General features: G+C 37.3%; 3 protein-coding genes and 1 pseudogene across 3 annotated transcripts; 3 read left to right on the top strand and 1 right to left on the bottom strand.

Annotated features, from left to right (window-relative positions):
- Window positions 1–10,783: 10,783 nt before the first annotated feature.
- Window positions 10,784–11,710, top strand: LOC100356088 (olfactory receptor 4P4-like). Its single transcript, XM_002708889.3, has one exon. The coding sequence runs from the start codon at window positions 10,784–10,786 to the stop codon at window positions 11,708–11,710; it is 927 nt and encodes a 308-aa protein (XP_002708935.3).
- Window positions 11,711–33,628: 21,918 nt separating this feature from the next.
- On the bottom strand, window positions 33,629–34,567 carry LOC100356344 (olfactory receptor 4C46-like). The gene has a single exon (XM_017349619.3). The coding sequence runs from the start codon at window positions 34,565–34,567 to the stop codon at window positions 33,629–33,631; it is 939 nt and encodes a 312-aa protein (XP_017205108.3).
- A 25,363-nt stretch (window positions 34,568–59,930) lies between these two features.
- LOC100356605 (olfactory receptor 4P4-like) lies at window positions 59,931–60,860 on the top strand. Its single transcript, XM_002708891.3, has one exon. It carries the CDS (start codon window positions 59,931–59,933, stop codon window positions 60,858–60,860), a length of 930 nt encoding a protein of 309 aa, XP_002708937.1.
- Window positions 60,861–64,210: 3,350 nt separating this feature from the next.
- Window positions 64,211–67,720, top strand: LOC100356856 (olfactory receptor 4P4-like; annotated as a pseudogene).
- The last annotated feature ends 2,790 nt before the right edge of the window (window positions 67,721–70,510 follow it).

The following is a 70,510-nucleotide window of genomic DNA, read 5'->3' as shown; positions in this document are numbered from 1 at the left end:
AAGTCAGCAGATTAAAAAGCTTAATTACAGTTTTGAAATACTATTTTTTTGTTTTTTTTAAACATTTATTTAGTAAATATAATTTTCCAAAGTACAGTTTATGGATTACAATGGCTTTTTCCCCCCATAACTTCCCTCGCCCCCCGCAACCCTCCCATCTCCCGCTCTCTCTCCAATTCCATTCACATCAAGATTCATTTTCAATTCTTTTATATACAGAAGATCAATTTAGTATATATTAAGCAGAGATTTCATCAGTTTGCACCAACACAGAACATAAAGTGTAAAATACTTTTTGAGTACTAGTTATAGCATTAATTCACATTGAACAACACATTAAGGACAGAGATCCCACATGAGGAGTAAGTACACAGTGACTCCTGTTGTTGACTTAATAATTTGACATTCTTCTTTATGGCATCAGAAATCTCCCTAGGCTCTATTCATGAATTTCCAAGGCTAGGGAAGCCTCTTGAGTTGCTGACTTTGATCTTATTTAGACAAGGTCATAATCAAAGTGGAAGTTCTCTCCTCCCTTCAGAGAAAGGTACCTCCTTCTTTGATGGCCCGTTCTTTCTACTGGGATCTCACTCACGAGATCTTTCATTTTGTGTTTTTTTTTTTTTTTTTTTTTTTTTTTTTTTTTTTTTGCCAGAGTGTCTTGGGTTTCCATGCCTAAAATACTCTTAATACTCTCATGGGCTCTTCAGCCAGATCTGAATGCCTTAAGGACTGATTCTGAGTCTAAAGTGCTGCTAAGGACATCTGCCATTCTATGAGTCTGCTGTGTGTCCTGCTTCCCATGTTGGATCGTTCTCTCCCTTTTTTATTCTATCACTTAGTATTCGCAGACACTAGTCTTGTTTGTGTGATCCCTTTGACTCTTAGACCTATCAGTGTGATCAATTGTGAACTGAAATTGATCGCTTGGACTAGTGAGATGGCATTGGTACATGCCACCTTGATGGGATTGAATTGGAATCCCCTGGTATGTTTCTAACTCCACCATTTGAGGCAAGTCTGATTGAGCATGTCCCAAATTGTACATCTCCTCCCTCTCTTATTCCCACTCTTATATTTAACAGGGATCATTTTTCAGTTAAATTTCAACACCTAAGAATAAATGTGTGTTAATTACAGAGTTCAACCAATAGTATTAACTAGAACAAAAAAAAATACTAAAAAGGATAAAGTATTAAGTTGTTCATCAACAGTCAGGACAAGGGCTGATCAAGTCACTGTTTCTCATAGTGTCCCTTTCACTTCAACAGATTTCCTTTTTTGTGGTTGGTTAATTGTCACGGATCAGGGAGAACATATGATATTTGTCTGCACCTTAATGTTTATTGCAGCTCAATTCACAATAGCTAAGACCTGGAATCAACCCAAATGCCCATCAACAGTAGACTGGATAAAGAAATTATTGGACATGTACTCTATAGAATACTATACAACAGTCAAAAACAATGAAACCAGTCATTTGCAGCAAAATGGAGGAATCTGGAACACATCATGCTGAGTGAATTTGAAATACTCTTTCCATGTAATACAATATAGGTGTGATATATTACAATATTTATAGTCCAAGACTTGGGGCATGAAACTTGGTGAGCATTGTGGCAGTAAGCTTAACATAGTGATAAAGGAGCTTTGAAAATTTTTGGTTTTAGCACCAGATCCAGAGAATGTAGAATTTTATTTCTTAAATGAGAATGGTTTTACTCTTTCTATTAAGTAAGCCATGTTTGCATACTCTACTAAAAATCTTATCCATAAGAAAATTCACATTCCCTAGGCCTGGTAGAGAACATTAGATTAAATATCAATGTTATTTTAATAAATTCAAAATTATTTGTTCCAAATAAATATGATCTTCATCAAATATCTTTCTTTTATTTAAAAGATTTATTTATTTATTTGAAATTCAGAGCTACGCAGAGAGAAGAGGCAGAGAGAGGTCTTTCATCTGCTGGTTCACAATTCAGTTGACCGCAATGGCCAGAGCTGTGCGGATCTGAAGCAGAAGCCAGGAGCTTCTTCTGGGGATCCCACAGGGGTGCTGGGGCCCAAGGACTTGGATCATGCTCCACTGATTTCTCAGGCCATAGCAGAGAGATGGATGGTAAGTGGAGCAGCCAGAACTTGAACCAGGGCCCATATGGATGCCAGTGCTGCAGGGCGTGGCTTTACCCATAGTGCCACAGCACCAGCCCCCATCAAATATCTTTCACAATCAATTCAGTAATAATGAATTATCCACATGCATGAGCATCTGAAAATCATATATGGGGACTTAAAATGGGAACAGGAATTTCAATTTCAGGTTTGTGTAGTGTGTTCTTGTATTATATTGTTCTGATATAATGTTACTTCACTTTAGAGACTGTGATCTAAATGCTTTATCTTTGAAATGTTTCTCAGTTTGCTAAGCTACTTTGTAGAACCAATTACATTGGTGCATTTCTAATAATAATAACAATAATAATTATAATAATAAATTCTTAACATATTCCTTATTACATGTGAGAAATACATATTATTATTTTATTTATATATGAAGACTGAATTCCTGCAAGAAATCAATAGCTGGTTAATGGTAGATATGGAATTCAACCTCAGACATCCTGTTTTTCTGAGATGATAAACATTCCTGGATATCTGGTAAACATACATCAAATAAAATTTTCTCTTATTCTTTTGAATATTTACTATATTTATAATTTAGCTTCAACATTCTGTTCCATTTGCGTCCTTCAGACATTTCCTGTAGCTATTTACACACATACACACACACACTTGAAAAATGATCATTCTTTCCTACCATATTTCTGACATCACAATTAAAAAGATGGATTATATAGTCAGTGGATTTAAGTCAGTGAAGCACAATTATAAATGTAGTTAAAGAAAAAAAATAAATAATTGAAAGTGTATGTTCCTTTGACAACTTCAAATAATTAAATCTATGAAAAATTTCTCAATAATTTACTTTGCTGTTGCTATGGAATTTCAGCATGAATGAACTATTCGATTTGTAGAAAATACATAACTGATAATCCTTAATTCCAAGGAACCATATTTGAGAATTTTATGTGAATCCTAGGCATAATATTCAAAAATCAAAATGGTTTAGAAATACTCAGTACATAGTTTTATTTTCTGTGGTTTTATAAATGTTTGTTTAGTTATTTGAAAAGCAGAGTTATCTAGTGAGAAGGAGAGACAGAGAAAGAGATCAGCCATTTCTGGTTCACTCTCCAAATGGCAGCAATAGCCAGGACTGGGCCAGGCAGACACTAGGAGCCGGGAGCTTCTTCCAGGTCTCCCGTGTGGGTAGCAGGGATCCAAACATTTTGGCCAATTTCTGTGGCTTTTCCCAGGTCATTATCAGTAAGGCAGATCAGAAACAGAGCACCTGGACATGAACAGATGCCCGTATAGCATGCTGACATTCCTGTTGGAGTCTTAACCCACTATGCCACAACATTATCAGCTATTACTGTCTTTAAATTGAATATTCAGAAATATTTATTAAATGCCTACTATGTATAAAGTGTGGAAATGTAGTCATATTATTGACAGACATTCCTAGGTTAGCATATTGTGCCTAAAATGTGTTATGCATAAAGTGTCTTCAGATTGGTCATAGTCATTGTAATGTCAGTGAACTATCTTAGCAGAAGTGAAGTTCTGACTTATATATTATTTGCTTCATTGTCTTTTCAAACTATCTACTGTTGCTCAGTGGAAAAATTAGTTGCCTCATACCATAGGGTCATTGAATGCACTAAACTTCAAAATCCTTTAAAATTTTGGAACTTTATAATGTTCAAAATTATTGCTATTACCCTTGCCATTATAAAGTGTAAATTATTACATAAAGGAGAGAAAGAGTAGATCTAATTTCACTTTTTAAATAATCTATTGAGAAGTTAGGAGAAGAACTCTAATATTAAAACCAGAATATCAGACTATAAGTATAAGGTGAATCAAATGATCTGCATAAATGAAGTATTGGAAATGCAATGGAATGACGGGGTGTGGACTGTGGTTGTAGGAAAGATAGTAAAAATGAGGATATGCTTTATGGAAATGAAGGCATTTAAGTTTGACCTTAATCATGTTAAGAACAAATAAATGCCTTTAATATGTTTTAATTTTTTAACATTTATTTGAAAGGCAAAGAGACAAAGAGGGGGAGAGAACGCCCATCCACTTACTTACTCCCCAAATGCCCACAAGGGCCAGGACTGAAGCTGGGAACACAGACCAGGTATCACAAAGGGTGGTAGGAAGCCAATCACTGGGGCCTTCACCACTGCCTGTCAGGGGCTGCATTAGTAGGGAAATCAAGCCAAGAGACAGCTCCAGGAAGCAAACCCAGGGACATTGATAAGGGTGATGGGTGTCTTAATTGCTGGATAACTGTCTACTCACATGCATTCAATAGTCATAGATGATCAACCTCATAGTGGAAGCAGAGAAAGATTATATATAATACAATATAAAAGGTATATAGGTTATTTGCACACACACTCATAACTTAGAACTTGACCTTTGCTCTTGTGTGTACTATAGATCATTTATCTCTCCATCCTTCTATCTATAATATAAAAGGGTTTATTTCCTGGATAAATAGTGAGAAGACTGCTTTAAACTTTTTAGTATGTTTAAAGCAAATTGAAATAATTTGAAAAAATGCATTTGAAAAACCAACAGCAAGTTAAAATCACAACAGCTTATTTTTACACGTATCCAAGAGTTACCATGGGGATTATCTACTGGGGTTGCATCCAAGTCCCTTTTCAGGTCCTTTAAATGCTCCTTTCAGTGCTACTTGCAGCTTCTCCAGGAGTCTCTGAACCTTCAGACTTTCTTTATTCTGGGGAAAGAAGAGAGAAAAAAGCAAAAGACCCACATACAGCTGGGTTTCCCCTGAAATTTTGTGATGTAACTTTGAGTACATATAATATTAGTTTTTTAAAGTATGCTTATTTGAAATATATGTGAAAGATAGATACAAACCACAAAGCTTCTTTATTGTTTTTCCTCCTAATTATCTATTTATTACATTGGATTAGGATGGATTTCTTTTACCATTTTTTGGTCATGAGTTCAAGAAATGAACATATCACTTCGAATACTGACTGGAATTGATTGAAAGCAAGCATGTGAGTTCTTATAATTTTATTTTCCTATTTCCACATTTTATTCTTCCTTCTTATTTTCCCATGCTTAATTTTAAGTAAAATTAAGTAAAGTCATCTTTTTGAATATTCCTAGAATCATCTATTTTTATTTCTGATTTTCTGAGAAAATTATTTTTTATGAATGTGTATTCTGACAATTTTTTGTGGCTGAGAATCATTTTATGATCTTTGTATTCTTCTAGTTTATTTCATTACTTAATGTTTTAATAATGTACCAGACAATTTCAAGCACTCTGTTCTAATATCAAATTGACACTGAATACTATTCAAATTTGTGACTGTCTAGGAAAGGAGGCTGAGAGAACTGTGGCATGGGTTACTCTACTTCAGATAGAAAAACAATGATAAAAATTATAAGTGTTTGAAACATCAAATAAGTTAAGCAATAGCAGAATAAAATAGGAAGTCAAATACAGAAATCAATTTTGGTAAATTAATTGTTGCACTATTTAGTAGATCAGAACTTAAACATTAGTTTTTTACAGCTGAGAGAATTTAGGAAGGTTGCTGAGGAAATAGGTAGCCATAGAATTTGAGGGGCTTTTCCTAATTCACATAATGGGAGTGCAGATCAAGACTTGTGTTAATCTTTTGCCTCAGTGTATCATCTGCTGTGCAAGATTTTACAATAGTCTCTGACAGTTAGCTTAAATGTGTGCATTATAGCAAATTATCTTAGTGGCCATATTTGGAGATGTTAGAATTATAAAAAAGGTCTATTTCTTTAACAAAGATTTTATATATATATATGTGTGTATACACACACACACACACACACATATATATATGAGATCTTCCAAGAATTCATGAAAAAGCATATTATGAAAATGTTATTCATGGGTTCAAAATTTTTCATTAACACAAACAATGGCCACACATATTAATTTTTTACCACAATACATTTATCTTTTAGCTACTTTCCACAAACTTTTGAATTTCTCAACACATACAAAATAAATTCAATAAAATCACAGAATGAGGCCGGTGCCCTGGCTCAATAGGCTAATCCTCCGCATGGAGCACCAGCACACCAGGTTCTAATCCCGGTCGGGGCACCAGATTCTGTCCCAGTTGCCCCTCTTCCAGGCCAGCTCTCTGCTGTGGCCAGGGAGTGCAGTGGAGGATGGCCCAAGTGCTTGGGCCCTGCACCCCATGGGAGACCAGGATAAGCACCTGGCTCCTGGCTTCAAATCAGCGCGGTGTGCCGCCACAGTGCGCTGGCCACAGCAGCCATTGAAGGGTGAACCAACGGAAAAAGGAAAACCTTTCTTTCTGTCTCTCTCTCTCACTGTCCACTCTGCCTGTAAAAAAAAAAAAAAAAAAAAAAAAAAAAAAAAAAAAAAAATTACAGAATGAACAGGTAGAATATACGGATATGATTAAAATGAAAATTTCCTAAAGCTTTTTATTTAATTATGTCTCTTTAAAAATATGTCTCTTTATAAAAGATAGATAGATATGCCTTTTGGATAAATGTGTTACTTTGATTTCAGTTTTCTAATATGTGAAATGGGAAATTTTATTGCCTACCATGCCTCCTAGTGCTCATTTTAGGTTTTAGTAGAGATTAAATACCAAAATGCTTAATAACTTCTGTAGAAATTTATTTAGTGGCATGCTACACTCACAGAGAAAATTAATTCCCTGAGCTTTCTTTGTTTACAAATGTCATGGAAATTGTTAGAGTAGTAATACTTCTTAAACAGATAATGAATGAAATAATACTTAGTTAATTCTGAGAATGTACTAGATACAAATATGTATGTACAAATTTTGTGTATGGGTATTTTCATTTGATTCCTACAAGAATCCTCTGTGGTAGGTCAGCTTTACAGATGAGATAGCCAAGGTACAGAGTGTTATGTGACTTGTCTGAGACTATTAGCACTTCAGTGGTAGACCACAGGTTGGAACCCATGGATTCTACCTTGAGAACTCTCACTCATGGCAAAAATCTGCCAGCCTGTGAACACAATGAACAGTTTTATTTTAAGAGCTGAAAGTTGGTGCTGTTTTTTTAGAATGTTCTATGAGACTAAGGAAACTAAATGGCCTTGAAAATCAGAGGATGAATATTTTCCTTTATTTTTTCCCCTTTTTAACAAGTGTTGCTGTGGGGAATATATCCTCACTGTCCCTTTGGATTTCGTCCAGTGTAGATTTTATTAATGGTCTCCTTACAACAGACTTGGTAATTTTCAGTCGTCAGGAGCTTTAAGTACAATCATATCTCCATTTAGCACACATATTTCATATGCATGACCCACCTTGATATTAAGGCATCTTTCTTATCTGTTGCACATGAATATTCTATTTCCTTTAAAACTATAAAAAGAACTAGTGTGAGTTCAGCAAAGCAAGGAGCCATAAAAAGCAAATGATAAATTGAGTCCTTAAGATTATTTATTAGATTTAACTGATCATCTTGTAATTTATTCAAAGTACATCAGGAATCTAAAAGTCTAATGAGATTTATACAGGATTTATTCAACAGGCATCAGTAATCTAAAAATCTAATGAGAGTCATACAATTTAATGCATATAAAATCCAAATTCAGTTAGAGGTATAAAATGAAATACGTATATTATTTCTATTATTGTCAAATGTTTAGATAATTTCCTTTTCAAATAAGAACAGGGTCCCACATATATACTCTGAATGTTTTTTGGGTGGATTTCTAGGCCAAATGCTTATTCCCTCAATCATCATCAAATTTTATACTGATAGGCTTTTTAATTTTAATTTTACAGAGCTGATAGATGAAACTAGTGTCTTATTCTTATTTGCATTTTCCTGATTCCAATCAGCTTGAGAATTTTTATATATTCTCTTAGCCAATTATAATTTTCATTATGTATATTCTCCATTCAAATATGTTTCACTCTTAAATTTGGTTACTTATGTTCATTTTAATGATTTCTAAAAGTTATAAATGCTTATTGCCATTCTGGCAGTCTTGAAAATACATTACTCAATATAATTTTGTCATATAGAATATTTAAAATCATTATGTTTTATTTATAAATTTGTGGTTTTTTTTGTGCTTTGTAAAAACATTCTACCAGTCTTGAGATATAAATCTATTCTCCTAATTGTTCTTTCAATATTTATTCTTGTTTTATTTGATATTTTTGGATCTTTCAACATTCTGAAATACATTTTTTTGTGACTAAGGAGATTTTTCAGACAGAAATTTGTAAGTTCTAACTGAATTACCGAAAAGTTTATTATTTTGAAATGTTATTTTAAACATCAACTGAAATCCACTACCTTATCTGTTTACAACTGTCATTGGAACTGCATTATGTCTATTGTAGCACTTCTTTAGTGGCCATAGGCTTATAATGCCCCTCAATATCTGTAAAGCTATGCCTATCCTCTTTGTTCTTCCTTTAAAAAGTGCTAAATTATGACAGGTATCAATTATCTGTTCATTTTGTTTTTTTTTAATGATTTATTGATTTATTTGAAAGGCAGAGTTACAGAGAGGCAGAGAGGAGGGGTAGAGAGAGAGAGAGGGAGGGAGAGAGACAAAGAGGTCTTCCATCCGCTATTTCACTCCCCAGATGGCTGCAACAGCTGGAGCTGCACTGATCTGAAGCCAGGATCCAGGAACTCCTTCCGGATCCTCCACATTGGTGCAGGGGCCCAAGGACTTGGGCCATCTTCTACTGCTTTCCCGGGCCATAGCAGAGAGCTGGATCAGAAGTGGAGCAGCAGGAACTTGAACTAGTGCCCATATGGTATTCCGGCACTGCAGATGTCGGCTTTACCTGCTATGTCTCAGCTCAGTCTCCTCATTTTGGAATATTCAATTTTTCTAAAAGCTTTTTCAGGTTTTGGTTTTAATTATTGATATTATTGCTTGGCTTGTAAAGAACTAACTTCTTTGAATCTGTACCCTCCTTAATCAAGAGCCATAAACAATGAAAAATCTGATTTTTATTTTTATATATCTTCCAATAAAATTCTATATTTGAAGTGAGGCTTCCATTTTTAAGGACATTATTGTTGACTCAAAGTTTAGAATTACTTTTAGTTTTGTATTAATAATCATACCACAGCTCAGGTTCATTGCAATTGGGCTTATGTTTATGTGACAATAGATATTTTTGAGATTTTGCATAAAATCACTCTTAGGTCCACAGATGGAATTTAATCACAGGTCCATGAAGTCTCTAAAATCTTATGAAAATCCTATCAAATTGTCTTTGTATGTCAAATGTGGTTTTTCTAAAACATTTCGTAGGAACAACATAAAAGGCATGATTAAGTCATTCTAATCTTTTACAACAATTCTGACAAGTTTGCATCAATGTGCAGGTTTTATTGTTTTTAGAAATACTAGCCACCAAGTTAGTAGTACTTGGAGAAAGGAAGTGAGATATACAGTGTCATATTTTTTGTTAAATATTTTCTTTTTTAACTGAAATATTCTAGGGTTTGGCCTATGGACATATAATAAGAGTGATAGAAAAAACGGTGGTTCAATTCAAAGATGTACAAGGTTGTGAAATTGATCAAGTGAAGAACTCTGGATGCAATTTGTCTCTCCATGATGTTGTCATAAAAGTAGATATGGAGAACAGAACTCTCAGAGGAAAATGATGATGACTCCTGGATTATACTGGAAAATGAACTGAGAAATCAGGTAAATCCCAGGAATTCATAGGCACATTCGAAGCCCATACAAGGAACTACCACTTCGCTTGTTGTTCTTTGCTTTCCTCCACTTTAAAAAATGATCATGAAAACCAAAGGCAGTTTCTGAGTTTGTTCCCCAGAGATATTTCAATAACGAATCCATTTAAGTGTAAAGATATAACATTTAAGGTAATGAGTCCATTGATTGTTGATAACACAATATTTAAAATGATGAGTCTGTTGAAGTCCATTGACACTACCAAACTTTAAGGATTTAGCATAGTTTCAGTCACGGTGAAGGACTGAGAATTACAGTATCTTTCCTACATTTGAATGACAGAAAACTTTGTCAGTTTTATACATACTGGATATTTAAAAGCTATTCTTAATCTGTAATGCTGAAATTGCATCTCAAACTGAAAACTATGCTTCGATTTTTAAGTATTTGCCCTCTCATTCAGTGTGAATGAGTGTGAGACTTTGGAGTTGATCACAGTTACAATTGTTATTTATTTGTGCTAATATTGTTACTCTGCGTCTGCTGTAATGAACTGTGCTTGTGAGTAGAGATTATATATATTTTGTTTATTAGTATCTATATCATTGGTTACATTGATTGAATGATAGGAAATCATCCACACATATTTATGGAATATGAGAGAACTTTTAAAAGTTCGTGGAAAGTGGACTTAGATTTATTTTGGGATAATTTGTGAAATCCATACACAAGTAGATCTTCATAAGGTTCATGAAATGTATGCTATGAAAAAACTATATATGGATTCCAAATCTTTTGTATCATTTTTCTATGATCTGTTTGAAGTGTCCTTGTAATGTGAATGACTTTGAAAATATGTCGATGACTCAAAATGGCTAGTATTTCAGGCATAATAACTTCAGTTCCTAAATAATCAAAACTGCCAAAGTAATGGAAAAGGAAAACATCACAGAATTTATCCTTCTGGGACTTTTTCCTGGTGAGAATGGAAAGGCTGCTGGCTCTGTGCTGGTGTCCCTTTGCTATTTGGCAATTCTCTCTGGAAACCTACTCATTCTTTTCACCATCAGGGGCAGTCACCTCGGTGAACAGCCCATGTATTTTTTCCTCAGCCACTTGTCATTCATGGATGTTTGCTTCACTTCCACAGTTGCTCCTAAACTGATCATAGACCTGTTGATTCAGCTGAACACCATTTCCTACAATGGCTGCTTGACACAGATGTTTTGCGCTCACTTTTTTGGTGCTACTGAGATATTCATCTTGGTGGCCATGGCTTATGACCGTTATGTAGCCATCTGCAGGCCACTTCACTATACGGTCATCATGAGCAGAAAGGTGTGCTGTGTCCTTGTGATGGCCTCTATTACTGGAGCTTTTATCCATTCACTCATGCATGTAGTGATTATTATCAATGTTCCCTTCTGTGGCCCCAATTGGATAGATCACTTTTTCTGTGATGTATTTCCCTTGTTGAAGCTGGCCTGTACTGACACTAGGCTCTTGGTTATTATAATCATCACCACCACAGGGGTGTTGTCTATTTTGACCTTTGTTGCCTTGGTTATTTCTTACATCATCATTCTGAACACCCTGAGGAGCCACTCAGCCAAGAGCCGCCGCAAAGCCCTCTCCACCTGTGGCTCTCACATCACTGTTGTGTTCATGTTCTTCTTGCCCCTCATTTTCACCTATGTCCCCATGGCTGATTCTGTTAGTGAAGACAAGGTGTTTGCTCTATTTTACACCATGATTGGCCCCTTATTCAACCCCCTCATCTATACATTGAGAAACACAGATATGAAGAGTGCTATGAGGAAAGTGTGGTGCCAAGACAAATGGTTTGAAGGGAATTAAAGACTCTTGTTTGGAGTGCTTTGCTGAACGAAATTCTCTGCACAAAGTGGATTTGATCCCTGCAGCAGGCACAGAGAAATTGTGTGCTATTATCAAATGTTACAGCCTTTGAAGAGAAAGACCCCTAACCTCTATCTTTCTGTTACTCGACTTCTCTGAGCCTCTATGCAAGGGGTATGGATCAGATAATTTCCAGGGCGCTCCCAGCTCTGACATTCTGGAACTTATTCAGTCCTATATGATTCCAGGCATAATGAGCTATAATACTATTACCTGGACAAATTAAAAAGACAGCATGGTTTGGATAATGTTGACTGAGACATCTGTCATAATGAGAAGCCCTAAGTGCTTCGTTTTTGAGATTTCCGTTTCAGTAAAGAAAAGACATGAAGAATATGTATGTTATATATTTTAACTCTTTACACTGACAAATTATGTTTTTCACACTGTAACTGGTAGAGTTTATGGTAGTTAGTCCTTAGTATCTAACTGGTGATGTAGTCTAGCAATTAGAATTTTCAAACTGAGGTAATGATATCTGCAAGATGATATAATAGAAATATCTGGCACTCAGCCACCACCCACCCCTTGAGCTTCAATTTGGCAAATACTCATGTCCAGAAATAACTTCACATGAGCTATGCAAAACAAGTGAGAGACTGTAGCATCTAAATATGGCACAGAAATAGCAAAAGATGTATTGTAAAAGGTAGGAAAGTTGGTTTTACTTTACTACTTCACTCCTCCCCTAACCTGGGTGCCATGGAACGGAAAGTGATCCCCTTCCAGTGAGAGAAGACCTGGCCTTTGTCTCAGACTCTAATTTTGGGCCTAGCCCATTAAAACCCAGGACTATGCAGAGCCCTGTGGCCTCAGACTCTAGTTAAGTACCAGTACCAGTGGGCAGAGCCTCTGGCTCACTTTAGTGCCATGATGAATCCTGCAGACCCAAGGTCCAGGTTACCTGGAGGACAGTCTTAGACACTTCCCTGCCGTCACTCCAATATAATGGTGCCAGTCTCTACACCACCCCCTCTACCAGGCCAACCTCAGCTCTAGAATCCTTACTGTTTCCTTACCATTAGGCTGATGTTCACAGACTCAGCCTTCAAACTGATGACTAGATATGTAAACTCCTAGCTAGTACCCATATACTAAGTCTCCAAGTGTGTTCCTGTCTTAGGCAGGATTCTGCAGGCTCAGACTCCAAGCCTGCCCCATAGCTCCAGGTTTCAGGCTTACTCCAGTACCAGACTGTCCCACATGGCCATAATCATCAGACCGTAACCAGATCTAGTCTCCATGCTGGTCCATATGGATAAAAACTTTTGAGAGGGTAGCTATCGTCTGAGTTTCCAAGTTCTCCCTAGAGTTATAATGGAGCTTGTGGATACAGGTTCTAGGCTTTAGGAGGTTCTGGCCATACTCCAGTGGAAGGTCAGCACCCCTGGCCTCAATTTAGTACCAGTGGACACAAGCTCCAGGTCTCCCCAGAGTCAGGTGTATCCTTGGGCCCCATGCTCTAGGCCAGACCCTGGAACCACAAGATCAATAGCTATAGTCCAAGCTTGTTCTTGTAGACTCTAACATTGGACCTTTCCCTGAAACTCAAGTTCTAGGACCAACAACTTCCAGGTGATTCTTCACAGACTTAGATTCCAGGGCAGCACCCACATGCACCATATGCAAGATGACCTCAGTGCATTCAGTCTCCCTGGAAATCCCCATAGCTCCAGGCACTAGGCCAAATTCTGACAGGCCCTGGAATCCATTCCAGTCCCCACATAGCCAGGCTCCATGTCTGCCAAGCATCAAGCCGATTTTAGATTCTAGGCTGGTACTCATGTCCCTAGTTTCCAGACTGCATTTCTACTGGACCCCAGTGTCAGGCTGGTCCAATGTATTAAGATTCTAGGGTCATTTATGAAGAATCAAGATGCATACCAGATACCATGAATGCAGGAATCAGGTTTTCCCCTGAGGACTACATCGCCAGGCTTGAATAAACAGTAAGCTTCCTATTTAAGTGCTCAGAAACACTTGCAGACTTAAATTCAGTGCCAGATCCTATGTACCCAGGCTCTAGGCCAACTGCTATGCACCTTCTTAATAGGTCTATCCCCTAAGAAACCAGGCTCCAAGTCCTATCTTATGGGCTCAGGCACTAGGCATATCTTCCCGTGGGATGAGAGACCAGGTGAGCTTGGTCCAATGATTCCAGCATTAAGCTTGCCTTTGGACCATTACAGAGCATTTGACAAGAATCTTGCATATACTTTCTGATGTAGGGTATGCATAGATAAAACCACTCTGCAAAGCCTAGAATAAATCCCTCCTTCAAATGAAGATACAGATATGATGCTAGAGGAAACAAAAACAAGAATTGTAAGTCCAGCAAATGTGAAGAATAGTTTCCTAGTAGGAGACCCCCCACCCCCAAATAGATATATATGAACTGCATGATGGACAACTTAAAACCTTATCCCTCTTAGTATTTTTTTTGTTTGTTCTACTTAATACTTTTGGTTGAATACTGTAATCAATACACAGTTATTCTTAAGTGTTGAAACTTAACTGAAAAGTGATCCCTGTTAAATATAAAAGTGGGAATAAGAGAAGGAAGAGATGTGCAATTTGGGACATGCTCAAGCTGCCTTGCCCCAAACAGTAGAGTTAGAAACATACCAGGGGATTCCAATTCAATCCCATCAAGGTGGCATTTACCAATGCCATCTCACTAGTCCAAGTGATCAATTTCTGTTCACAACTGATCATAATGATAGGACTAAGAGTCAAAGGGATCACATAAACAAGACTAGTATCTGAAAATACTAACCGATAGAATAAAAAAAGGGAGAAAACGATCCAACATGGGAAGCAGGATACACAGCAGACTCATAGAATGGCAGATGTCCTAAACAGCACTCTGGCCTCAGAATCAGCCCTTAAGGCATTCGGATCTGGCTGAAAAGCCCATGAGAGTATTTCAGGCATGGAAACCTAAGACACTCTGGCAAAAAAAAAAAAAAAAAAAAAAAAAAAAAAAAAAAGAAAGATTTCCGTGAGTGAGATCCCAGTGGAAAGAACAGGTCATCAAAGAAGGAGGTACCTTTCTCTGAAGGGAGGAGAGAACTTCCACTTTGACTACGACCTTGTCTAAATATGATCAGAGTCAGTGAACTCAAAAGGCTTCCATAGCCTTGGCAACTCATGACAAGAGCCTAGGGTGATTACTGATGCCATAAACAAGAGTGTCAATTTGTTAAGTCAACAACGAGAGTCACTGTGCACTTACTCCTCATGTAGGATCTCTGTTCTTAATGTGTTGTACATTGTGATTTAATGCTATAACTAGTACTCAAACAGTATTTTTCACTTTGTGTTTATATATGGATTCAAACTGTTGAAACCTTTACTTAATATATGCTAAGCTGATGTTCTGTATAAATAGAATTGAAAATGAATCTTGATTTGAATGGAAGTGGAGATGGAGCGGAAAGGGGAGGATTGCTGGTGGGAGGGAAGTTATGGGGGAGGGAAGCCATTGTAATCCGTAAGCTGTACTTTGGAAATTTATATTCATTAAATAAAAATTAAAAAAAAAACTCAAAATAATTGTTGTAAAGCAGCTCAGTGAACATTAAGGAAATACAAACAATGATGAAAGTTACAAAAATAATGAAGCGTTAAAATGAAAAAATTAACAGCGAGATTGAAATTATACACAAGATTATTTTAAAAAGTCTGTGACAAAAAAGGAATTGAAAGATAAGTTTGATATGAGCTATATTTTTTAATCCATGTGCAATGTTTATAGCATGCCTATTTCCACAAACATTTTGAAGAACTATTGCATATTTCAAAAACAAATTTTGAGGCTGAAAAATACAATAGCGATAATCAATAGGAAAATGCAGAAAGCAAAGTAAAGGATCTGGGAATTCAAAGACAGATTAATCAAAAACACTTGTATGGAATCAGAAGAGAAAATAATAACAATGAGAAGGAATGTAGGGACTTAAGAAACTTAGGAGACAGCAGCATCAAAAGATTAATTATTTGAATCAGTGAAGTAAAAATGGTTAAGAAAGATGGGGGTACAAAGCTTACTAAGAAAATAATGGCAGACAACTTTGTTAATTTGGAGAAAGATTACTTGGGTAATGCATTCATTGAAAGAAATAGTGGCCTTCATTGAAAGAGCATGCACAATCATTCCAGGAGTATGGAACTAGGAAGTGGGTAACAGATAAGGATAAGTAGAAAAGGAAGAAGTATATCGGACTCCCAAGTGCCCAGCTGATCCTGATGGTAGCAATAATCAGCAAGTTATCCAACAATGTTCCCAAAAAGAAAAGCAAAAATGCAATGAACATTATTGTCTTTCTAAAAGGATCCTGTGTCAACCCTAGCAGAAATAACTCAATCATATTATTACTCAGCTTCATGGCTTCACGAATGAGGAGATGGAATGAGTGTGAAGTGGTTTATTTGCAAAACACAATGCATTTGATTTAATTATTTTCTGTGAAATTATGGCATATTTTAAGCAAATGAAGTCATGGTGCTCTTAGAGATTACTGAATATGTAAAGCAACAGTAAATATTACTCATTGAGTAATTCTGGTTACGTTTTCTTAGTAAATTATCTAAACAAGCTTGCTTTGCCAATTTTAAAAGGTTTCTTTAGCGTTAATTTTTGAGATGCTATATTTTAAATTTGCATCATAAGAATTAATACTATGCTGAATGTGAAGTTTCACAAGTATAAAGTGAGAAAACCCCAGTTTAATGGGAACTAATATACATTAAATGTTTAAATAATCACAGATAATTAACACTATAGCAGCATAACATTCTTAACTGCATCATAGAATATTATGGGTCACAAAAAAGATTGTAAATTTGTTATCTTTCTGCTACAAATACAACCACTTTTTAGTTTTGACATGATCTGATTAATTTTACCACTTTTATGTTTGTAAAGTTAAGAAATATGGCTTCATTTTATTGTCCTTCATCTTTTTCATATTAAAGTCTTAGGGTTCATCTCTTAAAGGTGTCAGTTAGAACTCAAAAGGCTTGGCAACTCATGACAAGAGCCTAGGGTGATTATTGATGTCATAAATAAGAGTGTCTATTTGCTAAGTCAACAATAGGAGTCACTGTGCACTTAATCCTCATGTAGGATCTCTGTCCTTAATGTGTTATACAATGTGAATTAATGCTATAACTAATACTCAAACAGTATTTTACACTTTGTGTTTTGGTGTGGGTGAAAACTGTTGAAATCTTTACTTAATTTATGCTAAATTGATCTTCTGTATATAAAGAGAATTGAAAATGAATCTTGATGCGAATAGAATGGGAGAGGGAGCGAGAGATGGGAGGGTTGTGGGTGGGAGGGAAGTTATTTGGGGGGAAAAGGCATTGTAATCCATAAAGTGTACTTTGGAAATTTATATTTATTAAATAAAAGTTAAAAAAAGAGGCATGGTAATGAGTAACTGACTTCATTCATTTTGCCTTGATTCTGTTCAAATTCAATGATTATTAATTTTTAAATGTAATTTTCAACAGATTTCTTTTCCAAATTTGAAAATAAAAACTGACATGAGGTTTGCTTTCCAAAATTAGACTGTTCTCCAAATTTTCTATGCAAAGTGATGTTGGAAGGAACATTTTGGAAAGTAAAAATATGGACTAAATTTTCATGTCTTAAGTATAAAATATTAACAACAACAAGAGTCACTGTGTACTTACTCCTTATGTGGGATCCTTAATGTGTTGTCCAATGTGAATTAATGCTGTAACTAGTACTCAAACAGTATTTTACACTTTATGTTTTTGTGTGTGGGTGAAAACTGATGAAATCTTTACTTAATATATACTAAATTGATCTTCTGTATATAAAGAGAATTGAAAATGAATCTTGATGTGAATGGAATGGGAGAGGGAGCAGGAGATGGGAGGGGTGCGAGTGGGAGGGAAGTTATGGGGGGAAAAGCCATTGTAATCCATAATCTGTACTTTGGAAAATTATATTTACTAAATAAAAGTTTAAAAAATCAAAAAAGAAATGTGTGATTTGGGGTAAGAATATTGAACTGTAAGGTAACTGAGTCTTTATACCTTAATCAGCACAACAAACTCATTTTTCTTTGTTCATTTAAGAGAGCCATCTGTCATAAATATTGATATTTGAAAAATAACTAGGAATTGAAAATAAGAAAATGTGAAATCTCTCTGTTTCCACTTATCTATGATTTTGGCCACCCATTGTGTGTAGTTTCATATAGTGTTATCAGTATTATTAATGTTCTCATTTGCAGGATAAGCTTATTTCTTATTTTCTTTTCACTTGAACATATAGTTTTAAGATAAAATAAGAAAATAAAACATAAGAAGAAACATAGGATTATTTAGCATGGTGATAACTACATGTCTTTTAAAATTATTTAATCAAGAGCTTCGGAATTAGCTCCTCAGCATCACTTGCAGTTTTGAGGTCCATTTCAAACTACACGAGTTTCAGATAAACATACTACTTAATCATCTATTTATGGACATCTTTCAGAAACGTTCCATGGGGCCCCTCAGTACATTTTAAGGTTTCCTTTTGACTCTTCAATGAAATTATTTTATTTTGTAATTTACAGTGTCGTGAGATTGAGAAAAGAGACCAAATGGTTCTCAAATCAATGAGTATTTATTGATCTGTTATAATCTGAGTAAATTCAAGATGTGTCAGTAGCATAAAGAAAGTTAGTAAATACTTCTGGTGGGATTTGGAATAGAAAGATAGAGTACAGAATTAAAAATAGACCAGTGCAGGGTATTCAAAATCATCTTGCCCTCTGCCTCTTTCCAGTAATGCCTTTCCAACTCTAACTGGCTCCACCTTCTGGTAAAACAGGATAGTGCAGCTGAGAAATATACCCTATGTGGCTGTCATTTACTGCTCGTGACAAGGAAATCCTCTCTCCTGCTTTCCAAAGGCTTTCTTTGTAGCTCTTCATATAACAGTACATATTACTGTTTACTGCGTAAGAATGTATGGCGTTAGTTTTAATTCCCAGAATAAGAATACGGGCAAACTAAACGTTTTCAGGATATTATTCCCTGGGCCGGCACCTTGGCGCAGTAGGTTTATCCTCTGCCTGCGGTGCCGACATCCCATGTGGGCACCGGTTCTAGTCCCAGCTGCTCCTCTTCCAATCCAGCTCTCTGCTATGGCCTGGGAAAGCAGTAGAAGATGGCCCAAGTCATTGGGCCCCTGCACTCGCATGGGGGACCAGAGAAGCTCCTGGTTCCGGATCGGCACAGCTCTGGCCGTGGCAGCCATTTGGGGAGTGAACCAGTGGATGGAAGACCTTTCTCTCTGTCTCTCCCTCTCATTGTCTGGAACTGTACTTCTCAAATAAATAAATAAAATCTTTTTTTAAAAAAAGCATATTATTCCCACACTTCAAATTAAAGGCCTTCTATAAGTGGGCATCCAGTAACTGTCTTTAAATTCTGCATTCTGCCCTGCCTCTGAAATATAATAGCGTTTATCTCATTGTTTTACTCTGATCTTATTATAAAACCCATTCAGATCATCAATTTACTGACACTTTCTATCTATACAATATGTTGGAGAGACAAACATGATCCTGGTTTATAACTTTAGGCATAAAACAAAGCGAAAACTACACAGAAACCTGAGATTTATTTTTACAATAATCTCGTAAATCATTTCTACAATATAGAGTAGTGTGTATATATGTGTGTATATATATATATATATATATATAGTATATATCCTATATAATGAGGGAAAATTCATTTGGTAAGAATTTGGACTCCAAAACATGTAAGAAACTCAAGTCTACAGCAATAAAGCAAGCAGCCTGTAGAAAAACTGAGCACATGACCAGAACAGACATTTCTCAAAAACAGACATAACAATGGCCAACAAGTATGTGAAAGCATACTCACCATCAATAATAATGAATGGAATGAACACCCAACCGCCATGAGTTATTATATCATACTTGCTTGGATGAAAAATATAACAAGTATTGGTGAAAATGTGAAGAAATTAAGATCCAATTTTACACTGGCAGGAATGGTAGCACACTATGGAAAGTGTGAATTGTCCTAAAAATAAAGTTATATATTTTCTAGCAATCCCACATATAAATATGCATTGAAATATTATATACATAATTGAATATTATATATAATTGAAATGAAATATCAAAGAGGTAGCTGTCCTCCCATCTTATGTGCAACATTATTCACAATAACCAAGATAAAAAATAATTGAGTAAGCAGCTGACTGTAGGGCCAACTCTGTGGTCAGTAGGTTAAGACACAGCTTACAATGCTTCATCCAATATCACAGTGCAAGTTGGAGTCCTCAGAAGATAGTAGAAGATTGATTGTACAAGTACTTGTTTCCCACTCACCAAGGATGGCAATGAGGATGGGGTTCCTGGATCCTAGCTTCTATCTTACTCAGTCCTATGTCTGTGATTGTTTCAACAGTGAATTAACGGAGGATTCCCTCTCTCTCTCTCTCTCTCTCTCTTTCTTTTTCTCTCTCCCTCTATCTCTTTCACACGTATATACACACTCACACCCATTCTTTCTCTCTTATGACCATTTTCATTTTGTGATTATTTGCTTTTAGACTTTCATAGAGCATTTTAGTTTCAAAGAAAAATTAAATTTAACATGTGGAAGGTTTCTTTTTTAAAAAAAATTATTTATTCCAGCTGAAAGTCAGAGTTACACAGAGAGAGAAGGCAGGAGAGATAGAGAGAGAGAGAGAGGTCTTCCATCCACTGGTTCACTCCCAAACTGCCGCAATGGCAGGGGCTGTGCCCTTCTGAAGCCAGGACCTTCTTTCAGGGCTCCCACGTGGGTGCAGGGGCCCAAGAACTTGGGCCATTTTCCACTGCTTTCCCAGGCCACAGCAGAGAGCTGGATCAGAAGTGGAGCAACAAGATCTCAAACCGGCACCAATATGTGATGCCAGCACCGCAGGTGGTGGCTTTACCCACTGTGCCACAGCGCCGGGCCCTGGAAGGTTTCTATACACATTTCATTTCCAAACATGCTTGGCCTTCTCCACTATCAATATGCCACCCCTCAGTGATCCAATTGATACATACAATGCATCTTTATTGACACATCATTGTCACTCCGAGTCTATAGTCTACATTTGCGTTTTGTCAGTATTGTCAATATTATGAGTTTTGAAAAATGTACAAAATGGAGTAATCTGGAAAACATCATGCTGAGTGAAATAAGCCAGTCCCAAAGGGACAAATATCATACGTTCTCCCTGATTGATGACAACTAACCGAGCACGAAAAAGAAAGCCTGTTGAAGTGAAATGGAGACTATGAGAAACGGTGACTTGATCAGCCCTTGCCTTGACTGTTGATGAACAACTTAATACATTATCCCTTTTAGTATTTTTTTGTTCTACTTAATATTATTGGTTGAATTCTGTAATTAATACAAAATTATTCTTAAGTGTTGAAACTTAAATGAAAAGTGATCCCTGTTAAATATAAGAGTGGTAATAAGAGAGGGAAGAGATGTACAGTTTGGAACATGCTCAATCGGACTTGCCCCAAATGGTAGAGTTAGAAACATACCAGGGGATTCCAATTCAATCTCATCAAGGTGGCATGTACCAATGCCATCTCACTAGTCCAAGTGATCAATTTCTGTTCACAATTGATCACAATGATAGGTCTAAGAGTCAAAGGGAACACATAAACAAGACTAGTGTCTGCTAATACTAACTGATAGAATCAAAAAGGGAGGGAACCATCCAACATGGGAAGTGGGATACACAGCAGACCCATAGAATGGCAGATGTCCTAAACAGCACTCTGGCCTCAGAATCAGCCCTTAAGGCATTCGGATCTGGCTGAAGAGCCCATGAGAGTATTTTAGGCATGGAAAGCCAAGACACTCTGGCAAACAAACAAACAAACAAACTAACAAAAAAACCGAAATGAAAGATCTCTGCGAGTGAGATCCCAGTGAAAAAACACGTCATCAAAGAAGGAGGTACCTTTCTCTGAAGGGAGGAGAGAACTTCCACTTTGACTACGACCTTGTCAAAATATGATCAGAGTCAGTGAACTCAGGGGGCTTCCATAGCCTTGGCAGCTCTTGACAAGAGCCTAGGGTGATTACTGAGGCCATAAACAAGAGTGTCAATTTGTTAAGTCAACAACAGGAGTCACTGTGCACTTACTCCTCATGTAGGATCTTTGTCCTTAGTGTGCTGTACATTGAGATTTAATGCTATAACTAGTACTCAAACAGTATTTTTCACTTTATGTTTCTGTGTGGGTGCAAACTGTTGAAATCTTTACTTAATATATGCTAAACTGATCTTTTGTGTATAAATAAAATTGAAAATGAATCTTGATGTGAATGGAAGGGGAGAGAGAGTGTGGGGTGAAAGGGACGTTATGGGGGGAAAGCCATTGTAATCCATAAGCTGTACTTTGGAAATTTATATTCATTAAATAAAAGTTAAAAAAAGAAATACTATTTTCAAGGTCAAAAGAAAAGAAAAATGTACAATGCCTCTATCTAATTTAATTTCAATGTCCTAAAATTCCTCAGTGAACTATGTTCTTCCCTTCCTGCCCCCAATCACTCTAATAAATTTTTTTACTGTTTTCATAGTTCTATATTTTCTAAAATCTCAGAAAGTTGGAACCATACATTAGGCAATGTTTATTTAGGTTGGATTATTTCACTTACTTTTATTCATCTAAGTTAATTCCATGTCTTTTCAAGGCTCCACAGCTCAACTCTTTATAATGATAAAGTGATGTTTTTATATCCTAAAAAAATCTGTTATAAATTTGAAAGATCGTAAGTTGAACCATCATAAATCCAGATGCTCCTCTACTTATGATGGTGTTTGATCCTTATAAAATTATTTTTGAGAAAAAAAATTAAGCGGAACCATTTTAAGTCAAAGATCATCTGTATACTACTTCATTATCTGTATGTCACAGACTACATGCACTCATTAACAAAGAACATCATAGAGCAATGATAGACATCCATGCATGGTTTTGCATGGATATGGTTTCAGCTCATTTTGTTGGATACCAAGCAGCATGATTTCTGGACCAGAGGGTAAGTGTACGTGTGCTAGTTTAAGAAAGTTTCAGTTTCCCAAGGTGTACCATTTTTCATTACCAGCAGCAACTTGTAAGTGTCCCAGTTGTTTCAAATATCTCCATGCATTTGTGTGGTTGAGTGGTTTTATTCTGATTGTTCTAATAGGCTGTAGCAGTAACTTCTATTGTTTTAATTTGAAGATCCTTAGTGCATACAATATTGACGATATCTTTATATGCCTATTTGCTCATTATGTGTTCTCTACCAATTGTACTATTTTAAATCACTTTATTTTTGAATACTGTCTTCCAAAAGTGTATGTGCAAACTATCATGGAAAATCAAGGAGAGAGAAAGATAGAAAAGGACTTGAGAGGAGGATAACATCACTAAGTGTTCAGTAATCCAATCTGTTAACAAAATTTGTACTTACAACACTTCAATAAGCACTTGGGCCATCTTCTGCTGCTTTCCAAGGCACATTAGTAGGGAGCTGGATTGGAAGTGGAGGAACTGGGACTCAAACCACACTCCGATAGGGGATGCCAGAGTTTCAGGTGGCAGCTCAGCCTGCTGTGTCACAACTCTGGCCCCATATCTTTCTTATTGTTGAACATCATTTATAAGATACCAATCTATAATGATGCTCATTTCACCCAACTTATACTTGCTGCACAACTAGACAAATATTTCTCTCTTCCCTTCACATTGGGGATATTTAAAGTTGATAATGCAATGCGTGAAACGCCTGGCACATGTGCCTCAAATACTCCTTTTTTACATTTTTAAGTGACACCAAATGTGCTTGACATTCCAATAAGTTTTATTTAATTCCATTAAAATAACACTAAAATATTTTGTTAAATTTTATTTCTCATAATAATTATAGATTAAAGACTCTGAGTGTGCAGTAAAATGCTGTTAGTAATACGTGTTTCATAGTGGAAACTATTTAGCTATTTACTTTAAAATCCATTTATGATGCATGTAGCACACATTAAATTTGACAATGATTTTCAAACTTTATAAATACCATCTACTTAAATGGACAAGCCAATATGGAACAGGAATTCTATTCATTTCTGATTCACACACTAATAATTGGGCCTAACATTTCATATACTTTTCCTAAGTTACAAGTCTATAATGAGAAGAGCCTACATTGGAATTAAAGTTTTTAGATCTCATACTCTTAATTATTATATTCTCCAATTCACCATAAAGCTAAAATAGTTCAATTCATGATTATTGCCTCAACATCCCAATATTTTCTCTTTTTTGGGCCATCGTAAAATGTTTGAATTAAGAGATAAAGTACAGAGGCAATAATTACTGACATATAGAACTGGCATAAAACCATAATTCTGATAAGCAAAGTAAAAACAAACTAACTAAAACCCCAAAAGAAAACAAATAAAAAATTTAAATAAGTTTTTTCTTCTACTTTTCAATTTCTCATCTGGGAAAATAATACCTAACTTTGACTATTTTAGTGAGATATCACATGGGTGTTAAAGTCATAAGTCTTGGACACATTAGATACCCAACTTAGTCCTAAAATGCAGGAATAATTAGGATCTATCATTTATCTTTTAGATCAGTCACACATAGGGGGGTTAGTCACTTCAACTTTATCTTTTGGATATATATATATATATATATATATATATATATAAGTGTCTTTTACATTATGGAATAATTTTAATTCATTTCCCCACATTTATTTCAAATGTAAAAGTTTATTCATTTGGGAGGAAGAATAAGATGGAAGGAAAGAGAGAGAGAGAGGGCACAAGAGAGAGCTGCTATTCATTGGTTTACTCCTCAAATGCTTAGGGGTTAGGCCAGGTCAAAGCTAAGGACCAAGAATCCAATTCTGGTTCTCCCATATGATTGGTAGAGATCTTAATATTGGGCCATCATCTGTTGCCTCCCAGTGTGTTAATTAGCAGAAAGCTGGGTTAGTGAATGATGCCAGAATTTGAACCCAGACACTCTGCCATGTGTTACAGGTGTCCCATCCCAGGTCAACCACTAGTTCAAACGCACAAAACTTTCCAAGTTTTCAAGAACTACATAGCTACTTCTCATTCTGTTTTCTGATCTGGATTTAGTCATTTACAATTTTCTTATTTCTTTCATTCATCCTATTTCCAACTATTCCTCTGAAATGTAAATCTGCATAAAATCTATATAAGATATATATATATATATATATATATATATAGAGAGAGAGAGAGAGAGAGAGACAAAGAAAAAGGTCTTCCTTTTTCCATTGGTTCACCCCTGCAAATGGCCACTCACAGCCTGTGAGCTGCACAGATCCGAAGCCAGAAGCCAGGTGCCTCCTCCTGGTCTCTCATGCGGGTGCAGGGCCCAAGCACTTGGGCCATCCTCCACTGCCCTCCCGGGCCACAGCACAGAGCTGGACTGGAAGAGGAGCAACCAGGACAGAATCCGACGCCCCAACCGGGACTAGAACCTGGTGTGCTGGTGCTGCAGGCGGAGGATTAGCCAAGTGAGCCATGGCACCGGCCAAGATATATCTCTTGCTCTCTCTTGTTATTTTTATAATGGAGAGTAGGCAAGTTTTGTGATTAAATCATCACATTTCCATTTTCTGCTAAATATATATCTCTACATCTGCATGGCGGATCAACTTTTGGACTCTCATTTTCTTTTTGCCCTGGAAAACAAAAATAAATGAATACACACAAACTTTATTTTATGGAGTTGGTTTTAGAGTTATTTTTGTTAGGAGATATGGCTAGAATTGGTAAGATTTTACCATTCATTAATGAGGAAAATGATTAAAAATTAAATGGGGTCTTGTCACAGTCACTAATGATACATGTACTTTAATAACTGAAAGCCATTTTAAGGTGCACAATTTAACACACAATCTGCACTTCAAAGCAATGGCTAATAATCTGTTCTGCTCACTTTGGGTGTTAATATACATTGGCAATTCCATATTGTGAATCTGTACAACTCCTTTATTAGGACAGCTTGAATACAAAGAAAGTGGATTTCTGCAGCAATAATAGGTTCTACTAAGTAAAGAGAAATGTCATACTTTCTGAATTTCTATAGAAATTTCATTTATTTCAGTGATATCTAGCTTTTTTTTCAAGTTTCAAATATTTTATTTTCTTATTCATACAGTATGAAGTTTTCTAAAGATATCTAGCTTTTAAATACAACTGATTATTCCACTTTGGTGTCAAATCAGTTTCTACTCTTCTGCTTTTCAATCACAGATGATATGTTTTATCTCTAGCATATTTAAGTTGTTAAATTTAATTTAACTGGCATCTATTATTTTACTTCCCAATTTCTTAGATTCTTAGACTTCTGGTGTTGAAATTCAAATACACTAATCACATAAATTGCTGAATATCTCAAGGCTTTGTAGTAACACATTTAAAACTATCTAGTAAATAATATGTTAATTATCTTAGTATCCAAAAGAAACTATAAGGAAACATTAGCATAGATTATCATTATATAAGAAATGATTTTGATACAAAATTATGGGATTTGTCATATTATCTAGTGATAAAATGGAACAGGTGGCCTCAATGTTGAATGTTAAGGAAGAAGCTCAATAGTTTATTTGAGATATGTTATAGAAGTATTCAAATATAATCTAGAATTGGGTGCACATTGTTTATGGTTTCTGAAGTATTGAAGAATTTTGATTATATAAATGTCTTTTCTTTATCAAACCAAAGTGTAAATAAAGTTGGAGGTGTAGTACACAGTTAAAAGTGCTAAAAGTGAGCTCTCATGAAAACTAAGAGCCGTTTTGAATAATTTAGAGATGCTAACAGTTTCTCGTAAGAAACTGAGAAAAAACTGAGAACTATACATTATCTCATGAGACACCAAGAGATGAGATTAAAATGGAAAAAATGAGAAAGAGAGAGTGAAAGAATGACTGGCATATATCAAAAAATTTCTTTATCTTTCAGCATTACAGCTAAACATCAGGTAATTAGATAGTGAACTCTAGGTGCTCCAAAATGGCTGAAGTTTTCAAAGGAATTTTTATTACATATATTCTTGGGTCTCTTACACCTAGTTTCAAGTAACATAAAATGAGCTAATATTCACTCACACATATCTAACACTGATTAAATTATGCATCCTTTTGCATTCATGTTCAAAATAATAGCACTGCCAAAAACGTATGTATGCATGCACAAAAATGATAAAACAAATTTAGATAACAAATGACAGACAAAAGCATATTTTCTTCAGATATAAATGGATTTGAGACATCAATCTTTTGGTTTTTTATTTGACAGATAGAGTTATAGACAGTGAGAGAGAGAGACAGAGAGAAAGGTCTTCCTTCCATTGGTTCACCCCTCAGATGGCTGCAATGGCACTGCTGGACTGCAAGAGGAGCAACCAGGACTAGAACCTGGCGCCCATATGGGATGCCAGTGCCACAGGAGGAGGATTAACCAAGTGAGCCGCGGCTCCAGACCCCGAGACATCACTTAAAAAGAGAGATTGAATGAACAATGGGAAATGTTGCCAAGCAGGCTCCGCTATCATGTGGTTTCCAAAACCATCCAATTACAGCCTGTTGCCAGGCAGTTTCTGCTGCCAGTGGCCATACTGACATGGCCTTCTCATTCTACCACAGGAAACTATACATTTTTTATGATTTTTATGATTAAATTTTGACTTTTATTCACACAGCCTAGAATTTTTCTGCTTGTACAGATCAAGTAAGGGTTTAGTAAGCTTCCTGTTTCACATCTGGGAATACCATAGCCAAACAGTCAAAGCCACTAATCTGCTCAATTTAGTTTAGATTGATTATTGCTTTAACTTTCTTATTCATTTTGGTAACCAAACCCACAATGCCTTTGGAGGATTGAGTGTTGCCACCACATTTCTGTTATCCTGGAAGCCAATTACTCTTGCTGAATTTAGGTTTCCCAATTCAGTAACCACAGTACCCACTGTAAAGTCTGGTCTACCAGGAAGAGTAAGCATGGAACACTTCAAGGATGCCAGGTGTCCTTTTACGAGTTGTTTTTCACAGTCATGATGAAGGTAATATCCTTTAGACTCTCCTGGATTGTGTAAGTACATCTTAAATCATAATAGCACCTTAACATTCCACTTTCTCTAAGTGTTCCTAATGTTTAGACTGAGCGAAGCTCAGCATTTTAGTACTCTCAGAGCAGACTAACTTACAGCCCTTCTTTCCACCAAGGAACCATTCATATCCCTTTTTAACTTTTAGACCAGCAACATTCAATGAAGAATCTTTACTTAACTGAACCCATATCAATAAAGTCATCCATGATTATGTATGACCCTTATTATCCTTTATCACATGTTCTTGGTTCTCAGTCTTTGTAATTTAGAGTATAAAGCACCTACTTATAGGTCACACTTAGTGTAATCCTACCAATACTTCAGTCTAGTGGGTCCTAGAGAGATTCAGCACTTTTGTCAGGGTAATAAAGGAAAGTTAATACAGTTTCCTAGGGTGATGGAGAGTTATTCCTTCAGGTGGGGAGAGAGAACACTCACACTGGTGGAAGGAGGGCACTTCCTTGAGGGATGTAGAAGCCGCTTTCACTGACAGAGAAGATGCATCTATCTATGTTGCGTCTTCTCAGTTCTCTCCTCTATCCAGTTTCCAAGTCAGAATATGGATTTTATTCGTGATCCCCCTCTGTCTTGATCTTCACTCTATCTCAATTGTTCTTCTTACAACTTGTGAATAATGTAGGAACTTTCTCTTTCTCCTCAGGTGTCAGTTTGGGCTAACTAGATGCAGAACCTGAGATGATGACATATGAGAGAAGGAACTGCAGGAAGCTGACTGTGGTGGGATCAGGAAGACGGTAGTCATAACTGAAGTCTGTCGGAGCCTTGGGAGCTCTGGAGTGTACATTACACTATAGGACTGACCCCATCAGGATACAAGGGACCAGACTTTTTGACCCATATGTCAGGCATCCACAGGTACTTCAGGGGCCCTGAGGTGGTGTATATAATTCCTCAACTGAGGCAGCTTTCATTTTCTTTGGTGAAATTGTTCAGAGAAGAGTGGGTCTGTGAGCTATTAGAAGCCTTGACTCACAGCATGCGGGGCTTTAGTGCATGGGCCAGATGGAGGCGACACACTCTGCATCCTCACTAGCAGGACCAGAGTTCAAACCTCTAGCTTTTCACCTTCAAATCATTCAATAAACATCTTCTCTCCTACTGCTAGCTTTTCCTCCTTCATACTACATTGTAGGTAGAGTTCTCATTCTCAAAAGCAACTGCATTACCCTCTTGCTTAAACATACTTCCAGTCTTTCCCCCCATAGTCTTTATCCTGAAGCCTTCACAAGATGAGACTCTTACTCATCTTCACTTTTCTTATATTTCCAGTCTCTCCTTAAAATTTTTTTTAAACTTTTATTTAATGAATATAAATTTCCAAAGTACAGCTTATGGATTACAATGGCTTCCCCCCCATAACGTCCCTCCCACCCACACTCTCCCCTTTCCCACTCCCTCTCCCCTTCCATTCACATCAAGATTCATTTTCGTTTCTCTTTATAAACAGCAGATCAGTTTAGCATACATTAAGTAAAGATTTCAACAGTTTGCTCCCACACAGAAACATAAAGTGAAAAATACTGTTTGAGTGCTAGTGATAGCATTAAATCATAATGTACAGCACACTAAGGCCAAAGATCCTACATGAGGAGTAAGTGCACAGTGACTCCTGTTGTTGACTTAACAAATTGACACTGTTGTTTATGGCCTCAGTAATCACCCTAGGCTCTTGTCATGAGCTGCCAAGGCTATGGAAGCCCCTGAGGTCACTGACTCTGATAATTTTTAGACAAGGCCATAGTCAAAGTGGAGGTTCTCTCCTCCCTTCAGAGAAAGGTACCTCCTTCTTTGATGACCCGTTCTTTCCACTGGGAGCTCACTCGCCAAGATCTTTCATTTAGTGTTTTTTTTTTTTTTTTTTTTTTTTTTCCCAGAGTGTCTTGGCTTTCCATGCCTAAAATACTCTCATGGGCTTTTCAGCCGGATCCACATGCCTTAAGGGCTGATTCTGAGGCCAGAGTGCTGTTTAGGACATCTGCCATTCTATGGGTCTGCTGTGTATGTCACTTCCCATGTTGGATCGTTCTCTCCCTTTTTTATTCTATCAGCTAGTATTTGCAGACACTAGTCTTGTTTATGTGATCCCTTTGGTTCTTAGTCCTATCATTATGATCAATTGTGAACAGAAATTGATCATTGGAACTGGTGAGATGGCATTGGTACATGCCACCTTGATGGGATTGAATTGGAATCCCCTGGTATGTTTCTAACTCTACTTTTTGAGGTAAGTCAGCTTGAGCATGTCCCGAATTGCACATCTCTTCCCTCTCTTATTCCCACTCTTATATTTAACAGTGATCACTTTTCAGTTAAGTTTCAGCACTTAAGAAGAATTGTGTAATGATTACATTATTCAACCAAAAGTATTAAGTAGAACAAACAAAAAAAATACTAAGAGGGATAACATATTAAGCTGCTCATCAACAGTCAGGGTGAGGGCTGATCAAGTCACCGTTTCTCCTAGTGTTCATTTCACTTTAACAGGTTTTCTTTTTGGTGCTCAGTTAGTTGTCACCTATCAAGGAGAACAAGTGGTTTTTGTCCCTTTGGGATTGGCATATTTCACTCAGCATAATGTTTTCCAAATTCCTAGCAGGGATCACTTTTCAGTTAAAAAAATTTTAATTACTTACATATTTTAAAGGACTATAGTAAAATACTTCAACATTTAGTGTAATAACATCAAATCCATCTTCCTCTTCCCCATTTCCTTATATTTTCTTTGTGTTTGGAGCCTACAAGCTCCTCTTTCAGTTTTTTATACAAAAATATATTGTATTAACATGAACTATAGCCATTCTGTTTGTGTACAGCGCAACACTAGAATTTATTTTTCAACCTCCCTCTAGCCTCTCTACCCTACTCTTTCTGCCCTCCATAATCACCACTTTTGGTTTGAATTGACTTTTTGAAACAAACTAACACAAAAGAGATAGAACAGGTGGTACCTGTCTTTTTGTGTCTTGATTATTTTACTTAGCATAATGATCTCCAGGTCCACCTACTTGGCTACAATATCAGGATCACATTATTTTTATGATTGAATAATAATTCATTGTGCATATATAGCACATTCTCTCATGTCTTATCCTTACACTTCCTTAATGTCCAGCTTTGTACCTGATAAACAATAAGATTTCTTTTTTCTTTTTTATTTTTTTGCCAGAGTTAGACATGAGAGAGAGGCAGAGGGAAAGGTCTTCCTTCCGTTGGTTCACCCCCCAAGTTGCTGCCACGGCTGGCATGCTGCGCCGATCCGAAGCCAGGAGCCAGGTGCTTCCTCCTGGTCTCTCTTGCGGGTGCAGGGCCCAAGCACTTGGGCCATCCTCCACTGCACTCCCAGCCACAGCAGAGAGCTGGCCTGGAAGAGGAGCAATCGGGACAGAACTAGCGCCCCAACTTGGACTAGAACCCAGGGTACTGGCGCTGCAGGCAGAGGGTTAGCCAAGTGAGACGCGGCACTGACCAACAATAAGGTTTCAATAAACTGTTGTTGAATGAATAGCTGAATGAACCACCATCATGTGGAACTGATGTGGCTTCTTGCATGCACTGTTGCTCTTGGCTTTGTTTTAACATCCCTCTGACAGGAATCCTCTGTTCCCACCTCATGTCTGTTCACTTTACTGATCCCTGTTTATCCTCTGAGAACCAATTTTTTAAACACTTTCCATCTTGGATCTCCTGTCCCAACACACGTACACCTACAAGGTTTCTGTTGAGTCTACCTCCAAAATGCATTCATATTACCCTGTCCATCTAACCCTTTACAACCTGAAGCAGTGGATTTCTGCTCCCAATCTGGCAGTCTCTCAATAGATCTTAAACTTTGTGAAGGCACAGCCTGTTTTTTTAAAATTCATCACTAACTCCTCAATATCCAGATTATCGACATGTCCAACACCTTGACTCAAAACCACACATTTACTAGTAAGTGAAGGATGGAGGAATTCAATTGAAGATAATCCTCCTAATTTTTTTGTGTGTGGTAAGAATAAATATATTTCAAAACATCTTTTAATGTGAAATGCAATCACAAAGAAACTGATTAACAGAAATATACAGTGAAAAGCCTACATTTATAGGATAAGTTTCTTGAGATGAAGAAAATGTCAAGATAAAGTATTGGCTCATTTGCTGGAGATCTGTTTCAAATTATTTCACATTTCTCAGTTTTTTTGGAAGCTTATTTATTTATTTATTGAATGGCAAAGTTACAGAGAGAGAGGGAGAGAGAGAGAGAGAGAGAGAGAGAATCTTCCATCTGCTGTTTCACTCCCCAAATGGCCAGGACTTGGCCAGGCCAAAGCCAGCATCCAGGAGGTTCTTGCAATTCTCCCATGTGGGTGCAGGAATTCAAGCACATGGGCCATCCTCTGCTGCTTTCTCAGGCACATTACCAAGGAGCTAGATCAAAAGTGAAGCAAAGTGGAGCAGTCATGACTAGACCCACTGTCCGTATAGGATGTCAGAATTGCAGGCAGTGACTTTTCCAACTATGCCACAGCACGAGTTTCGCATTTCTCAGTTTACATCCAACGAATGACACATTATTGTTTCTCTAACAGGTCAAGCTAGAATTCTGCTCAGAGTCTGAATCAGATAAAGGCAGAAAAAAATCCTTAATCAGCCCTTTTATACTATAAGTTTTAATTAATTTACTTATGTACCTTTGTAGATTTGTTTATATATTTAATATTTATCGGATGCCAGATGTTGCATTACTTTGTGGAAAATATTATTAGCTAGCAAGAAAGCACTTTATGGAACATGACTATTTATTTAACAAGTAGGAATTCAAACATTCAAATGTCCTTGTATTTGCATCACCATTCTTTCTGGTAGATTAGCAAAACAACTTCTGTGACATGAGGAAAAAAATTATTCTGATGCCCCAAGGGCATTTGGAAACATTGATGAATTCATTAATTCATTAATTCATTACCTAGAATTCAGATTTTAAATTTTCCACTGGTTTATAATACTTATAATACTTATAATGTATTTAGATATGTTACAGTTACTGGAAACCTATTAAGCAATTGTATGTAATAAACTAGTATTTACTGTGTCTATACACAGTCACTTGTTAAAAAGATAACTAATATTTTACTGAACTAATGTTTGCTACCATTATTTGCCCTTTTCTCATTATTGACTGGCAGCATATCATAGCAGGTAAGAGCATGGTCTAGAATATTAGTCATATTTTGGTTATTTGGTTATTGGTTCTAAAACAAGTTTGACATCATTTACTTTATTTCTCTTTCCTCACAGATAAAATGTAGGTAATAGGCGTGCTTACTGCTTTGGATTGTTTTTAAGATTACTGCTCAATAATCACATATTTTATTATTTATTTTATTATTACTAGAAAGTGCATAAATACATATCCATGGATGAAAATAGCAAGACTCAGTCTCACTTTAGTAAAATCTTCCAAATATGAAAAGTGATCCTGAGTAAAGTTTTCTCTCCTTTCTTGCACAGATCCCTGCTTCTCTCAATGAAGAATCTGCAAATCAAAGTTTTTTTTCTTTATACAACAAACATTTCTTGCCTAGACCATTTGAAATATTTTTCTGATCCTTTCCTCACTTTAATTAATATTGTACTTTAGCCATATTTATTTGTCACTGGAAATGGCTTTGCTGGTAAGCAATTTTCTAATAGCATTTTTCATCTGGGTATTTCTCAAAGTATATATTAAGGGATTTAGCATGGGAGTTATCATAGTGTAGAATATAGCAACTACTTTATCAAAGGAAAAAGCAGCCGCAGGGCTCATGTATACAATTATGCAGGGAACAAAGAATAAGACAACTACTATAATGTGGGAGACACAGGTGGAGAGGGCTTTCCGCCTTCCTTCCAAACTCTGGGTCCTTAGGGAGTGCAGGATGGCCACATAGGAGACCAACAAGAGAAGAAAGTTCAATAGACAGATGAACCCACTGTTAGCAGCAACAAAGAGTCCAAGAGTATGGGTGTCTGTACAGGCAAGATCGAGCAAAGGATTCAGATCACACATAAAGTGATCTATGATGTTAGGGCCACAGAATGGTAACTGGAAGATGAAGAGAATCTGTATGGTTGCATGAAGAAAGCCACCCACCCATGACACCCCTGCTAGGAGTCCACACACCCATTGGTTCATGATGGTTGTATAGTGCAAGGGCTTGCAGATGGCCACATAGCGGTCATAAGCCATCACAGTTAGCAGGATAACTTCAGCACCTCCAAAGAAATGTTCACCAAACACTTGAGTCATACATCCATTGAACATGATGGTCTTCTTTTCATGGAGTGAATCTGTGATCAGTTTAGGAGCATTGACAGAGGAATAGCAGGCATCAATAAAGGAGAGATAGGCCAGGAAAAAGTACATAGGGGACCTCAACAATGGACTGGCAGTGATGATGACCACAATGAGAACATTTCCTACCATGGAGATGATATAGATAAACAAAAACACAAAAAATATTATTTTCTGAATGTTTGGATTCTCTGTAAGCCCCAGTAGAACAAACTCAGTCACATTGTTCCTATTCTCCATGTATTTCATGTGAAAATTAATTAAATTACCTGAAAGAAAGATAATAAAATCTTTAATTTAGTAAGCTGACTCATAATCATAAATAATTCATTTTTGGATTCTGTTGAGTTGTGAGATCTTACAATATCTTTTTTCTGACAATGAAATACAGTGCTCTAAGTTCTTTAGGATTATTCAATTGCCTTCTGGGTGAACATTCTCCAAAGCATACGCTAGAAGAATTTTTCTCACACAAGGCAGGAGACCATCTGAGTATACTTGATTATCTGAAAAAAACTATAAGCTTTATTTGACTAGTAGGTTGTATGCATAGTGACAGCTAATCCCCCTTCCCAAAAATGAGGAATGCAATGATGGATAACGGATGCAATTGCCAAAGATGTTAATCTATAGAACCTTGTCACTGCTCAAGAAATGGGGAACCATTAAAGCTAATTGAGAATATGAGTGCAAAGATGACAAGGAATTTGAGGAAAGTGGAATCTTGGACATTAATCCAGTGAAGGTCTTTCTGTGTCTTGGATGAAGTGGATTAAGGTTTGCTAAGGTAGAGGATTGGGGGATAGAGAGACAGAAATTCTAGCCAAGAAACTGTGTAATACTGACATAAAAAGTGGAAAGGTTTCATGATGGAGATATAATGAAAGATACAAGACCAACTGAAGAATAATTCCTAACACTTGATGTCTATATTTATAACTTTATAATTGTAATAATAGAAAACGTTTAGTGATTACTTTGGGCTAGGTGCAGTACCAAGTGCTTTGCAGACATTATTCCTTTCAATATTTTACAACTTGGGTGGGTGACATCCCATTCATCTTACAAATAAGGAATTGGTCTTAGAGACTACTGTTTTTAGTTATAACAAAAAGGGAACATTAACAAATTTGCTAAACACTTAGTGTTTTCTAATCCTGTTTGTAGATACTTGGTGATTTAATCATGGATAGTAAGTGGCTACTCATATCATTTTTTATCCTTATTTTACTAGTAATATAAGCACAGCAACATTAAGAATCTTGCCCCAGAACAAGTAGCTAATAAAGGCAGAACCAAGAAAAAAATCTCAGGTTGTTTTGATTTACTGTTGCCTTCCAAAGTCTTAAACTATATTTTTTTCCAAATTCTTCTTATAATGTACATGATGCTTATTACAACATTGCTTCAATAACAAAGGTTAAATAGAAAGAAAAAAATCAAAATATCAGTTATGAGTCTGTTAAATGGCTAAGTAAATTAAAGTTTAGCAACACAATACAACACAACACAATACCGTGCAACTGTCTTAAATGAGGCAAAGATATTAACATCACTCTGATATTTACAGTAGGGAATATTGAAAACACATATTTAATAGTAAGGAATTTTCTATATAAAGTATTGTTTATACATTTAATGGACTATGGAGGAAAACTATGAAAAAATAAGTGAAAAATAGGATTCAATTCATTACCCTCTAATACACATGCATATAGAGCACAAAACTAATAAAATATCCCTCAATTCTAGCAGTGGTTATCCTCCATATAAGTAATGGTATAAACGTTTTTAGATGATTATTTATCCTTTCTGTTTTTATTGTTATATGGATCATATGTATTAGTAAGCATGGTGTTAACATTGCAAAACAGTGTCCTATTAATTACATAGTTTTTTATTAGATACTTACTGAATACCAGGCACTTGCTTTCACAGATGTTATCTCATGCAATTAAAAGGATAAAACAATGATTTAGCTATTTATAGAAGGAAAAATGGAACTCCAAAAATTAACTGTCTTTCCCAGAATTACATGTATAGAGAGGGACAGGACCAATGCGCCTCTCTAAGTGATCAGGTCGGCCCAGCCCATGTGATGACTTCCTGCACTTTCATTGGGCAGACCCCTCTACAATCCCTTTTCCCTCACAACTGCACATCTGCAATTTTCTATGGTTTTACAGGAATTGCCAGTTGTGTACTTAACATTGACATATATCCTACACTTTTACCACAAACAATGATGAGCTAGTAATCTTTTGAAGTGATCAGGATAATATACATATTTTAGCCTATTTCAAAGACATCTTTATCTGAAGCAACTTCATGAGGAGACATGTACAAATATAATGACATATTTCAACTTCCAAATATTAAGAAAATGTGTGGGTGTTTTTTGTATTCCTGGAAAGACCCCCTTAATTTTGCCTCTCAGTTATAGTTCCTCTCTCTCCAAATCCCTTCCAAATCAGATGCCCCAGACACTGCTGAAAAATTTTGAAAACAACTATTACAGAGATTAAATATATTAGTTTGAAAATCACAAATACAAGATTAGAATCCTGCTGCTACAATCCTAGTTCTTCTATTACCTGGGGTACAGATATTGACACTTCACACAATTGCTGCACTGTCAACATGAAAACAATAATACAACCTCACAGGTTGTTATGATAATTGATTAAGATAATGCATATGAACACATCCGCCATGGTGCTGGAGACACATGCAGAACTTTCATTTATTTATATAAGAGTGCATGGGCTCAGTAGGTAGGTAGAATTGACAGAGCAGGAACAAAGACAAACATTTATCTGTGCAATAAGTTCAAGAGGGAAGAATCACCTCCAAGTTCTTGTTAAAAAAGTTTTTTTGTTACAGAGGCTCATAACCTACTGCAACTGATCCCAGATTTCTGAGGTTGTATTAGACTAAACAGTTAATTATTTATGTCATTTAATAATAATATTTTGAGATTCTGTGTGTGAGAAGTTCATTTAAATTTTGCTTTCAGCTTCATGATTGTGTCAATAACAAAAGAAAATTTCTGGTATCAGGGAACTGGCTCTTACAAATTGCTTCATCCCTGAATCTCAGACTGTCTAGTAGTAAATTCAGTTAATTATGATTACTATCTTTTGAAAAATTGGGATGATAAAGGTAATGATTCCAGTATATAAAATATTAATCTTTAATAGGTATCAGCATTGTTAAAAAACTTACCTTAATAGTCTTAGATAATCCAGTGATGTTTGGGGGTATTCAGAAAAAATCTCATTTCCAGAGGGAACTCCTCTTGGAATACAAAACTTTCAAAATGAAAAATAGTATATACTTGCAAGAAGACTATTCATATAATTCAATATCAAGCTAGTAGTTGTTAAGGAAGAGTCTTTGTCAGTATGAATGCACCCTGCTAACCTAAAGACTGAATATGTTTTCATGAAAAATATTGATATTTGCAAGCATAATGTATTCACTTGGTACTTCGTGGAGAAGTCATCATTATGTTATTATGGTCCTTTTGGACAGAAGATAGAAAGTTCTGAGAGCCAAACGAATCACTCTCTCTGTAATGAAACTTGTTCCGGGGATGTGAAATATGACAAAAGAATAACAATTTCCATCTTGTACTACAAGGAGATTTACAAAGGCTTCTATAAAGATTTGGGAACTTTGTGTTGTAGGTGTTTCTTTGTCTCCTAGGAATTAATTATGTCCTTTGATGGAAAGTCTTTGTCTTAGAAGTAAAATACCTACTCTGGAGAGACAGGTTGAATCACCCATTTTTAATGGGGAATTCTATTTCTTCCTCTTGGAATGTAAGCACGTGAGAGTTCCCTATCTGAACCTAAGTTGTTTAGAGAACTGGAAGCAACGTTAGTAGCATGGTGGAATATAGTGTATGGGTCCCTCTGATGTAATTTCTCTATTGAAGTGTGTCACAGAGGAAACTTCTGTTTTTCTGGTCAATATTAAACCGTTTCTTGGAGGTGGGCATTGTGGCACAGTGGTTAGCCTCCATTTGGGGCACCCATCTCTCATTTTGAAATGTCTAATTTGAATCCTGGCTACTCTGCATTTCTGATCCACTTTCTTGCTAATGAACCTGGAAAAGAAGTAGATAATGGCCCAAGTACTTGATTCCTGCTACCGTGTGGGAAACCAGGATGGATTTTTTTGGCTTTTGGCTTTGGCTTGACAACTCTGGTTGTCATGGACACTGGTGGAGTTAACCAGTGGATAGCTCTCCTTCTCTTTCCATCTCTCTCTCTTTTTCTCTCCATGTGCCACTCCAGTTTTCAAATAAAGTAATGAATCTTTAAAAATTTAATAATTTCCCAAACTCCTTGATTGCTTGAGCACTAAAACAAGTGAAAGCCTACAGTTTTTTTTTTTTTTTTTTTTTTTTTTTTTTTTTTTTTTTAAGTATTTGACTCCAAAAGTTGTCTTTCCCCTTTCTCAGACTATTTCGAAAGTAGCTAGAAGCCGCCGCCGCGGCTCAATAGGCTAATCCTCGACCTAGTGGTGCCGGCACACGGGGTTCTAGTCCCGGTCAGGGCCCCGGATTCTGTCCCGGTTGCCCCTCTTCCAGGCCAGCTCTCTGCTGTGGCCCAGGAGTGCAGTGGAGGATGGCCCAAGTGCTTGGGCCCTGCACCCCATGGGAGACCAGGAGAAGCACCTGGCTCCTGGCTTTGGATCAGCGTGGTGTGCCGGCTGCAACACACTGGCTGTGGCGGCCATTGGAGGGTGAACCAACGGCAAAGGAAGACCTTTCTCTCTGTCTCTCTCTCTCACTGCCCACTCTGCCTGTAAAAAAAAAAAAAAATTAAAAAAAAAAATGAAAGTAGCTAGAGACTCAAATAATCACCAAATGGAAGCTATCTCTGGGACTCCTAGGCTGGTTAGTTTTGGACAGTAAGCAGAAATACAAATTTGGAGACTTCTAAAACCCTAGAAATTACTTGATATTGTTACTTGACAGTGTTACTTATTTTACAGATATTCTAGGAGATATGTAGTGATAAAGTAGGGTGGTATTATTTTTATAGAAGGCTTTATTTAATAAACATGAAATCATAATTACAACTTTTGGATTATGTGGCATTAGTTTAAAATTTCCCAATGACTAATGATGGTGCAAATTTTTCCCACAATTTTATTGGCCATCATTGTATTTTCTTTTGTGCACTTTTTACACCTTTTCACAATTTAAAAATAAGAGTTCTACAGTGGAAAGAGTGGCCATCAAAGGAGGTACTTTTCTCTGAAGGGAGGAGAGAACTTCCACTTTGCTTATGGCCTTATCTAAATACTGACAGAGTCTGTGGATTCAAAAGGCTTCCATTGCCTAGGCAGCTCATATCAAGAGCCTTGGGTTGTTACTGACGTCATACATGAGTTTGAATTGTTAAATTAAAACAGGATTCACTGTGCACTAGCTTTCCATGCAGGACGTCTGTCCTCAATGAGCTGTATTATGAGAGTTAACTGTAAAGCTTGTTCTCAAACCGTTTGTGTATGTGTGTTTGTGTGTGAATTGTTAAAATCTACTTAGTATAGAGTTGTTCTTCTGTTTATAAAGTTAATTGAAAATGAATCTTAACGGAGAATGGGATGGGAGTGGGAGTAGGAGGTGGGATGGAGGGGGGAGAGGGTAGGTATAGGGGGAAGAACCACTATATTCCTAAAGTTATACTTATAAAATTTGTACTCATTAAATAAAAGATTTCTTTGGGAAAAAAGGGTTGTGGTTCTTTCTAATGTAGATGTAAGTATTTCTATATATTAAAATGTAATATTTCTTTCATGTACATGGTATGTAAATGAATATATATTTGCATCATAGTCTGAGGATTGTCTTCATTTATTAAAAGTTGTCTTTTGAGGGCCGGCGCCGCTGCTCACTAGGCTAATCCTCCGCCTAGCGGCGCCGGCACACCGGGTTCTAGTCCCGGTCGGGGCGCCGGATTCTGTCCCGGTTGCCCCTCTTCCAGGCCAGCTCTCTGCTATGGCCAGGGAGTGCAGTGGAGGATGGCCCAGGTGCTTGGGCCCTGCACCCCATGGGAGACCAGGAAAAGCACCTGGATCCTGGCTCCTGCCATCGGATCAGCGCGGTGCGCCGGCCGCAGCGCGCCAGCCACGGCGGCCATTGGAGAGTGAACCAACGGCAAAGGAAGACCTTTCTCTCTGTCTCTCTCTCTCACTGTCCACTCTGCCTGTCAAAAAAAAAAAAAAAAAAAAAAAAGTTGTCTTTTGAGGCATGTGCAACACATCAAAGTCAGTGTATATCTCATATTCACAATCAAATGAGTTTGGAAGTAAGCACATACATATAGTACTGTCGCCTCAATCCAGTCCATAAACCTATCACCTGCAAAGACGTCTTCTCATATTCTAGATCATGATGTTATTATATTGAGAGGCATAGACATTGAGAGGGAGAGAGAGAGAGACAGAGACAGGTGGGACTCTCATTTCATCCCACAACGATGACATTTCACTAGAAAGAGAACTGAGAATTGTTGCCTATATATTATTTTATTATAAAATTTTAAAAGTATATTATAGACTACTGACATGACATATAAGAATTATACTTTTTTAGTATTCCACTGTATTGCGCCTACAATTCTCACCATCTCATGGGCATTTTTAAAGAATTATATATAAAAACAATTCCATAATTAATTTCTTATTGATTTAATGAGTGTAAACAATGAAGATAAATGCCTCCACGCCTTAGAATTTTGGTTATAAAGACAGAAGCCGCTATTTTAAGTTCCTCCATTTCCAAAAAGAGAAAGCGCTAAAGGGTGCTGATGTATCTTACATAATACCCAGTGTTTGGAGACAGAATGAGGGGAACTACACAACCGGGAATTGAATCTGGTCTACAGCACGGAATTACTTCAGATGAAGAACACTTACTTCTTTATTACTGGCAATGAGGGGAATATGTCAGGTGAAATTCTGAAACTGAAACTAAATCATGATATTGTATGTGGGGGGGGCGGCGGGGGGAGGTGATTCTTAAGTAATAAATCAAGAAAGATCAGGGGCTTGAATGATAAAAAATGGGTAAGAATTCCTTTATGTGAAATTAGTTGCCATTGCGCCTTTGATAATCAAACGCATGAACTCTGTGAAGTTCTCATGGAGGTTGTCAGTCTATAGTTAATAGGCTGTTAGATTTTTGCAGCATTATGGTTATAAACTGAAAGCATGTCATTGTAAAAAATTAAAAGAAAGAATAAAAAAAGGAAGGAGGAAGGAGGGTGGGAGTGTGGGCTGGGGGGAGGGTAATGTGGTTAGTATCATTATGCTCCTAAATCAGCATATATGAAATTTGTTCAACTTACATAAGTAAAAAATTTCAAAGAAAAGTTATACAGTAGAAGTAACCGTGACATTCATGGGTTTTTATAAAGATGATATAATTTGTACAAATGCAAACACTATGGATTCACAAATAGTGGTTATATATTTTTTATTTATCTTTATTTGAAAGTCAGAATTACACAGAGAGAGGAGAGACAGACAGAGAGAGAGAGAGAGAGAGAGAGCGAGGTCTTCTATCAGATGGTTCACTCCCCAAATGGCTGCAACGGCTGGAGCTGCGCCAATCTGAAGCCAGGAGCCAGGAGTTTCTTCCAGGTCTCCCATGTGGGTGCAGAGCCCAAGGACTTGGGCCATGTTCTATGGCTTTTCCAGGCCAAAGCAGAGAGCTGGATCGGAAGTGGAGCATCTGGGTCTCGGACCAGCTCCCATATGGGATGCCAGCACTTCAGGCCAGGGCGTTAACCTGCTGCACCACAGTGCCAGCCCCCAAATATTAATTATATTTTAAATGTTATTACTTTTTAGTACAGTTTTGAATCATTCAATGACATTGTAGACATTCTATAAACATTTGCTCAACTATCCAAAAAAATAGAGTCATTTATATTTAAATTTTATAAAATTTCGACTAACGATGTAGGTTTCAGTCTAGATCTGCCCCCTCTAAGGATGGGCAGACTGCCGCAATGACTGTCTCATTCACATTATCCAATGATGGTTACTTAGGCAGCCCTTACAAAGCAGTAGAACTCAGAATTAATACAGCTGAAATCTTGGAAGAACTGGGAATCAGATGAACTAAAAGAATTAAAGCAATTTAAGTTTTCTCATCTCAGAGTGACTATTTATAATGTATTATAGAACATTTGGATTCTAAACACATCCCTGAAGGTTGTAGAATTTAGGGACATTGGGCTATTCATACTCCGCCAATGAGCTTGTTGCTCTTTTCTCCTCAAGCACACCTTCCAGTTATTCAAACCTGTCTGAGTATATACTTTTTTTACTGAGCACATATTACTTGGAAATCTGATATTCATAGTGCTGCCTTTGTTCCTGTCTAAATAAGATATAAATAAGAATACTTAACCCAAATACACTTTTGTTGAGCTCAAGATATATTAGTTTGAGGTGTATTCAGCAACTTGAATATTTTTTTAAACTTTTATTTAATGAATATAAATTTCCAAAGTACAGCTTATGGATTACAATGGCCCCCCCCCCATAACGTCCCTCCCACCCACAACACTCCCCTTTCCCACTCCCTCTCCCCTTCCATTCACATCAAGATTCATTTTCGTTTCTCTTTATGTACAGAAGATCAGTTTAGCATACAGTAAGTAAAGATTTCAACAGTTTGCCCCACACAGAAACATAAAGTGAAAAATACTGTTTGAGTACTAGTTATAGCATTAAATCTCAATGTACAGCACACTAAGGACAAAGATCCTACATGAGGAGTAAGTGCACAGTGACTCCTGTTGTTGACTTAACAAATTGACACTGTTGTTTATGGCCTCAGTAATCACCCTAGGCTCTTGTCATGAGCTGCCAAGGCTATGGAAGCCCCCTGAGGTCACTGACTCTGATCATATTTAGACAAGGCCATGGTCAAAGTGGAAGTTCTCTCCTCCCTTCAGAGAAAGGTACCTCCTTCTTTGATGACCCGTTCTTTCCACTGGGATCTCACTTGCAGAGATCTTTCATTTAGGTTTTTTTTTCCCCCACAGTGTCTTGGCTTTCCATGCCTGAAATACTCTCATGGGCTTTTCAGCCAGATCTGCATGCCTTAAGGGCTGATTCTGAGGCTAGAGTGCTGTTTAGGACATCTGCCATTCTATGGGTCTGCTGTGTATCTCACTTCCCATGTTGGATCATTCTCTCCCTTTTTGATTCTATCAGCTAGTATTTGCAGACACTGTTCTTGTTTCTGTGATCCCTTTGGTTCTTAGTCCTATCATTATGATCAATTGTGAACAGAAATTGATCACTGGGACTAGTGAGATGGCATTGGTACATGCCACCTTGATGGGATTGAATTGGAATCACCTGGTATATTTCTAACTCTACCGTTTGAGGTAAGTCAGCTTGAGCATATCCTGAATTGCACATCTCTTCCCTCTCTTATGCCCACTCTTATATTTAACAGTGATCACTTTTCAGTTAAGTTTCAGCACTTAAGAAGAATTGTGTATTGATTACAGTATTCAACCAAAAGTCTTAAGTAGAACAAACAAACAAAAAATACTAAGAGGGATAACATATTAAGTTGCTCATCAACAGTCAGGGTGAGGGCTGATCAAGTCACCGTTTCTCATAGTGTTCATTTCACTTTAACAGGTTTCCTTTTTGGTGCTCAGTTAGTTGTCACCTATCAAGAACAAGTGGTATTTGTCCCTTTGGGATTGGCTTATTTCACTCAGCATAATGTTTTCCAAATTCGTAACAGGGATCACTTTTCAATTAAAATTTAAACACCTAAGAATAATTGTGTGTTAATTACAGAGTTCAACCAATGGTACTAGAACAAAAAAAATACTAAAATGTATAAAGTATTACATTGTACATCAACCGTCAGGACAAGAGCTGATCAAGTCACTGTTTCTCATAGTGTCCATTTCATTTCAACAAGTTTCTCTTTTGGTGCTCAGTTAGTTGTCGCCGATCAGGGAGAACATATGATATTTGTCCCTTTGGGACTGGCTTAATTCACTCAGCATGATGTTTTCCAAATTCCTCCATCTTGTTGCAAATGACCGGGTTTTGTTGTTTTTGACTGCTGTATAGTATTCCATAGAGTACATGTCCCATAATTTCTTTATCCATTCTACTGTTGATGGGCATTTGGGTTGGTTCCAGCTCTTAGCTACTGTGAATTGAGCTGCAATAAACATTAATGTGCAGACAGCTTGTTTGTTTGCCAATTTCATTTCCTTTGGGTAAATTCCAAGGAGTGGGATGGCTGGGTTGAATGGTAGGGTTATATTCAGGTTTCTGAGGAATCTCCAGACTGACTTCCATAGTGGCTTAACCAATTTGCATTCCCAAACAGTGCGTTAGTGTCCCTTTTTCCCCACATCCTCTCCAGCATCTATTGTTGGTAGATTTCTGAATGTGAGCCATTCTAACCGGCGTGAGGTGAAACCTCGTTGTGGTTTTGATTTGCATTTCCCTGATTGCTAGTGATCCTGAACATTTTTTCATGATTCTATTGGCCATTTGGATTTCCTCTTTTGTAAAATGTCTATTGAGGTCCTTGGCCCATCTCTTCAGTGGGTTTTTTTTGTTGCTGTTGTGGGGTTTCTTGATTTCTTTGTAGATATCAGTTGCATAGTTTGCAAATATTTTTTCCCATTCTGTCGGTTGTCTCTTCACTTTCCTGAGTGTTTCTTTTGCAGTACAGAAACTTCTCAATTTGATGCAATCCCAAATGTTAATTTTGGCTTTGACTGCCTGTGTTTCTGGGGTATTTTCCAAGAAGTCATTGCCGGTACCTATATCTTGCAGGGTTTTTCCAATGCTCTCTGAAAATTTGATGGTGTCAGGTTGTAGATTTAAGTCTTTAATCCATGTTGAGTGAATTTTTGTGTAAGGTGAAAGGGAGGGTTCTTGCTTCATGATTCTGCACGTGGAAATCCAATTTTCCCAGCACCATTTATTGAATAGACTGCCCTTACTCCAGGGATTGGTTTTGGATCCTTGATCAAATATAAGTTGGCTGTAGATGTTTGGATTGATCTCTGGTGTTTCAATTCTGTTCCATTGGTCTATCCATCTGCTTCTGTACCAGTACCATGCTGTTTTGATTACAACTGCCCTGTAGTATGTCCTGAAATCTGGTATTGTGATGCCTCCGGCTTTGTTTTTGTTGTACAAGATTGCTTTAGCTATTTGAGGTCTCCTGTGTCTCCATATGAATTTCAGCATCAATTTTTCCAGATCTGAGAAGAAGGTCTTTGGGATCTTGATTGGCATTTCATTGAATCTAAAATTGCTTTTGGGCGAATGGACATTTTGATGATATTGATTCTTCCAATCCATGAGCATGGAAGATTTTTCCATTTCTTGGTATCCTCTTCTATTTCTTTCTTTAAGGTTTTGTAATTTTCATCGTAGAGATCTTTAACGTCCTTGGTTAAGTTTATTCCAAGGTATTTGATTGTTTTTGTAGCTATTGTGAATGGGATTGATTTTAGAAGTTCTTCCTCAGCCATGGCATTGTCTGTGTATACAAAGGCTGTTGATTTTTGTGCATTGATTTTATATCCTGCTACTTTGCCAAACTCTTCTATGAGTTCCAATAGTGTCTTAGTAGAGTTCTTTGGGTCCCCTAAATAAAGAATCATGTCATCTGCAAAGAGGGATAGTTTGAGTTCTTCCTTCCCAATTTGTATCCCTTTAATTTCTTTTTCTTGCCCAATTGCTCTGGCTAGAACCTCCAGAACTATATGGAATAGCAGTGGTGAGAGTGGGCATCCCTGTCTAGTACCAGATCTCAGTGGAAATGCTTCCAACTTTTCCCCATTCAATAGGATGTTGGCTGTGGGTTTTTCATGGATTGCTTTGATTGTATTGAGGAATGTTCATTCTATACCCAGTTTGCTTAGAGTTTTCATCATGAACGGGTGTTGTATTTTATCAAATGATTCCTTGGCGTCTATTGAGATAATCATACGGTTTTTCTTTTGCAGTCTGTTAATGTGGTGTATCACATTGATTGTCTTGCGCACATTAAACCATCCCTGCATACCAGGGATAAATCCCACTTGGTCTGGGTGGATGATCTTTCTGATGTGTTGTTGCATTCTATTGGCGAGAATTTTATTGAGGATTTTTGCATCTTTGTTCATCAGGGATATTGGTCTGTAATTCTCTTTCAATGCTTCATCTTTTCCTGGCTTAGAAATTAAGGTGATGCTGGCTTCATAGAAAGAATTTGCGAGGATTCCCTCTTTTTCGATTGTTCTGAATAGTTTGAGAAGAAATGGGATTAGTTCTTCTTTAAATGTCTGATAGAATTCAGTAGTGAATCCATCTGGTCCTGGGCTTTTCTTTGTTGGGAGTGCCTTTATTACTGTTTCAATTTCTGTCTCAGTTATGGGTCTGTTTAGGTTTTCGATGTCTTCCTGGTTCAATTTAGGTAGGTTGCATGTGTCCAGGAACCTATCCATTTCCGATAGGTTTCCCTGTTTGGTGGCATACAAGTCCTTGTAGTAATTTCTGATGATTCTTTTTGTTTCTGCAGTGTCTGTTGTTACATTTCCTTTTTCATCTCTAATTTTATTGATTTGGGTCTTTTCGCTTCTTTTTTTAGTTAGTTGGGCCAATGGGGTGTCAATTTTATTTATTTTTTCAAATAAATTTTTGTAATTTTTTTTGATTCAATGCTGTTGATTTCTTCTCTGATTTTAATTAATTATTTCTCTTCTCCTACTAGATTTGGGTCTGGTTTGCTGTAGGTTTTCTAAATCCTTGAGGTGAATTGAAAGCTCATCTATTTGGTGCCTTTCCAATTTCTTGATGTAGGCACCTATTGATATAAACTTTCCTCTTAACACTGCTTTTGCTGCATCCCGTAAGTTTTGGTATGTTGTGCTGTTATCCTCATTTACTTCCAGAAAAATTTTGATTTCTCTTTTAATTTCTTCTATGACCCATTGTTCATTCAGGAGCATGTTGTTCAATCTCCATGTGTTTGCATATGCTCTAGGGATTCCTGAGTTGCTAATTTCCAACTTCATTCCTTTATGGTCTGAGAAGCTGCACGGTATGATTCTAATTCTTTTGAATTTGCTGAGACTTGCTTTATGGCGTAGTATGTGGTCAGTCCTAGAAAAAGTTCCATGCACTGCTGAGAAGAATGTAAAATCTTTAGCTGTAGGATTGAAAGTTCTGTAGATATCTGTTAGATCCATTTGGGCTATAGTGTCGTTTAAATCTACTGTATCCTTGTTGATCTTCTATCCTGTTGATCTGTTTATTTCTGAGAGTGGAGTATTGAAGTCCCCCAGTACTATTGTATTGGGGTCTAAGTCTCCCTTTAAGTCCCTTAACAAATCTTTTAGATAAACTGGTGCCCTGTAGTTAGGTGCATATACATTGATAATTGTTATATCTTCCTGTTGAATTGATCCCTTAATCATTATATAGTGTCCCTCTTTGTCTCTCTTAACAGTTTTTGTGATAAAGTTTATGTTGTCCAATATTAAGATGGCTACGCCCGCTCTTTTTTCATTTCTGTTGGCATGGTATATCTTTTTCCAGCCTTTCACTTTCAGTCTGTATGGATCTTTGTTGGAAAGATGTGTTTCTTGTAAGCAGCAAATAGATGGGTTTTGTTCCTTAACCCAATCAGCCAGTCAGTGTCTTTTAACTGGGCAGTTCAGGCCATTAATGTTCAATGTGACTAATGATAAGTGGTAACTTTGCCCTGCCATTTGCCAAAGATAAGTTCTAATATATGCTTTGAATTCCCTGTGATCTTTTGCTGTGAGGTTTCCTTCCTTTACCTTCTTTCATATTGATGACTGTGTTTCTGTGTTTCTGTGTGCAACACATCTTTAAGCATCTTTTGCAGGGCTGGACGAGTGGCGACAAATTCTTTCAATTTCTGTTTGCTATGAAAAGTCTTTATTTCACCTTCATTCACAAATGATAGCTTTTCAGGATATAATATTCTGGGCTGGCAGTTTTTCTCTCTTAGTACCTGGACTATATCTCGCCATTCCCTCCTAGCTTGTAGGGTTTCTGATGAGAAGTCAGCTGTGAGTCTGATTGGAGATCCTCTGAGAGTAATCTGACGTTTCTCTCTTGCACATTTTAGGGTCTTTATGTTTCACTGTGGAGAGTTTAATTACAACGTGTTTGGTGAGGATCTCTTTTGGTCGTGTTTATTAGGGGTTCTATGAGCTTCCTGTACTAGGATGTCTCTGTCCTTCTCCAAACCTGGGAAATTTTCTGCTAATATCTCATTAAAAAGGCCTTCTAATCCTTTCTCCCTCTCCATGCCTTCAGGAACTCCTAGAACCTGAATGTTGGGTTTTTTAATAGTATCCTGTAGATTCCCAACAATATGTTTTAGATTTCTAATTTCCTCTTCTTTTCTTTGGTCTGACTGTATCCTTTCCTGTGCTCTGTCTTCTAAGTCCGATATTCTCTCTTCTTCACCCATTCTGTCTGTAAGGCTCTCTAATGTGTTTGTCATTTGATCTATTGAATTCTTCACTTCATCATGATTTCTCATCACTATCACAGTTTCCTGTTCTACTAGTTGTTTCATTTCATTTTGATTCCTCCTTAATATTTCATTTTCGCAAGAGAGATTTTCTATCTTGTCCATTAAGGATTTCTGTAGTTCAAGAATTTGTTTTTGAGAACTTCTTAATGTTCTTATAAATTTTTTGAGATCTGCTTCTTGCATTTCTTCTATCACATCATCTTCATAATCTTGAATTGGGGTGTCTTTTTCATTTGGGGGCGTCATAGTGACTTCCTTGTTTTTATTACCTTGGTTTTTGCGTTTGTTATTTGGCATATTGGAGATATTTGGTTTCTTCACTGTGGTGCTTTTTCTTGTTATACTATGACTCTAGATTAAGTGGACTGTCTGTTTTTGATGGAGCCTTAGAGGCTTGAGATGGGTGTGGCCTGAGAGCTCTGTTTGGTGTGCCAAAGGTGGCACTCCCAGGTTAGGCATGGTAGATCTCTCTTTCTTTCTTTCTTTTTTTGATTCAAAAAGGAGGTAATTCTGCACAGCTGAACGGAGCTGGAGGTAGTTAGCAGGCAAATGATATACCCACAGGAGCCAGATATCAGAAGCTCTTTCCCAAGGACCACACAGGGAATCTGTTCTCCTCAGAATGGGCTCAAATTCTCCTTCAGTCTCCCACTGGGTTGCCAAAGTTACGGAATTGTAGCGTCTCTGGAGAGTGCTCACATGAATTCCGTGAGTTCTCTCCCCCACCGTCTCTTTTTTCACAGTCTCATTTCAGTAGCACCACAAATTTACTAGGTCCTAATCTCCTGTTAATTCACCCCGCCCAAAGTCAGGTTTTTCTGCTAGGCTCAGGGCCGGTGCAGACCTGAGGTCGCTCTGCTTATGACGTATGTCCAAGATGGCGCCTGCTCTTGGTCTTGCTCGCTTTTGAGAGGTGAGCGGAGAGAGAGCAACCCGTGTCCGTATCAGTCACTTTTTTTTTCTCTCTCTCTCTCTCTTCTAGTTAACCTGGTGAACTTTTCCCCCCGGGGTCGTTCCCTTTAGTCCCCTCTTTCCGCTTGCCTGCCGGTGTTTCGGGCTATTGAGGTTCGGCTCACCTCGCGTTCCAGCACTGGTGTGTTGAGTCTGCTGCTGGTGTCCCGAACTGTAGGCTCCCACGCTCTCCACACAGGTCCACTATGAATCACTCGTTCTGGAAGAGTTTCTTCTGCTGTTTCTTCCCCTACTCTTTCTTGAACCTGAAGTATCTCCACTTTTATTAAACTGTCTCTCCCTGGACTATCAGTGTGCTCCCTTCCTATTCCGCCATCTTACCTCCTCAGCAACTTGAATTGTTACCATGTGTTATACACATAAATATGTTATGTGTTTTTTCCAATGAACTGTTCCATAACACTAATGTTCATAAGCAAGTACACAATACTTGTCTTTAAGGCTTGGCTTTACTCTGGTAATTTGAGGCAAATTCAAATCCGTGCTTTACCTAAATAACATTGCTGTATTTAATCAAAATTCTCATTCGGATGGCTTAGAATTCTGACTAATCTACCACATTTTCTGGAATTTTATTTAAAAAGGATTAGGAAAGAGAATAAAATAGTTGCTCTGGAAAACAAAAAGAACACATACTTGAGATTATTGAAAGTTGTTCAAACTTGACCTTCAGATGGGAAATTTGTGTGTTACGTCTATCATTGAATTCAAAGTAATTTGAAGTGCACTATCTATGAAGTAGGCATTCATAAGGTCATGTGATAAATGAGCATGTTCTATAAATACTTATAATCAATAACAATAATGACTTATAAATAATGCAAATTTTCAGTGAAACCATAAAATTACACACAAATGGAAATATGTGTGTATCTAGCTAATCTTAGAAGTTCTGAGGCACTTAAAGTCTTGTAGTTTTACTGTAATTTATGATGCATGAGTAACATAACTTAAAATTATTCCAAGTAATAGTAAATATAGTGATATAATTACTGTTATCATTTGATATTTTACATTTTAATATCATTGATTGACAGAACTGTGCCAGTGATTAAAAATTGTCTCAATTAGTATAATCCCAGTTACATAAAAGTGTCTGACTATACAAAGAAAATATCTGCAAAGCAATGCTGCTATCAATTTAATAACAGTCAGTTTCAGGTCCTATAAAATATAATTTATTATTATATTTTCTCAAGACTCCTAACTTACCTTAATTTTAATTATATTATTTGAAGTAAAAAGTAGTAATTTCAACATTCTCAGTGTTTTCTAAATGAAGCTGGATAATACCTACATTTCAGCCATTTATATACTACTTTAATAATTTATAAATCTATTTCTTGAGAAATTGCCTTGACACATTTTAATTTTAATAATACACTCCAAAACTCTGATTATTTTTTTTTTTTTGGTCTGGTATCATTGCCAAATGCAAACTTCAACAGCTTCCTGTATGTTTGAATTTCTTCCAATATCAGCTATGTACTGAGAAAACACTAACACTTGGCAGTCATGGGATATTTTAATATTTCAGCTGTGCTGATGGAAGTCATGCAAGGCGGGTGGTAATATCACAACATTTATGTTTTATATTTCTCAAGTAGACTTTCTTTTATGACTTATTAACACATTCAGATATATGTCCTTTTTTTTTTTTTTTTTTGACAGGCAGAGTGGACAGTGAGAGAGAGAGAGACAGAGAGAAAGGTCTTCCTTTGCCAGGTCTCTCACAAGGGTGGCATGCCCCAGACACTTAAATTATCCTCAGCCACTCTACCAGGTGTATGAATGGAGGGTTGGCTTGGAAGTACAGAAACTGAGAATCAAATCGCTGCCCATTTGGGATACCATTGTCACCTGGGTAGTTTACCAGCTGTGCCACAACGCTGACCACTGGGTTTAAGTCTTATTTCATTTTGAGTTTATTTCTAAATGTGATGTAAGATATGGTTCCAGTTTCATTCTTTGAAAACAGATATCTAGTTTTTCTAGCACCATTTATCTAAGAAATTGTATTTCCCATTTTTTTCTATCCTTGGTGTCCTTTTGGAAGGTCAGTTGATGTTATCAGTGTGGATTTTTATGTGATCTCTGTGTTCTGAACTACTGTTTTATATCTGGTTTCATGTCAGTGTCAAATTATTTTGAATTCTGTAGGTTTGTAACAAATTTTAAGAGTAAATTTTGAAGTGTTACACTTGCAACATTGTTCTTTCTCAAGTTTTCTCTGGTTATTAGGGTCCTTTCATGTTCTATACAAATCTTTGAATTATTTATTTTTGTGAAAAATGTCATAGGCATTTTGATAGGAATTGCATTGACTTGACTTGGTAGATTGCCTTATATAGTATGGTCATTTCAGCAATATTGTTATTCTAAAACATGGAGTTATATTATTTTTCCATTTATTTTGTCTGCTCTATTTTTAAATCAGATTTTATTTTATTTTTTTTTATTTTTGACAGGCAGAGTGGATAGTGAGAGAGAGAGAGAAAGGTCTTCCTTTTGCTGTTGGTTCACCCTCCAATGGCCGCCGCAGCCAGCGCACTGCGGCTGGTGCACCGTGCTGATCCGAAGCCAGGAGCCAGGTGCTTTTCCTGGTCTCCCATGTGGGTGCAGGGCCCAAGGACCTGGGCCATCTTCCACTGCACTCCCGGACCATAGCAGAGAGCTGGCCTGGAAGAGGGGCAACCGGGACAGAATCCGGCACTCCGACTGGGACTAGAACCCGATGTGCCAGCGGCGCAAGGCGGAGGATTAGCCTATTGAGCCACGGTGCCAGACTTAAATTTTTCAATGTATAATATTTATACTCAAACAATTTTATTTTTAAACATTTGTTTCTTTTTAATATCATTAATATTAATATTAATATTTAATATCATTGTAAACATGATTTTTTAAAAAATGTGTTATGGATAATTTATTATTAATGGTTAGAAATGAAGCCCAATTTTGTGTTTTGATTTTGATATTGAAACTTTATTTAATCTGTTGATTAGTTTTGATATTTTTGTGAAATCTTTAGAGTGTTCTATCCACAAGATCATGTTACTTTCAAATAGAGTTTACCTCTTCATTTCCCATGTAGAGAATTTTTATTTCAGCTCAACTCATCAGGGCAGCAGAAGCCCTAGATCCCAGACCCCAACAGCACTATGCCTTGCAGCAGACCGTGGTGGGCAGGACAGCTGGGGTAGTCCCTAGTACTCTGTATATAAGGAGGTGTGCCCCATTGGAAACAAGAACCTTTCTCTTTCCCACTGCCTCCCCTTCCTTGAACACTTGAAAAAAATCAGATTGTGGTTGGGTTCCTCTGCAAGCACCCAGTCCATCAATGGAGGCTCAGAGCTCTCTGCACAATGAGGACACATCACATAGTGGGGTCAGAAGGGGACATTATGGAGTGAGTTGATGCTCTGAATAATTCACAGACCTGGGTGGGAAAATGTGTTAGTTAAGATTATGTGTCAGGTTGATGTGGGCCTCATGAAAATCGATTTAAATAGATTAGATATATTCACTTTTCTCCTATATTTTGGAAAGGTTTATTAAATATTGTCATTATTGGCATTATTCTGTAAATGCTTTGTGAAATTTACCAGTGAATCCATTTGCAGTTCTTTGTTGGAAAAGTATTGATTTACTGGTACATTTTCCTTGTTTGCAATTTCTATGTATATTACAGCTTTCTCTTTTTTCTGTATTCAACATTGGTGTGTTTGTTCTTACTAATTAAACATTTTTAGGTTTTCAAGTTGGTTAACGTATTTTAGTTCATAAGTCATTTATGCTCTTTCTCTTTACTTCTGTGGTATTAATTGTAACTAGTAATTTGTAATCCATTTCTGGTTTAATTTGAGTCTCCCTTTTTTTTTCTACCTAAATTTGTTTACATTTTCAAAGAATCATCTGTAAGTTTCTTTTGTTTTGTTTTATATACATATTTTTTTCTTTTCTCCATTAGGTTTTTTTCATTCCTATTCTTAACATTTCCTTCCATTTGCTATTTAGACATTAATATATTCTTTTTCTAGCTCTTTGAGTTGTAAAATTGAGTTGTTCATTTGAAGTGCTATTCATTGTTTGGTAGGCATTTATTGCAATGAACTTCCCTCTCAGTATTACTTTTGATGCATACTGTAAAGATTAAATAAATATGTTCTAATTTTTCTTTTGATTTTTTCTTTGATGCAATGCTTATTAAAGACTATGTTTGGTTTATATTAGCTGTTGATGTTTTATTTTTGAGGGAAAGTCTTCTAGTTTCATTACATTGTGGTTTCAAAGTTTCTTGGGATGATTTCAGTTATATTGCTGTCTGTTTTTTCCATCAGATATGTCCGTATGAGCCTTATATATATATATCAATATGTGGATATATATATATATATGTATATATATGTACTTATATAAGTGTGTGTGTATACTTGTAGCTATCGTTATAGTGTATACATAGTTGTATATATGTGTGCTATATATAATTTTTGTGTTTTCATTACACTGTGATCTTATTTGTTTCTTGAAACAATGTTTTTATTAAAGTCTATGATATTATTATACTCCTCCCTACTCTCTTATGGTTATCACTTGCTCATATGGTTGTCTTTTGCAACAGGTATCTTTTTCCATCATTTCACTTCAGCCTATATGTGTCATAAATAATAAAGTGGATCTCTTAAAGACATCATGTAGTTGGATCACATGTTTTGTAGCCACTCAGACACTCTGTAAGTTATCATGCAGTCAAATGATTCCCACAGACACAGCCACAAGGCTCCCACAGTCACAGGATCTCTCTCTGCCCTGTGAACCTCTCCCATTCACAGACAGATCAGAGTGATTTTCAAAGCCAGCTGCGTGCATGCGCTCCATCTTGGTTGTTGGAGCCATGAAGCCTGTGATATATTGAGTGTCTGGAAACACCTCACAGTCCTATGTGGGTGTCCAGCCCTCTGTCAACTCTCTGAGCCAGACTCAAAGTCAGTGGAGAATGCAAATCAACACATCAGAGATGAAAAAGGAAATGTAACAACAGATACCACAGAAATGAAAAGAATTATCAGAAATTACTATAAAGGGCTCTATGCTAAAAAACTGGGAAACCTAGAAGAAATGGATAGAATCCTGGACACATACAACCTACCTAAATTGAGCCATGAAGAGATAGAAAACCTAAACAGACCCATTGCCCAGACATGGAATGACAATCACTTTAGTAGCACTTTGACCTCAGAATCAGGCTTTAAGGCATTCTGAGAAGCCTACAGAAGCATTTCAGACATGGAAATCAAGATACTGTGGCAAAAAATATCCTACATGAAGGATCTCATGAGTGAGTCCCCAGTGGAAAGAAGTGGTCATCAAAGAAGGATGTACTATTCTCTGAAGGCAGGAGAAAAATTCCACTTTGCTTATGGCTTTGTCTAAATACTGACAGAATTTGTGGATTCAAAAGTCTTCCATAGCCTAGACAGCTCATGTCAAGAGCCTCGGGTGACACTGATGTCATATTTAAGAGTGTTAATTGTTAAATTAACAGCAGGAGTCACTATGCATTAACTTTCCATGCAGGATCTCTGTCCTCAGAGAGTTGTATTATGAGAGTTAACATTAAAACTTGTTCTCAAAGATTTATTTCATTTTAGTGTATTAAGATGAGGATATTCTTATGTCTCATAAGTTTTAGTTATGCCTAAGTGTCCAACTCCAGTGCTTGTTTTCTTAGGTGCTCCCTAATTAATGATAAAACTTGTTTCAAATACTTCCTTTTAATGCTTTTATTTATTTATTTATTTATTATTAATTTTTTGACAGACAGAGTGGACAGTGAGAGAGAGAGACAGAGAGAAAGGTTTTCCTTTTGCTGTTGGTTCACCCTCCAGCGCACTGCGCTGATCCGATGGCAGGAGCCAGGTACTTATCCTGGTCTCCCATGGGGTGCAGGGCCCAAGCACTTGGGCCATCCTCCACTGCACTCCTGGGCCATAGCAGAGAGCTGGCCTGGAAGAGGGGCAACCGGGGCAGATTCCGGCACCCCGACCGGGACTAGAACCCAGTGTGCTGGCACTGGTAGGCGGAGGATTAGCCTAGTGAGCCGCGGCGCCGGCCCCTTTTAATGTTTTAAATGGAGAAAATTCTTTTGTCTCATAAGTATATTTATGTCTAAGTGCTTGCAAAAGATGTATCATTCTCAGGTGCTTTTCTAAAGTTAATAAAATTTCCCCAAAAAAAAAAAAAAAGTGAAATTAACTTCAAGATGCAATGACTATGAACAGCCCTTGTCTTGACTGTTGAGAAACAGTTTTATTTTCCCGTGCAAATGGTTGAACTCTTTAATTAATATAGAGTTCGTCCTCTGTGTATAAAGTTAATTGAAAATGCATCTTAGTAGATAATGGGACTGGGAATGGGAGAGGGTGGGGGTGGGAATGTGGGTGGTAAGGCAGGTATGGTGGGAAGAATCACTATATTCCTTGAATATAAGGTCTCTTTGGGAAAAAAAAATAAAAAAATGATGTCTGAGTTGGGTCTTGAAGGATCAGTGACAGTCAAAAATATAAAGAGTGAAAGACATTCAATATGGAGAGAACTATAAACATACTCACATAAATTAAGTGGTTTTTTTTATTTTATTTTTTTTATTTATTTTTTTTATTTTTTGACAGGCAGAGTGGACAGTGAGAGAGAGAGACAGAGAGAAAGGTCTTCCTTTTGCCGTTGGTTCACCCTCCAATGGCCGCCGCGGCCGGCGCGCTGCGGCCGGCGCACCGCGCTGATCCGATGGCAGGAGCCAGGAGCCAGGTGCTTTTCCTGGTCTCCCATGGGGTGCAGGGCCCAAGCACCTGGGCTATCCTCCACTGCACTCCCTGGCCACAGCAGAGGGCTGGCCTGGAAGAGGGGCAACCGGGACAGAATCCGGCGCCCCAACCGGGACTAGAACCCGGTGTGCCGGCGCCGCTAGGCGGAGGATTAGCCTAGTGAGCCGCGGCGCCGGCCATAAATTAAGTTTTGAAAATTAATATCTTCTGGGGCCAGCACTGTCGCCTAGTGGGTAAAACTGCCACCTGCAGTGCCGGCATCTCGTATGGGCACTGGTTTGAGACCCGGCTGCTCTACTTCCAATCCAGCTCTCTGCTATGGCCTGGGAAAGCAGTAGAGGATGGCCCAAGTCTTTGGGCCCCTGCACCCATGTGGGAGACCTAGAAGAAGCACCTGGCTCCTGGCTTCGGATCTACACAGCTCCGGCCGTTGCAGCCAAATGGGGAGTGAACCAGAGGTTGGAAGTCATCTCTCTCTCTCTCTCTCTCTCTCTCTCTCTCTCTCTCTCCCTCTCCCTCTCCCTCTCCCTCTCCCTCTCCTTCTCTCTCTGTGTAATTCTGACTTTCAAATAAATAAATCTTTAAAAAAAGAGAAAATTAATATCTTCCTAAGAGGAGGAAATGAGTTGTATTAAATATATAAAAAAACTGATTTTGTAGTGAGATCTCACATGGATCATGAACCAAAGACCACAATTCATATAACCTGTTCCCATTTCTACTTACATTCCTTTTCTTCCATTACCCAAGGAGAGATAAAGACAAAACTAAGGAACAACAAATTAAAAGAAAAAAAACCTGACCATATGTTGTAGTATGTTTTCATTTTAAATGGTATACTGATACTACCTCTAACTCTCAACACAAAATAGTGTATCTAGCTCATAAAATTTCTGTTTACATTTATTAAATGTTGAATAACTATCTCCAAGCCTCCATGAGAATGGCAATGAGTCCATGTTGATGAGGATAATAGTTATGTTTTTATGATATTCTCTTAGCACACTGATCCAATTGATGACACATGATTCAACATTTATTGAACATATATTATGTACCATAATAAATGTCACATTGTCATTTTTGCAAGAAATTCTTCTAATAAAAGAGAAAGAAAGAAAATATCCATAATCTTTCATCAATGTCTTAACATTCTAGAAATCTTGAATTACACATCTAATAATCCTGAACAGGAACATAAGAGATGGAAATCTTAAATCCCATTTCTATGACCACTTAATTAGAATTGGATGTATTTTTACAATTAAAACTACACATACATTTGTTGTAATAAAATGCCATGGGAGTTTTTCCCCCAGGTACCCTTTATGCCTTTTAATTCAAAGAAATCCCAGCAACAGATCTCTGAACGATCCTTTTGGACTGAAGATTCATGGGTGTGACAGACGCTTTCCACATCTGTTTGCTGTTTTGTGCTACAGTGGCAGAGAAATGAACGAAATCATCCTGAAATGCCACATTGGCACTTGAAGGTAATGTAAAATCCTACAGATGTAAGAATCATTATGTATATGTATTTTAAATTATAATATAGTCTTTTTAGCTTGAGTAACTATTTTATATAAAATTTAATATTAGTGAATTCTAATTTTTAAGTTTAATTTTTATGGAATATTTTCTCTGGTGTTGTAGGTTTTGAGGAAAATCTGGATAGTAATTTACGGACAAGTGAATTTGAAGGCAAAGATTTTAATACTTTATTTTTATTTGTGAGATGACCTACCTGGTGAAAAATTATGAGTTTTTGAATCACACAAACAGAGTTTAGATGTAGCTCTTCCCTTTATTACTTATATTACCTTAGATTCTAGTTTCCAAATTTGCAAAGCAGAAAAATAAATACTGCAACATGTGCTTCACGATATCTTGATGAAATGAAATGCACAAGTCAATGCACAGTGTCTAGTTTCATTTAATGAATTATTAATTTCCCAGAACATGTTTTTACTTCGCATGTGATATGTAACTATTTTGCTGTAAATATATCAAGTAATTAAGCATAACAGCTTTCAGTTTTAAATTTTTCTTTGTTGTACATATATGATAATGAAAGAAGTAGAAAAATATAAAATTTTCTTTGATGATTTTTCACTGTTTATATTCTTTTTTTTTTTTGACAGGCAGAGTGGATAGTGAGAGAGAGAGACAGAGAGAAAGGTCTTCCTTTTGCCATTGGTTCACCCTCCAATGGCTGCCATGGCAGGCACGCTGCGGCCGGTGTACCACGCTGATCCTATGGCAGGAGCCAGGTACTTCTGGTCTCCTATGGGGTGCAGGGCCCAAGCACTTGGGCCATCCTCCACTGCCTTCCTGGGCCACAGCAGAGAGCTGGCCTGGAAGAGGGGCAACCAGGACAGAATCCGGTGCCCCGACCGGGACTAGAACCCGGTGTGCTGGCGCCACTAGGTGGAGGATTAGCCTATTGAGCCGTGGCACCAGCTATATTCTTTTACAATGCTTGTCATAAGTCCCAAGAATTGTATTTCAATATTTCCCTGTATTTACACTATCAAACTACAGCTAAAATACCATTAAAACACTTCCTCTCAGTGATTTTTCACAGATAATTTAGGTCTTAAAGGAGAGATTTTTGGAAGACATGCTTTAAGTGGCAGGTATGTGAAAAAGTTAACACATTCTTCATTACTATAGCCCTGTATTCTGAATATCTGTGGTTGGTGTTTGTGTGAAAATGAATTATGAGATGAAGATTTTATAGATAAATTGTATTGAAAATGTTAGATAATAAATGATAGGATAAAGAAAGACCATATATCTTTTAAGAGAGGGAACGCAGATGCAATCTTATTTGGTCTATGGATAATTTGGCATAACATTTACGATCATGGAATCTGGCATCAAGTATTGGATCATATCTTAGTTCTTTTACTATCTTAATAATTTTGTTCAATAAATTAACCACATTTGTATTATCCCTCTATTTCTTCATATGTAAAATGGCCTAATAGGCTCTTATGAGAGCTGAAGTCATATAAATATTCATATATTTTCATGTGCAAATTTTTTTTATTAAATAGAAACCTAGGAAGAGTTTAAAGGTTAAAAAAGTCATACATTTTCTATGGCCTACATCTCTGTTTTTCAATTTATGAATATTTCCAAAATTTAAAATGTAATATTAAGATGTACTGTGCTCTATATTATTTCAGATGGATTAAATTTCCAGTGTGTATGCTGGACTCATCTGGACTTCATGGAAAATCATAAAAATGTCACAGAATTTGTTTTCATGGGACTGTGGGGAAATAGGCAAATAGAACTACTGTTCTCTTTCTTATTCCTGCTTTGTTATCTGGCTGTCTTGATGGGGAACTTCGTCATTTTCCTCACAATCACCCGCAGCCATCTCATCGAACAGCCTATGTACTATTTTCTCTGCCACCTTTCCCTCATGGACGTCTGCTACACCTCTACTGTGGTCCCCCGGCTAATCAGGGACTTAGCTGCAGTAAGAAAACACATTTCCTACAACGACTGCATGACCCAGCTCTTCACTGCCCACTTGCTGGCTGGTGTGGAAATTTTCATCTTGGTGTCTATGGCCTTAGACCGCTATGTTGCCATTGTCAAGCCCTTGCACTACATGATCATCATGAACCGGAAGAGATGCAACATGCTGCTAGCCATGGCTTGGGTTGTGGGGTTTTGGCACTCTATTGCTCTGCTGCTCATGGTGCTCAGTTTACCTTTCTGTGGTCCTAATCAGATAAATCACTACTTATGCGATGTAAAGCCTCTCTTGAAATTGGTCTGCAAAGATATTCATGTTGTTAGTATCTTAGTGATTGCTAATTCAGGGATGGTGGTAGTTGTCATTTTTCTGGTTTTAGTAGCTTCTTACGTTCTCATTTTATATAATCTTAGGACAAGGTCCTCTGCAGGGCGTCGCAAAGCTCTGTCAACCTGTAGTTCTCACATAATGGTTGTAGTTTTATTTTTTGTGCCCTGCATCTATACCTATGTACTACCTGCAGGTAGTGAGAACAAGGACAAGGAAATCTCTGTGTTTTACACTGTGATTGCTCCCATGCTAAATCCTCTCATCTACACCCTGAGAAATACGGAGATGAAACTTGCCATGGGGAAGGTATGGTCTCGATTGTCAAATTCAGAATTAAAGTAGATAAGGCGATATTCACTGTGCTTTTAATTGCATCTCTCCCAGTAAGTTATCATTTAAAAACTAACAGAAGCATTGTAAACTTCCTTTGGGAGTTGGACTAAATTACCTCTTACGTAAAATGAGAAAAGATGCAAGTTGGCAAGCTACTTTGGTTCACATTGCAATCTGCACTTACCACAGTTGTGACCACCTGGACTTCAAGTGTGCAAGAAATGTTCTTCTAAAGTACATATTTGATGCGGTCAATTAACTTGCTAAGAAGAATTACACAAAACTCAATTTCTCTTGGAATAAAATACAGGTTTCTTACTCGTTAATCAGAAATCTCTCTTTTGCAATGAAATGGATACAACTGGAAACTATACTTAGGGAAATAAACCAGTCCCCAAGAGATAAATACCATTTGTTCTCCCTGATGTGTGGTGACTAATAGAGTACCTGAAAGGTAATCTATAGGAGTGAAGCTGAAACTTTGAGATGTGATGATCTTTAACAGTAATTGTCTTGACTGTTGATGAACAGTTTTTTTTTTTTTTTTTTTTTTTTTTTTTTTTTTGTCATACTGTTTGTTGAACTCTTAGTTTAGGGTAAACCTTATGAGTATAAAGTGAACTGAAAATAGTTCTTTGTAAAAATTAAGAGTAGGAACAGTAGAGGAAGGGAGAAGCAGGGTGGGAACATGGGCAGGAGGGAGGATAGGGTAGAAAGTATCACTATGTTCCTAAATCTGTATATATGAAATACATGAAATTTGTATACTTTAAATAAATTTCAGAAAAAAAGAAATTTCTCAAAACTGGTCTAAATCTAATCTACTAATCTCAGAATTTCCTATACTAGAAGAAACTATAATGCCATGGAATTAGGCTTTGGAATCAGGGAGACCCATGTGACAAGCTTGTTTTCTCAATTTTTATCTCTATGTCTTGGCAATTTGCTTTAAATTTATGATTCTTCAGTATAAAATATCTTTGACAAGAGCCAGTAGTACAGTTCCTAAATATGTAAAATTCCTTTGGCTAATGTGAAGTTTCACAGAGCACATAGAATAATAGAAACTCATGCTAGGTATTACTCCTCTTTGCACACTTTTCTTTCTGTGTTCCCTACCCTTGGGTACTTTCATCCATCCACAGTGGACCTCTCTCTATTTCCCACCAGGTCATCATTCTGACATCTTCTCTGCATAAAACTACCTTTCTCCTGCGCTTGCAAGTCCTTCTATTAGATATAATTCAGGCTCCTATATTTACCTCATCCAGGATGGTCTCAAAAACTGAACACAAAAAAATACATTTTTATTCTTTACCTGTTAATATTTTGGCATTCATCTGTATGTGTACAATATTCCAAATAAGCCCATTCTAATGCTGATATTCCTTTTATGAACATGTTTTTCCAGTTGAGGCAGATTATGGGATATATTCTTTTGTTGCATCATTCTTTTTGTTAATTTGACACAGATTAAGATATAAGTAGAAACTATTGAATCTAATTTACAGATACCATGGTCTTTTTTTATTTGACTACATACACTGTTCTCACATACCCTGACCCTTCACTTATATCAAAAACCTTTATGTATCAACAATAAAAATTAGTGTGAGAAATGCCAACAATTCAATCTGCATCCTATGTGCCTAACTTGGCAGAAATAAAATCCAGTAGGTACTCTGCCTCACAAAAAGTTTTTGTTTTTGTTTTAATAAACTGTAGGTTTTATTCTTAGTTTACTCATACTTTTGACATATATAGTAGTAATTTTTTCCTCCAGAAATCTTTTATTTAAGGTATATAAACTTCATGCATTTCATAAATACAACTCTAAGAATATAGTGATTGGTGCCGGCGCCATTGTGGCTTGGTTAATCCTCCACCTGCGGCGCCGGCATCCCATATGGATGCTGGTTCTAGTCCTAGGTGCTCCTCTTCTAGTCCAGCTCTCTGCTTTGGCCCAGGAAGGCAGTGGAGGATGGCCTGAGTGCTTGGGCCCCTGAAGCCACATGGGTGACCAGAGGAACACCTGGCTCTTGGCTTTGGATCGGCACAGTTCTGGCCGTGGCGGCCATTTGTTGGGGTGGACCAACAGAAGGAAGACCTTTATTTCTGTCTTTCTCTCACTGTCTATAACTCTACCTGTCAAAAAAAAAAGGACAAAGTGATTCTTCCCACCTTACCTACCCTCTACCCACACTCCCACCCCTCTTGCTTCTCCCTCTTCTATTCAAATTCTTATTTTTTAAAAGATATATTTTCAATTATTTTATACACGAAAGATTATCCCCATACTAAATAAAGAGTTCAACAAATGGTATGAAAAATAAAAAACTTCTTCAAAATTGAGACAAGTGTCAATTTTACTTCCATAGATCAACTTGTAGGGGTTCTGTTAGTTACCACTAAATAGGGAGAACATATATTTGTCCTTTTAAAACTGGCTTATTTCACTGAGTATGATGTTTTCCAGCTTTATTCATTTTGTTGCAAACAACAGGATTTCATTTTTTACTGCTGTGTAGTATTCCATGGCATACAACAATAGCAAACCAAATCCAAAACTAGTAGAAAAAAGGAAATAATTAAAATTAGAGAAGAAATCAACAAAGTTGAAACTAAAAAAATTACAAAAGATCAACAAAACAAAAAGCTGGTTTTGGGAAAAAAAATAAAATTGACACACCATTGCAATTGGTGTTTTCATAAAGGTATGAAAAATAAATCAATGTACCAGAATAGAGTCTTGAAGAAACATACACAGATGGAGCTAACTAATATTTAATAAGTTTGTTGGCAATTTGGAAATTAAACAAGAAGAAGATTATTCCTCATTTGGTGATGGAAAAAGTGGATGTCCCAAGTGGATGTCCCCTTGTAACAAACACACACCTTGCATCAATGTATCACACTTTGCACTAATTTAAATGAAACAGATCTTGAATCTATCTATGAAATGTAAAAGTGTAAAAATGATTAGAGTAAAATAAGGGAAATTCTTTGTGAATTTGGTAAGATAAATAAGTTTCAAGTTACAATATCAAATGGATGATCCACAATATATTGCTAAGTTACGCTTCAGCAAATTAATGTTATTACTGAAAAAATGGTACAATACCTCAGATGTTCTAAAATACAAAAAGATAAGTATATGAAGTAATAAAAATATTAGTTTGAATTAGCCATTCAAAATTTTATACATAAATTACAATATCATGTACACAACAAATATATATGATAATTATTTTAATTACAATCAACATATTTTGAAAATTGAAAGTGTAAGTACAATGCTTATCCTATACATCTTCAATGGATGCCCTACTATGTGCTTTTTTTGGGGGGGAGGTTAAGATATGGCTGTCTCCGTCTGTGGATTTATACAGGCCAATATGAGTGAAGTTTACTCAGCGTTGGATGTCATGTGGAAGTGGACATGTAACAAAACACTAGATTTTTGATATTTCTTGTACTGAATTCCACTTTTCTTTGAGTTATTTAATTCTTAAAGCCTAGATTCAAATACTAGACTTAAAAACACTTATTTTCTTGTTCCTCTTGATTACCAGCTGTTTGTGCTAGTTATTTAGTATTTAGAAGCCTCTGTATATGCATCTGTTATAATAGATCTAATAATGCTAAAATATAATTTCATAAGTATTAGATAACATGACAAACTTTCAAAAATCCATATAAAAATTCACATTATCTTATAATTCCATGTCCATTAACTTTTTTAAAAAGGTTTTTATTATTTATTTATTTATAAATAAATTTGAAAGGCAGAGTTACAGAGAGGCAGAGGCAGATTACAGATCACTCCCCAAATGGCCGCAATGTCGGAGCTGGGCTGATCTGAAGCCACGATCCAGGAGCTTCTTCATGGGTCTCCTGTATGGGGCCAGGGGACCAAGGACTTTGGCCATCTTCTACTATTTTCCCAGGCCATAAGCAGAGAGCTGGATTGGAAGAGAAGTAGCTTGGACAAGAATCTGTGCCCATATGGGATTATGGGGCCACAGGCGGAGACTTAGACATCGATGCCACAGAGCAGGCCCCAAGAGATCTTCATTTTTTTAAAATTCTACTTAAGTTGTACAAGTTTCACGTATTTCATATATACAGATTTAGAAGCATAGTGACACTATCCCCACCCTCCCTCCCACCGTGCTCTAACCATTCCTTCTCCTCTCACACTCCCAGTCTTTATTTTTTTTAAAACTTTTATTTAATGAATATAAATTTCCAAAGTACAGCTTATGGATTACAATGGCTTCCCCCCCATACCGTCCCTCCCACCCACAACCCTCCCTTTTCCCACTCCCTCTCCCCTTCCATTCACATCAAGATTCATTTTCGATTATCTTAATATACAGAAGATCAGCTTAGTATACATTAAGTAAGGATTTCAACAGTTTGCTCCCACACAGAAACATAAAGTGAAAAATAATAGATGATTTTTTTTAAATGATGATGAAATCAGATCAGACCTATTGTCATGTTTAATCCCAGTGAGAGTCAAGTTGGGAGTTGATAATTTCTTTTTTTTTTTTTTTTTACAGAGGATCAGTTTAGTATGCATTAAGATTTCAACAGTTTGCACCCCCATAGAAACACAAAGTGAAATATATTGTTTGAGTACTCGTTATAGCATTAAATCTCAATGCACAGCACATTAAGGACAGAGATCCTACATGAGGAGTAAGTGCACAGTGACTCCTGTTGTTGACTTTACCAATTGACACTCCTGTCTATGGCATCAGTAATCTCCCTATGCTCCAGTCATGAGTTTCCAAGGCTATGGAAGCCCTCCAAGTTCTCCGATTCTTATCTTGTTTAGACAAGGTCATAGTCAAAGTGGAGGTTCTCTCCTCCCTTCAGAGAAAGGCACCTCCTTCTTTGAAGACCTGTTCTTTCCACTGGGATCTCACTCACAGAGATCTTTTGCCAGAGTGTCTTGGCTTTCCATGCCTGAAATACATCAGTAATCACCCTAGGCTCTTGTCATGAGCTGCCAAGGCTATGGAAGCCCCCTGAGTTCACTGACCTTGATCATATTTAGACAAAGCCATGGTCAAAGTGGAAGTTCTCTCCTCCCTTCAGAGAAAGGTACCTCCTTCTTTGATGACCCGTTCTTTCCACTGGGATCTCACTTGTGGAGATCTTTCATCTAGTTTTTTTTTTTTTCCCCCCAGAGTGTCTTGGCTTTCCATGCCTGAAACACTCTCATGGGCTTTTCAGCCAGATCCACATGCCTTAAGGGCTGATTCTGAGGCCAGAGTGCTGTTTAGGACATTTGCCATTCTATGGGTCTGCTGTGTATGTCACTTCCCATGTTGGATCGTTCTCTCCCTTTTTTATTCTATCAGCTAGTATTTGCAGACACTAGTCTTGTTTATGTGATCCCTTTGGTTCTTAGTCCTATCATTATGATCAATTGTGAACAGAAATTGATCACTGGGACTAGTGAGATGGCATTGGTACATGCCACCTTGATGGGATTGAATTGGATTTCCCTGGTATGTTTCTAACTCTACCGTTTGAGGTAAGTCAGCTTGAGCATGTCCCGAATTGCACATCTCTTTCCTCTCTTATTCCCACTCTTATATTTAACAGCGATCACTTTTCAGTTAAGTTTCAGCACTTAAGAAGAATTGTGTATTGATTACAGTATTCAACCAAAAGTCTTAAGTAGAACAAACAAAAAAAAATGCTAAGAGGAATAACATATTAAGCTGCTCATCAACAGTCAGGCAAGGGCTGATCAAGTCACCGTTTCTTCTAGTGTTCATTTCACTTTAACAGGTTTCCTTTTTGGTGCTCAGTTAGTTGTCACCTATCAAGGAGAACAAGTGGTATTTGTCCCTTTGGGATTGGCTTATTTCACTCAGCATAATGTTTTCCAAATTCCTAACAGGGATCACTTTTCAGTTAAAACCAGTCTTTATTTTTACAAAGATCTATTTTCAGTTTACTTATAGACCATAAAGTTGACCTTACACTAAGTGAAAGAGTTGAACAAATAGTATGAAGGAACAAAAAAAAAAAAAAAAAAAGTGTTCCTACTATTCCTCTATGGAAGAGACAAAGGCTGTAAACAATCATCAAATCTCAAAGTGTCTATTTCACTTCAATACATTCCATTTCAGGTACTCTATTACTTACTCTGGATCATCATTCTCCCTTCACTGCCCCAGGAACACAACCTTTATTTGGGATCATCATTCTCACTGACATGACATTCGGTCGCTTCTCTGCAGTCTATAAGCCTCTTCACTACATTATCATCATGAGCAGGACGAAATGTAAACTCCTGGTCCTGGCTGCTTGGGTTGGTGGAGCTGTCCTTTCATTTCTTCAATTGTCTATAACAATCCAATTACCCATCTGTGGTCCTAATGAGATTGATCACTATTTTTGTGATATTTTTCCTTTGCTGAAAATTGCCCGTACTGATACCAGTATCACGAGTGTCCTCGTGGTTGCCAAATCTAGTCTGATTGTCTTAGTTACTTCTGTTATGCTATTTGTTTCTTATATATTTATAGTATCCACATTAAGAAATCAATCAGCTGGGACAGACACAAAGTGCTTTCTACTTTCAGATCTCATATCACTGCCATTGTCTTATTTTCTGGACCCTCCATATTTGCTTATCTCAGCTCTCCCACCACTTTCCCTGAAGATAAAGTGTTTGCATTTTTTTTCACACCATCATTGCTTCTATGTTCTATCTCCTAATTTATACATTGGGAATTCCAGGGATAAAAAATTCCCTTAGAAATGCTTTGCATCAAGCATGGTTTTGTTGGCTACATACAGTTAATTTACAGAATATTATTGACAGCATCTGTAAAAGAAAATGAATGTGAATGAAAATGTGATAGACCACCTCTGAGATTTTGTGCTACTTGACTAACTTGAGTCAAAAGCATGTAGGGAATAAGACTCAAATGTGAGACCCTGAGCTGCCATCGGCCCAGAGTTGCTGAGACCCTCTGCCTGCTGCCTCCCTGTATCCCCCGCCCTGCCCCATGCTGTCATAGCAGACCTTCAAGCCCACAGCACCTTGAAACAAAGAGTAGATATCCAATTTAACCAAAAACAGCATCCTACCAAAGTCTTGGTGATAACAGAACTACACAAGGGTGAGAAGCAGCTTCCTGTCCTGGATAAAAGCGAAATTCTTGTAGAACATGAGTAAACTCATAAAAATTATTAGGAGGCACTTACAGCTCAACGCCAATCAAGCCATCTTCCTGTCGGTGAATGGTCACAGCGTGGTGAGCATGTCCACACCCATCTCAGAGATACACAAGAACGAGAAGGATGAAGCTGGATTCCTGTATATGGTTTATGCCTCCCAGGAGACTTTTGGAGTGACATTGTCTGTGTAAGAGTAGAACAGCATCTACTCTAGAATTTTTTTAAATTTATTTTTATTTTTGACAGGCAGAGTGGACAGTGAAAGAGAGAAACAGAGAAAGGTCTTCCTTTGCCGTTGGTTCACCCTCCAATGGCCACCGTGGCTGGCGCACCACGCTGATCCGAAGCCAGGAGCCAGGTGCTTCTCCTGGTCTCCATGCGGGTGCAGGGTCCAAGGACTTGGGCCATCCTCCACCGTACTCCTGGGCCATAGCAGAGAGCTGGCCTGGAAGAGGGGCAACCGGGACAGAATCCGGCGCCCCGATCGGGACTAGAACCCGTTGTGGCTGCGCCGCAAGGCAGAGGATTAGCCTAGTGAGCCGCAGCATTGGCTCTACTCTAGAATTTTACCAACAGAGATTCATCAGTTCATCTGATCACAGATCTTCTAAACAGTAGTGTCCCTGCCTAGGAGTTTTAGGAAATTGTTTTTGTGTTTCAAGCAGAAAAAAGAGCTCCAAAGGAGTGCATTCAGTTTTGGACAACTATTATTTAACCTATGCTATCTTGTTTCCAAATTTCAGGAATTGAAAAATAAAATACTATGCATTCTAAGTTGTCAATAAAATAGACCTTCAAGTTGTTTTAATGCTCTTTCCTCCCCAACAGGAATCTGCAATTTAAGTAGTAACTTAAAGACATGCAGAAATATTGATTCTTCTCTTTGGGTTTACAGACCCTTCTGTCTTTTTTATTAGAAGAGGTTCTGCTCAACTAGAGAAATTGCCCTCAGAGAAACGTGTGTTAGTTGTCAAGCACAACCCCCTAAAGCCACATTTGCCATTACAGTGGGTACAAAACGGGGTCCACAGAGATGTATGAAAAAACAGCTCCGACAGGGAGCTGCCACTGAGAGCTCCTGATTCCTGATAGCAACATACGAAAAACCCAGGCTTCTGCAGTATTGGAAAGTTCTTGTTGGTTCTCTAGAGTAATAGAGAGAAAAAACACTGCTCAGTGGGAACCTTGAATGATTTTTACTTTTGCTCTAGTTTCTTAAAAGGCCCCAGAAAACAAACAGTTGCATTGCTTCTAGTTTGAACTTTTCTCTAGGAATTCAAATCCATGCCTGCTTTGGTAAAGAAGCAATTGTTTTGGTGTAATTTTTTTTTCTACAGCTAAAAGCAATAAAATTGAAATGCACCTTCTTCCTACTTTTGGTTTAAAGTTGTGTGTGATCTATGGTTTGTGTTTTGTTGTTTTTGGTTTTTGTGTTAAATGTGTAATGAGAAAAGGCTGTCACATTTTAAAGAGTACTTCAGGTAGGTGGAGCAACCATTAGAATCCTCCCTCTAAAGTGCATGTCCATTGTGAAGAAAATAATCACAAAAGGATACATGAGATTATTAATGTCAAACATCTTCCACACCCAATCTAGAATAAATGTCCATTGCTTCCTACTACCTGCATGGGGGTTAAATATTTACTATTTTCTTGGAAGTTTCACAGAAATATCACAGCTATCCTAGGTCAAAACCCACCTTATGTGCTGAGATGTGTATGGGTACCTGTGTCTGTTGGTGCAAGTTGTCTGAGGAGAGAAGCACTGGGCCCAGGATGGATCATTGAAGGGGTTCCTGTTACCTATTCTTCCTGCTGCGTGCATCTGTCCACATGGCTAACTTTCTTTTTTTTTTTTTTTTTTTTTTTTTAAGATCCATTCAATCATTTGAAAGTCAGAATTACACAGAGAGAGGAGAGGCAGAGAGAGAGAGAGAGAGAGAGAGAGAGAGATCTTCTATCCACTTCTATCCACTGGTCCACTCCCCAGATGGCTGCAACAGCCGGAACTGCGCCGATCCGAAGCCAGGAGCCAGGAGCCCCCTCCCGGACTCCCACGTGGGTGCAGGGGCTCAAGCACTTGGGCCGTCCCTCACTGCTTTCCCAGGCCACAGCAGAGAGCTGGATCAGAAGTGGAGCAGCCGGGACTAGAACCAGCGCCCATATGAGATGCTGGTGCTTCGGGCCAGGGCATCAACCCGCTGCGCCACAGTGCCAGCCCTATGGCTAACTTTATTTATTTTTTCTTTTATGACAGGCTCAGTGGACACAGAGAGAGAGAGAGAGAGACAGAGAGACAGAGAGAAAGGTCTTCCTTTTTGCTATTGGTTCACCCTCCAATGGCCGCTGCGGCCGTCGCGCTGGGGATGGCGCATCGTGCTGATCTGAAGCCAGGAGCCAAGTGCTTCTCCTGGTCTCCCATGCGGGTGCAGGGCCCAAGAACTTGGGCC

Source organism: Oryctolagus cuniculus, chromosome 1 (assembly GCF_964237555.1).
Source record: "Oryctolagus cuniculus chromosome 1, mOryCun1.1, whole genome shotgun sequence".
Taxonomy (NCBI): domain Eukaryota; kingdom Metazoa; phylum Chordata; class Mammalia; order Lagomorpha; family Leporidae; genus Oryctolagus; species Oryctolagus cuniculus.
This window is presented reverse-complemented; position numbering and strand designations above follow the sequence as displayed.

Excerpts from the sequence above, each read along its gene's own strand:
- LOC100356088 (XM_002708889.3), top strand. The coding sequence starts at position 10,784 with ATGGAAAAGGAAAACATCACAGAATTTATCCTTCTGGGACTTTTTCCT.
- LOC100356605 (XM_002708891.3), top strand. The coding sequence starts at position 59,931 with ATGGAAAATCATAAAAATGTCACAGAATTTGTTTTCATGGGACTGTGG.
- LOC100356344 (XM_017349619.3), bottom strand. The coding sequence starts at position 34,567 with ATGAAATACATGGAGAATAGGAACAATGTGACTGAGTTTGTTCTACTG.